General features: G+C 41.1%; 4 protein-coding genes across 4 annotated transcripts; 1 reads left to right on the top strand and 3 right to left on the bottom strand.

Annotated features, from left to right (window-relative positions):
* Positions 1-12,139: 12,139 nt before the first annotated feature.
* CH25H (cholesterol 25-hydroxylase) lies at positions 12,140-13,605 on the bottom strand. The gene has a single exon (XM_053983934.1). It carries the CDS (start codon positions 13,586-13,588, stop codon positions 12,680-12,682), a length of 909 nt encoding a protein of 302 aa, XP_053839909.1. The 5' UTR covers positions 13,589-13,605; the 3' UTR covers positions 12,140-12,679.
* A 4,365-nt stretch (positions 13,606-17,970) lies between these two features.
* LIPA (lipase A, lysosomal acid type) lies at positions 17,971-29,750 on the bottom strand. Its single transcript, XM_053983922.1, has 9 exons — positions 29,476-29,750; positions 27,890-28,010; positions 24,735-24,933; positions 24,343-24,452; positions 23,574-23,710; positions 22,005-22,151; positions 21,621-21,692; positions 20,521-20,592; positions 17,971-19,819 (listed from the first exon to the last, which is right to left on the bottom strand). Exons 1-9 carry the CDS (start codon positions 29,578-29,580, stop codon positions 19,580-19,582), a joined length of 1,203 nt encoding a protein of 400 aa, XP_053839897.1. The 5' UTR covers positions 29,581-29,750; the 3' UTR covers positions 17,971-19,579.
* A 4,319-nt stretch (positions 29,751-34,069) lies between these two features.
* LOC128810718 (interferon-induced protein with tetratricopeptide repeats 5-like) lies at positions 34,070-38,233 on the top strand. Its single transcript, XM_053983801.1, has 2 exons — positions 34,070-34,142; positions 36,221-38,233. The coding sequence occupies exons 1-2, from the start codon at positions 34,138-34,140 to the stop codon at positions 37,653-37,655; spliced, it is 1,440 nt and encodes a 479-aa protein (XP_053839776.1). The 5' UTR covers positions 34,070-34,137; the 3' UTR covers positions 37,656-38,233.
* A 5,209-nt stretch (positions 38,234-43,442) lies between these two features.
* SLC16A12 (solute carrier family 16 member 12) lies at positions 43,443-53,025 on the bottom strand. The gene is made up of 6 exons (XM_053983933.1): positions 52,865-53,025; positions 51,044-51,147; positions 49,642-49,785; positions 46,598-47,189; positions 45,259-45,518; positions 43,443-44,139 (listed from the first exon to the last, which is right to left on the bottom strand). Exons 1-6 carry the CDS (start codon positions 52,972-52,974, stop codon positions 43,877-43,879), a joined length of 1,473 nt encoding a protein of 490 aa, XP_053839908.1. The 5' UTR covers positions 52,975-53,025; the 3' UTR covers positions 43,443-43,876.
* Positions 53,026-66,868: the final 13,843 nt, after the last annotated feature.

The raw sequence follows: 66,868 nt of genomic DNA, 5'->3' as shown, positions 1-66,868 counted from the left end.
TCTATTATTCCTGCTTGAGTGAAAGATCAAATTTTAAAAGCAACAATTACATATGATTAGTTTCCATTTTTCAAAATAAAATGCTTTTGATTTTGCTTTCAAATTAAACTTAGAATTTTGAATTAATATAAGAATTTAAAATGTCAAGAAATAGATCATGTAACATTCCTTCTTAAAAACGGAACTTAAAATATCCAGCTTGGCTTGATTCCATGACTGGTTTTCCAAGCGAGGCCACTAACGTCACAGAAAGCTCTGATTTCAGTGTTACGCGGTGTGCAGCTGTTTCTGGCCAGCTCTGCACATCTGGGCACCTTTCCCACGTCCTGCTGCGGGAGTGGGGCCAAGGATCTGCCCCTGCGGAGGCAGCCGGGGACACCGGAGCACCGTGCCTGGGGACACCAGGGCACCATGCCTGGGGACACCAGAGCACTGTGCCTGGGGACACCAGGGCACCATGCCTGGGGACACTGGAGCACCGTGCCTGGGGACACCAGGGCACCATGCCTGGGGACACTGGAGCACCGCGCTCGGGGACACTGGAGCACCATGCCTGGGGACACTGGAGCACCGCGCTCGGGGACACTGGAGCACCCTGCCTGGGGACACTGGAGCATCACTTGGCCCCAGCCCTGAACTGCGCGCTCAGCAGCTCGAGGTACAAACAGCACAAGCCAAGGGGGAGAACGAGAGTGTGAGGGCAGAGCAGTGAGAGTCTGTGGAACCCATCATTGGGAGCCATATGGACACAGTAAGGTAAACCTCACAGGATGGAACAAGATTAAAAGTATAGAGGTGGGGAAAAAGAAAAATCTAAACAAACCCCAAAAAGACATTTTAACAAGAGCTCTTGAAATAAAATGCCAGAGCATTGCATCCCAATGAAATCACAATAAGTCTGTTTTCACTTTCTGTTTTCACTTCAGAATGAGCTTTAGATAAGTGTAATTTAATCTATACTCTCATATTAGACAAGTGTAGTTTATCTAATTCCTTGCAGATTATTTGTATGTCACTAAGCTGATACATCCCAGTATTGAGCAGTTTTAATTGCTTAGTCCTCAGCTCAACTGACCAGGAAAGGAGCAAGGAGACTGGTTCTCTACTTCTGCAACCATAAGAGAAAGAGGTCACAGTGGGTGCTAGGCACATTTTGTGGTAAATTGCAGCTTTCCTGTCTAGTCAGAAAGAAGGTCCATCGCTAGCTGAAACACTTGTGAGTTTCTTTCTTCTCAATCTTTTGTCTGCACCACTTAGTTTGCACAAGTCACACATTCTTCATTACAATTCTGGACCATCACATCATTAGCATTGCTCAACCCTCTTCAAAGCTGAATCCTTTCTTTTCCACCTTGGCCAACCTGCATCCTATAAAGTAAAACAGATGAAGGCAATACCAGTTGAACATATTCTGCACAGATCTATGGCTAAGATTAAATATCTGTGTTGCTCATTGCTTCCTGGGGAACCAGTAATTAACATTTTCAATCAAATGAAGTCTAGTCACCTAGCAGGCACACTAAAGTTTGGAACTGGTTTGGAACTGCACCTATCTCCAAGAAAATATTTCAATTATCTCTACTTCCAGAAAAAGAAAGTTCCAAAATGTTATAACCAAAAATTTTAGAAAGTATAAACTCATGTGCAAGTGTTATAACCCATCCCAAAATTTTAACAAGTATAAATTAATGAGTGAGCCTTTTTTTATATAAAAGACAGACAGTGGCTAACAATATGATTTGCAAAATCATGAGAGATGAAAGGCTTTGACAGACATGGTCTTTTTTCCTTGGTGCGTGATTAGAAGTGTTGTGAACTAGCATCACTTCTGACTCCTCTCAATTTTCATTTCCTCAAAAGAAGGCCTGAGAGTAAAGTTGACCAAGAACCAGAAAGCTTATGGAGGTAAAATTAGCATTGCAGAATGGCATGGCATCAGGAAAAAAAGAAAGCTGGGGAGGAAAAACATCCAAGAGAAAGGGAACTAACACTACAAATATATCAGTATTCAACAGAGAGAAATTCTCCTAGCTGCAAAGGCAGAGATAGTTAACCTCAGCCAGTTTCTGCAGTAGTTATTTCCACAGATTTTGTTCTATACCTTTTTAATGCTGCTTGAGGTCTAACCCAGGATTTCACATGAACAGGAAACTCCCACTTTGCCACAAGAAAAATTCTGCTCTCTCTGTCCTTAAAGATTGTTATTCCCCTTTCGCATTACAAAGTTGAGAAAACCCCAGAAAACATTTCAGATCCTTCTGTTTTTGAGTAACCTTTTTTTCCCCCACCCTTTCAGATTCAGTTGTTAATTTTGGCTCACGGGAAACATTGCTGAAGTCTTCATCAGCACTTCCTTTTTCTTGAAATAGAGGTTTAAACTTCATCTTGACATGCTGCAAGCCAAAATCAAGCTTCTACCTGGCGGAAAGGATTAGGGCCTACTCAAAATGAGGAGGGAGAAACCCCAAAATCTTCCACTCCAGATGCAAAACCGCTTATATCAGCCAGAATGACATGACTCAGATCAATGCAATACCTGCAGACAGCACGGAATGCTTTCAGAGTATTGCTCAAACAAAGTCAGTGCAGCTTGTTCCAACCAATCTCCAATAGACATTTCTGGAATCAGTAACACAGTGCTTCAGCCAGCTTGGTCAAGACGATACCAAAATGCTAAAGAGAAACGGTATTAAAAAAAAAAGAAGAAGAAGAAGAAACAAAAACAGCTGGAGTTTTTGTTTCAAGATATGCTACAGAATTTGTTCCCCCTCTGAAAAATTACTAAGAGATGTAGAAGCAGGAGAAGGGGAAAGGGAGTATAGAGTAAGCACTGGAACAACCCTGTGCAATGAGGCTTTCTGCAGGTGGGGATGCAGAACTGGGAGTGCTGAGCTGGATGTGGTGTTGAGGGCTTGTAATTTTCAAAGACAAATAAAAGTAATTTGTAATTTCCAAGGAAATTCTTCACATTGATTTCATATCCAGTTAATGTGGAATACCTTCCTTCTTGCAAAAGATTACTTAATTAGATAATTAATGTCTCTACTCCCAAAATTTATATAGGTTTACATTATCATCATGCCATCGTGTGTCGTAAACCAATCTAAACCAGTAAAATTAAAAAATCATTTATTGCACTAGGAGAAAGATATAAAATAATGGTATCAGAAACAGTTTTTTTTGGTAAGAGATTATTAAAAACACAGAAAGTTATACATCCATGCAGTTAAAGCACATGATTTCTGTGCCTTTACTTCAAACTGCTGACATTCTATGGGAGAGCTTCATTGTCTACAATTATCAGTAGTAATGTGGGCTCTCAAGCCAGCCACCTCCTAGGATTATTCCTTCCATGCTTCCTTCCACTCAATTTTCCCTGTGATGAGTCTGCCACCACTGCCTCTCCTACAGCACTGACCAAGAGCTGCTCTCTCTTTTCACAAGTAGGAGTCACAGCCCTGGAGGTCACCTTCCTGGGGAGAAGTGTGATGAGCTCATCATGAGGTCTCTCCTGCAGAGCTGCTCACTGGGGTCATGAGGTGGCTCTTGATTTCCTCACTGTTTTCAGTGAAAAATAAGGGTCATGGTTCAAATCAAAGAAACTGCTTGTGAGCTGTAAACCCTTGTTTCCTGTGCATTATTGACTTAGTGAGTTAAACACTAAAACCACAAAAACCACTGAACCTCTGCCAGGTCCTCCTAGATGCAGCAGTATCTCCAGCTACCTCCAGGCTTACTATACCGTCCCACAAAATCCTCATTCCTTTCCCATGTCCCCAGAGCTCACCCCACACACAGACCCCCAGAACATCTCTCCTGTAGCTTGGCTTTAAGCTGAGGAACAGGCAGTACAGGCTGCAGTTCATGTTTGTGCAGGGCTGGCACGCTGCTTTCACCCTGAGCGAAGCAGGGTCACTTCCTCCCCTAAATAGGTAGTCAACATGGAGCAAATACCTCTTGCCTCTGCCCAGCCAGTGAATTCCACAAATCCTGAGAGCACTTAATATCTTGGGACCTCTCTCCTGCTCTGTCCAATTGTGCTCAGTTGTGTAACAAGCGCACAAATTACCGGAGGATTCTGACATAAGCTGCAGTTGCGTAACTTGTTTCCTTCTGAAACTGAGTGGAAAACGACACTATCACTACCACACAAGTTTCAGCTGTTTGTTCTCTGGCAGCACTCTTTACCTGGGGGGAGAACCCTTAGGCTTCTGCTGAGAGAGCATGCATGCCCATGTCTCCCCATCACTGCTCCCTCACGGTCCTTTCTGCAGATGTTTGTCTCTACCTACCAGCCATGACTCTGGTGTGATGTCATCTCCAGCTTTCTTACACCACATCACACCACACTTTATATGCCATAGATTTTTTTATATATGCAAATACCAAAAGAAAAAAGCAAAGGGGAATTCACATCTATCTAAAAGTAATATTTATATGTATATGTTTGCATAGGGAAATCAAATGGAGATATATGTGTACTATCATGAGCTGGACAACCACCAAACATATTGCTGGACAATCACCAGAAGTGCCACACATCCACTACTGATAATCTCCTCCTGGAATTCCCACTCAAACAGAATGAAAATGCAGTTGTACCCTGAGAGCCACTGGCAAAGGTAGCTGGACAGACACCAGCTACCTTTGTGTGACTTGAGTCCAAACTTGAATCCTGCTGTTTTTCTTATGTCGCTGTCTGGAATTTTTGCTTTAAAAAGCAGAAGTACCTTAAGCATACAGCTGTAACAGCACAATTATTAAAAATCTCTTACAACAGTGGATTTCACGTACATTGCAAGAAGCAAAACAAACTTCTAACTCCCACTCCTTGCCACAGCCAGTTAGAAGCTTAGTAGGTGCTACAGCTACATTAAATAATCAAGACTTGTAATAACAGCATTAGGAAATAAAAAAAAAAAATTAAAAGCCCCATTGTTTTGTCTAAGTATTAGTGCTTTGTAGATAACAGACACATCAGCTTTTCAGGTATCTGAAAGGACCAGTTACTGCCAAGTCAAACTTAAATGTCTGTAATGAGACAGTTTTTGATTAAATTCTTCTAACAAAGAAGTTAATACAGCTTCCACAAAATACACATTGTAGATTTCTTCAGTCTTGGTTTCGAACTTCACTCTAGCTACCAGGACTAAGTAACTTCTGAATGCAGAAGGCAAACACTATGACTTTAGCCTCTTGGGAGTGTTTTTTTCCTCTATTTATATAACTGCTGGCACCTAGATTTTGGTCACAGTTTCAAAATAATATTATAAATAAATAACAGTAATTGAATTAGTACTAACTGCAAATTAGGATCTAGTAGGATGGGTAACTTGTAGAAACAAGACTGATGCTAGTACATAAGCACTAATTCATCCCACTACCCTATGATTAAGAGGTCTAAAAGAAAAGCAGCCAAGCAGTAAGCTGAAGTTCAATAGGCAAAGGAAATAAAACAAAGAATCAGCTTGTTGTGCTGCTATGGCTGAGTGCATGTGCCTTTCCACATTGTACATGCTCTGCTCTTTTGTTATCTGTCCATAGCTTTCAGAGTTTAACAGTGCTCTTCTGCAAGCTGTGCCAAGTGCAGAGGGAAATGACATTCCTTCTTCTGAAAAAATGGTTCATTTACTCAAGATACAAATCTGAGTCACAAAAAGAGGGAAAAAAAAAATAAAAGCACACAGCATATTGGCTAAACCATGCAATTAATCTTCAGAAAGAAAAGGATGCAGAGCAGCAGGCATGGAGCCCAGGTTTAACAGGGTGGGAAGAGGGGGTTAGGAGCACAGCATCAGAATTTGCAAGAAAGCAAATAAAATATTAAACTCTCTGTCATGGTACTTCCAAAAAAGTGCTGCTACTTGTTACCCACCAGCCAGTTGCAAGGTCCAAGGTAGTGGTTCTGCTTCAGCTTGCTGGTCTAAGAAAGAGGCCTGCTATGAAGTGGAGATGTCATGAACTGGAAAAACAATTCTCCACAGGTGAGTCACAAGAAACATTAGACAAGCCATGGCTATGGGAACAGAGAAAGGACACTGGAAACTATCAATCCCACAGAACAAGTAATTACATAATCATTTGCTTTCCTCACCACAGTAGTACCAAAGCTAATAAGTCATTATTAACTTCCCTGAGGCTCCAACTTTGGGTTACACCTGATCACACCGGAATTGTCGCTGACAAGAAAACCTGACACCCTCAAAGGCTCCATCCTGCAGCTCTAGGTCAGCATGGCCCTGCTGACCCAACCATCCCAGCCCCTCCAGAGCCCCCTCCCCTCCCACAGCCCCCGTGTCTGCTCAGCTTCCTCACCAAAGCCCCTGGCCCTCCACTCACACCCAGCCACCGGACCACGGGAGCGTTGGAGCTTCTCCAGCACCACAGTCCAGCATGAGCTCAGGTCACTTCAGTGAGCACAGGGAACCAAACCAAGACCTCCCTGGACTAGAGGACAGAAAAATCTTCTCCCCTACTCCGCTGAGCTGGGCTCAAATAGGCTCTAGAGGTGAGGAGGTAAGAGAGACCCTTCCTGCCCCCATGGGGAAAGACTCTGAGAGTGAACACCTGAAATGGAAGCCAGCCTGCCTGGAGCTGAACAGGAGAAGAAAAGGGTCAGACCAAGAGCTTGGCCTCTCAGACATAGTTTTCAGGACAGGCTGTGAGGGATAAGCCTGCATCTGCAGCAGGACTTGTGCATGCAATGTGTTATGGATTCTCAAGGGATGCAGGCACCTGGGAGTGATGACCTGACTGCCCAAGGGATAAAACATGGCAAACCTGGCAAAGAAGCTGGCAGGACTCAGCCAGTGTCCTTAGAGGACAAGGGGAAGTTGTCAGCAGCTGCTCAGGAGAAGTATTTTGGCTTTACCAGGAAGGGAGAATACCTGTGGAGATTGCTAGGATAAAAACAGAGAGGAAGGCAGCTGGTGGGCATTTGCTTTTTCTGTAAGCTCAACTGAGAAGGACACTTCTGATCTTACAGGTTTTGTGAGTTGCAACTGTCAGGGGAGCTGCTGGTACAGTTTTAAATAATTCCATTTCCCAAGTTCATTTGTCTAGAGAGCTTGACAAATTCCACTGTCTCAGCTATTTAGACTAGTTCTGTAAGTTTTGTAAATAAATCCCTTAAAGGAGTTGTGAAATTATACATGTGTATTGTTTGTTAGGGGTGTAATTTTTCACAGCTGCTGTGAATGGCTGAAAAGGTGTGTAAACAGACCCCCCCAAAAAAATCTAGCAGTGCTTTTTCATATCTTTTGATAAAGAGGGTGCATCTTGTTCACCTTAAAAACAGTTTTTCCTGTAGCTCATCCTAGATTTAGGACTACTTAATCCCCTGAATTGTTTGCTGCATAGTTCTGAGGACAGATAAAAATATATGGAAGTACAAGTAGCCCATTTTTCCCATCCCTTTAAATCACATATCTGTAGAATTGAAGCCTCTCTCAATAGACTGAAACCAAAGTAGTCATGTTTCTCCCTGCCTGGCCTACTAACCATCCCCTTTGGACTGTTGCCTTTTTTATTTTCCACAAGTAAAACCTGCTATCTCTAATCTGAGCATGGAAGAGGTACTCCAGTCCATGTGCCTGTAGATCTTTTTAACTTAGTCTTATGTTTGGTGACACAAAAACATATTTGCATTTATGCTGACCAAAGGTGGAGTTCCCTGTTGCAGGTCACTGTGTTTTGCTGCTGTGGGAATTTCCAGAAAGAAAGAGATAACAATAAGGAAAGGCTGAGTGTGGATTTGGAGTCTGAACCATTCCAGCAGCAAGAACCCAAGGGCTGAAACCATCTGTGCTCTGGTGGGAAGGATATATCAGTGCAACACTCCATCCATACCTGACAGCACTGCACGCTGCACCAAGGGACAGAAATAAAAGCACTTTCCCACCCTCCTTTCTCTTCTCCCCCTGTGCACACCTATAGCCTTGATCACAGCAACCATTCCAGACTGGGAGACAAGGTGATTAGTAAGCTTTTAAAATCTTCTCTTTGAGTAGAAAACAGTTTGAAAAGAAGGATTAAAAACTCAGCATCGCTTTCCACAGCTGAAGGGCCCTCTGCATTGGTTCTGTTCCCTTTAAAGCCTGGAATGCTTATGCTGGTTAGTTTGGGGAGAGCATGGGACTTTTTTCAGTAAACAACTTCAAATTTCCCTAAATTAGAAACACATTTAAGTTTTGGAAAACAATTGTTTGGCAGTTGCTTTTACAAGGAAACCATGCTGCAAACACAGCTCCAGACTGTGCTACAAAGACCTTTCAGGTTGGGTTGCACTGAGCAATGCAGGAGCAGCATTGCTCAATATTTGAGCATGCAAATCCAGGGCTTTGACATGGTTTACATGTAAATGTGATGCTCGGTTCACACTCCAGTCAGACTCTCCCCCAAGGAAATCTGTGAATAATTCCAGTGGGGTTTTGTAATTTCAGAGAGTCCGAGACAGATGATTTTTTCAGATACAGATCCATTACTAGTTCAAAAAGGGCTGCATGGATTTTGGCATATAGTAGAGGAAGTTTAATACTTGTGCATGGAAGCAAGAATAAGTGAAACTGAAGTGACTGCTGAGGCCACTAAGATAAAGCCACAACAGAGTGATTAATTCCTTCCAATGATATTGAGAGGCAACAGATGACAATTAATGTTCTGTCATCACAAATAGCTTCAAAATTAATTTAGAGATAGCATTACCCAAAGAGATGGTAGTTTTTCATTTAATCCAGGTAACACACTAGATTAACCAAGTCACTAAATCCATTATTGATACAGATTATTTCTCATAAGAATAAATCACAAAAAAAATCATAAGAAATCATAGTTATAGACCAGAACTGTGTAGGTTTTCTCCTGTGAAGTGCTTGCAGTTGATCAACATGAGGGAGGACGAAGCCTTTTCCAGCACTGAACACTGACTCAGCACAGCTCTAAGCATCATATGCTCACTCCAAAGCACATGAGGAGCCCACTCTACAGCAGCTCTGGAAACACACCCACCAAGTACAAGCCTGTCCCTTTGCAGTGTTGTGCTCTTATCTCAAAATTGCCAAACTGGGGATCACTCAAAAGACTCAGACTAAATTTCAAGAGAAGTATAGGACTAAATTGCCAATGAGAATTTGGGAACTCCTGCAATTCACAAGAACAGTAAAGAGTTCAATATTTAATGTGTGCCTAAGAGTTAAAACAGAGAAATGCATAAAACCGTCTTTCTTTGAGCTTTATTAAATTTTGAAGATATAAAGTGGACGACAGCAGCACCAAAATCATTCATTGTATAGCTTTGAAGGTCTCTGCAATCATCCTCTATTTACTCACAAATGACCACAGTTCAGCTTTCAGCAGATTAGATAGGAAGTCTGTGTGGAACACCATGTCACATTATAAAGAGGAAGGAAGCTAGGAGAATTTTGGAACAGAAGAGAGAAAGTTTGGTTTGGTTTTCTTACATAAACCCTTACAAGAGAGTGTCATGCCCTTCCTTTTGTCTGGTAAAGATTTGTGGTAAAGACCATGGGGAAATGCAAATATAGGAAGTAAAATCTATAAAATCCTGTTTTCAAATCTCACCACTATCAATACACAGAATTTACTGTTCTCTCACGCTCAGTGGCACAGTATATGCTGAGCTTTCAATGAAAACAGGAAAAAAAACCAACCCTTATTTGCTTTATCTCCAGAACATGTTTTCATTGAATTGCAAAGGCCTGAAGTTATGTATTTGTTTGGGTCTCGTTCTCATGATTTTTTCTCACATGCACAACTAAACTTAAGACTAAAGTAAACTGCTACAGAAAGCGCTTCCAAGTACACACAACATGCAAATGGATTCAATCCCTCAGAGTTTAGAACTTAAGTTACCTTCTAAAGCATTGGAGAAATAGAGAACATATATGCTAGGATTATTTCATCATGAGGATGAAATACAAATATTTCTAGTATGGGATTCAAAAAAGCCATTCCAGACATGTATTAGTCAAATATTCATTTAACAAACTTTTTTTTTTTTGGAGCATTCCAAGTTCTTGCAATAATGAGCCTTTAAACTGAGGATCCAGGTCTGATTGGCTATAGATTAGGTACAGATATAATCTGGGGGAAATTCCATAGTTGAGGAAACACATTCTTGGTGTGTGTCTAAGGTGATGGAAATGTTGAGGATTGCCTCCTTCCATTGCCAGTTTGATCGTCCTCAGTAGCTGTCGGGCTACACTGTCAGTGCCAAATCAGACAATCATCTCACTTGACTTAACAGCAAGCATAGTTTTGCCTGCAGCTGGCTAGAATTCTCCAGTTCTAGTACTATATAAAGTACTATATCAACTCTTAAGCTTCATATGAAAAGCAGAATAATCCCCATGAGTTTACTTACAACCTTTCTTGTGGGTTTTGCTCACAGGTTTCCTACAGCAATATATGCAAGTACCAGTTAGCCTTACCCTTGCTTACTCAGAGCGCCAATAGTACATGACTGTTATAGTGTACAGTTACAAAATATAGTGTAAGGTAAAACTCATTGAAACCACAAATTATCCTTGCCATATGCTCAGAATTCGCCAAGCTGAATTCAGTGGGATTTCTAGAACAGAAAAGATAACTTTGGGACATTTCAAAATGGCTAAACAGCTCAAAGAAATCAGAAAATGTTTTTTTCCTCCTGCATTCAGCAGAAAAGAAGGAACGTTTCCCTCTCTTTCTAGAACATACCAAAATACCTAAGATTACAACCATCAGAAAGACTGGGGATTCTTCCTCACAGCTTAATAGATTAATGACAGATTCCAGTATTATTTTAAGCCTCAATTTTTTGCCCTCAGTATGCTTCGTGTTTTTAACAAGGAAGGGAAGGGCTGCTCTTCTGTGATATCCAGAGAGCAGAGAGGGAGTACTTGAGTACTCTCAGATTGCAGCATTTCGTATTGTTTATGAAGAAATCTATGAACATTATTTCCTGTTATCAAAAAGATGCAGTGTCTCAAAGTGCTGTTCCCTTTATAAATTCACATTGCTGGAAATACTAAGGGTTCTCTTTTCTGCTAGACAAACAGCCTCTGTAAGGTCACACAACCCTCTAGACATAACATCAGGACAAAGACATTTTTGGATGATGATGTTTAAGTGTTCTTTCCACACTTTCTACATTATTTGTGCTTTCTCTCTTTCCATCATCATCCTGGGAAGTTTATTAGTAATACAGGATAGGATGATAACAAGCATTAAAATGTTTTGTAGGGGACATTAGACACCCGTGTGGATCTCTGCTGAATGAGACATCAAAGGTTTGCTTATCTCTTCATGCCTAATTTTTTCAGTGTGTCTTCTGTGAGATACATTTTGATCTTCTCTATGTAGCTGTTCTAGCAATGCATAACCATTTTGTTCTGTCTCAGGATCCTGAAAGGTTCAATTCTATTCCCCTGAAATCTGCTTGAAAGAACTACTTTGTAGAAACGCTGTTTATATTCCTTGACAGGACTTTGCATGCAAGTAACAATTAATTGATATGATTCTGAAGGACCAATGCTCCCATTTAAAGGGCTGCTTAGTAAAAATTATTCAAGCAGCTCAGAAATATAATAACAAAATTTCACTGACTTTTTAAACTGCATTCTTTAATATTATGTTTCTATAAAATTGAAAACTATTTTAAAATAACATATGACTCTGGAGTAAAAGTAAACTACTCACTTTTGAAATAATATTACAAAACTCTGCAACTCTGAAATTAAAATGGATGTCAGTCTCTTTTCCCAGTTAACAAGTGAAAAGACAAGAGGAAATGGCCTCAAGTTGGGGCAGGGCAGGTTTAGATTGTATATTAAGAAAAAGTTCTTCACTGGGGGTTGTCAAGCACAGGATAAGACTGCCCAGTGAAGTGGCTGACTCACCATCCCTGGAGGTATTTAAAAGATGTGTAAATGTGGCACTCGGGGACAGGGTGTAGTGGTGGACTTGGCAGTGTTAGGGTAATGGTTGGACTCTTTCTTAGAGGTCTTTTCCAACCTAAACAGTTATGTGATTTTATAATTCAAATAAATGACATCCATGTGCAAGGAACCATACCTGTTCCTAATATGAACAGAAGAATTAATAAAATGAAACATAATATGATTTTAAAAGAATGAACATATTTATTCTCTATTAAAAAGAGACAGTACATCAAGGTAAAAAATATAAATATCAAAAATCACTTAACAGTTAGCCAACCACCCTGACTTGGCAGCAATATTTTGCAAAATCATTGCGCAACAATTTTTTCTGGCAGATTAAACTCCACAAAATCCATGATGTGTACCTTTTCTGTTTACATCATAAATCATCCTACAACAGTAAGATAACGTTCTGGCGTATGTATAAAACATCATACAGTAACACGATACATGCTTTATGAAAGCAGGAAAGAAGGAAAGGAGAGAGAATGTCTCTTAATGCTTCCCTTAAACCTCAGACTCAAATTTAAGCAACAGAAATGCACTTTTCCATTTGCAGTCACTTAACACAGGCAGCTCCAAGTACACACACAAATACACAAATATATTAAGAGGATTTGTTATAAATAGCTATTGCTTTTGTAGGCAGCTTCAAATATACAATCTTCTGTATGTCTTTAAAAAAATAGTGTCCCAGTTTAGTCTATAAAAAATAAGAGTTCATCTACAGGTAAATATTCTTAATTAGAATGTGACTCCGTGAATGTCCCGAAGAGTTTGTCCCAGTGTGTGAAGTAAGGAGCATAGTTTGATTTGAATTTCAGATGGTGGAGATCATGATGTGGTGCTCCTCCGTACAATCCAAAAGGCACAAGTCGGTGAGTTGACCATGGGAGGTCATATCCAGAATGGTCCTCCACTGACAAACCAATGTTTACAAGGAAGAAAATCATTTCTGTCAAAGGATGGCATCCCAGGAGCAGTGGGTTTATAGCAGCAAAAAATCCCAGTGAGAGCAACTCCCATATGCTGGAATACTGTGTAGTAAGGGCGAACGTCGACACGTGCTTGTGATGCACCTTGTGGAAGGTCTTGTAGAGCCAAGGCACCTTGTGATGAAGCAAATGCCACAGGAAGTACTCAAAATCAAATAGCAGCAGACAAACTGCTACTTGCAGCAGGACTTCAGGCAGCTCTGGAGCTATCACTGGTAGATGCATGGGTCTCCAGTACCAGTGTAGAAATGTCACCGGGAAGATGAAAACAACATGGTGATACACACTTTGAATAATGCAAGGCACCATCATTCCAAGACTTGGATAGTTCTGTGGCTGGATTTTGTAATTTCTCAAGTCTGGCAGTCTAATGCTTAAAAAGTCCAGTGCAATATATGGAAGACAGAAAGCCATGTATGCTGTAAAAGAAAACAGCACTGGAAAGAACGGTGACTTGATCAACGGCTCCTTTGCGGTGACGAAGTCCCAAAGAGACTGCAGGCACAACCTGTCCTGCTGTCCCTCCATCGGAGAGCTGAGCAGCACTCGGTGTGGCAGGCTGCAGTTCATGCCAGTTGCAGTCTGAGGCAGCTGGAAATCCTGCACGCTTTTATGCAGCCTGCTCAAGCAGTGACTCCACCCCCAGGAATTCATACACAGCAATATCGTTAAAGGGGAACTTCCCTTTCCTGTCATACAGAATGTGATATAATGCATTACAATCTCAGAACAGAATTAGCTGGCCAAGGTTATCAGCAACGCTCTACAAGAGACTTGCACAGTAGGAAAAACAAGCAGAAATGCAGAACTCTAATGCTGGAATTCAGAGAAAGAGCTGGAACATCTGCACTTAGTGCAGACACTTCAAAAGTTACTGTTTCTTTGTGTCATCCTTTGTTATCCTTTTGCCTTTATAGATAAGGCAATAAAAATTACCATTGGTTTTTGGTTTTTTTTAATGTGACTGCTACCTAAACTCCAGGTCTGACCTGTGGATATCTGGTGGGTAATGGCTGTGTGCAAACACATATTTCCTTAATGATCCCTTGGTTATAAAATAGCCTTAGTTAAAACATTAAGGAGACCTACAATACACTTCTAGTCTGGATGTGGTGGCTGTGACTTATCTCCCTCTAACATGACATTTGAGGTCATGTTCTCCTTTACGTACCTGTATCTACCTGACATGGCAAAATTCACCTGACATGACTAAATGCAGAACTGAGCCAGCCACTTCTGAAGAACATAAGATCCCCCAGCTGCAGAGAAGAATACAGGGTTAAATCTCATTATGCTTCCAGCCAGATGCTTAGTGACCAGTATTACCACATTATTACAATATTCACTCCATATCTCAACAGCTCTACTAGCAAGTTGATATGAAAATCCTTCTTTACCCATGTATCAAATGAACATATGCACTTAAAAGATCCACCCATTAGTCCTATGTCCTTTAAAGGATCTTCCTCTGACACAGGAAAGCACACAACAAGCAGAAGCCAACAGGCTTGACTCCAACATTCCTAATTTGCTAAAAACTTTTAGAGGTAAATGATGGAAGTTTTGATTTAACCACTAAGACAACACTTCTTTTGTGCTTTTAGAAAAAGAAAGCTTTGAACATTTAGGGAAACAAAGCTTGCCATAAGCTTCCTATGAACTCACCTCTTTTGTCAGTAAAACATTTATTCTAATATTGGAAATGAGGTCAGCTTCCTGGATGACTTTATTAGCTTGTTCAGATGATTTTACTTCTTTGCTAATCAGAAAATAAATCTGATGGGGCAAATGTGAGACTGTATTTCCTTTCTTCTGAACAACTAAGAATGATTAATTAGCAGTGACCTTTTCTGAATATGCATGAATTTGTAACACTTCAGTTTGCTTTCAGTTTCAACTGTTTTCTTTTCAGTAGATTCCGTTTCTCCTTAGGCTTCAAGAATTTTACTTAAGCAGTAACATTATCTGTGCTATTATTCAGGCAATCAGTAGGTCCTTGGAGACAGGCTTTTACCTGTTCCACATATATTTTGGAATTCAGATTCCTTGCTGTTACGAGACTGTTTTGTTGAATTAATTTATTTAAATCATTTAAACTGTTGTGAATTAAAACCCAGCAGAAAACACTAATCTAACAGGTGAGGATTTATATCCAAGACCTTTGTTTCAATCTGCTGATTCAATTTCATAATAAGGCATTTACAACATGATCACCACCTGGGTCCAAGAATATTCATGTGATTTCTGTTGATTTATACAGTCACAATCAGAAATTAAGTCTCCCAGATGGGATAAGTGATTCTCTCTTTTATTAGAATTATACAGGGAATTAGTTTATTTTACAAAGTATTCCAAACCTCACTAAAGGGAGATTGATATAAATTGCTCAGCTGCCTTAAAGACACTCCTCTGACTAATCCCTACAGATACATGAAGTCTCAATAAGTTTTAGAGCCATTGCTGCCCACAAGCTATATTTTAAAGAATAGGCATTGATTGCCTGCAGATTAGGTAATAGAAAAATATTCTTAAGTCCCTGAAGGAAAAATAACGGAATTCTGCTGTGCTATTTCTAGGATATCCTGCAACACAAAGCCCAAGCAAGGCGCAAGCGAGCAGCACTTACCTGGGAGGCTGGCGCCGCCCCGAGCCCGCTCCGCGCCCGGCCCGGCGGCACGGCTTCCCCGCAGGGAGCAGAATCAATCCTCACGCGTCACAGAGGACAGACCCTCATCCTCCAGAACCCGAGTCCAAGCTGTCTGACTTAGCCACCAAACAGCATTTATCACGTATCTCTGCTCTGCTAACTTCAGTTTTCTTGTCAGCACAAGGTATGTCACACAAAAAAAAAAAAAAAGACAGAATAAACCCCTTCTGTACCTGACTCAGCAACACAACCCCAGCTTTTCTCACTCAACTTACAATGCTGCCAAACTTTCCCATGTGTTGCAAGAATCTCTTAAAAACTCACTCCTGCTACAGAGTTTAGGTTGAAGGGCACATAGTTTGGAATGAGGCCCCACAAAGGGTCTTAAATAGATTCCACATGAGCACAAGATGCAAGCACCTACCCCAGGCTGCACTGTTAGGTACGAGCTAGAACGTAAACAGCACAGTACTGCAGCGGGCAGGAGGAAAATGAGGGAAAGTTAGCGGGAGAGAAAACTAGAATCTACATACTGAAACTAATGCAGCATTAGAGGGGAAAATTATTTTTCCACCCTCCTCTTCTCCCCCTCTGTATGGTAGCATTATTGTTGTACCAGAGATAAAGCAATATCCCAGAACACGGTGAGCCCTCTACCGGGAACAGCGGGCTGGGGAAGAGGGCTGGAGACTTGCTCAGGACCGGCACCAGGAGCAGCGGAAAGCAGCGGCAGTGCCTGCTCTCGTTTCCAAGGAAGCTGTTACCATGCTGGCACAACGCGGCGCTCACGCCCGGACTCACCTGCCCGCCGAGCCGGTGCGGGGCGGCCCCGCCCGGCCCCGCCCGCGGCCCCGCTCCGCCGCGGCCCCGCGCGGTCTCCCCACGAGCGGCAGCGCCGCCCGGCGCCCACCTGCGGCCCCGCCGCCAGCTGGAGGATAACGGCACCGGGAAAAGCTCCTCGGCTCAAAGCTCTAGGGACAACCAACTACACACTGCTTTGCAGCAGCACGGAAAGTTGGTAGGTACGGGTCTGTCACAGGCTTTCTAGGTGTGGGTTTGGAGGGAAGGAGGGCGCTGGACTCCATCTTAGAGGTCTTTTCCAACCCTAAATGATTCTACGAATCTAACCTCCAGTCCCCTTCTGTTAATCTGCATATTCAAATGCAGGATCTGGATAAAAATAAGCGAGATAAAACTCTCCTCCTCGCATCCCCGGTAAGCAGCTTGAACCCTGACGCCACAGGGATGCTGAGAATTTCAGGATGAAGAACACACATTCCTCTGGATCATGCATTGTCTTCAGCTGCACACAGGTCTGTGAGTCTGATGATCCATCAGCTGAACAAGGACTACTTTCTTCTGCCTTTCTAGCAGTCACTAAATGCTGAGACCAAGCCAGCAGAAAGTGTCCCATGCCCTCTGTTAAGCCAGTGCACTTTTATACTGTCCAAAGCTCGTGTTCAGCCAACCTTCAACAGCACATACATACATACCTGTAACACAGAGGTCCATAGAACAGGCACTCAGTATTTAAAATCTGCTTAGAAAAATGTCCTCACAGGTGATTCTGAATAGACCAAGTTTCTCACTCATGTCCTCTATGTTCAAGGTGTCTTATTTTACACAATTATTTTTATTGACACCTCTTCAAGTTTCTGTCACAGAGGGCCTGCAACTCCAGTGAGTCAGGGAGAACTAAAGTAGCTCACAATTTCCGTAACTATCCTTATTCCAGTGAAGCAGAGAAGCTCCATAATGGCTTTTGTGTAAAGCTTCCAGTACTCTGGCTTTATTTCCAGGCACACAGTGTTCATCAGCAGACAAAGGTGGCAATACATAAGATTTAATACACTCTACTGCACAGCTACAGTATTCAGAATTCAGTACACAGAAAGGTACAGCCTGAGCACATTTCTTATTGAAGGTGACAAAGGTCAAGAGCTGGTTCATGTGTACTGTGGCAAAGATTAGCTCCCTGCCTTACTATGTGATTAAATGCCATTTATGAGATTACCAGAGTCTGTTAAGCAATCCAATTACCCAAGGTTTAAGAATATGATACAAGAAGCTTTCCACCACGTCAGTGGTTTAAAAGAAGCCTCACCTGAAGGCTTAGAAAATTACTCCGTCTTGTGAGTAATTATTTACAATTATTACCTTACTTAAAAGTCTCAGAGAAGTCCACCTAAATAAGAATGGCCTTTTAATCTTGGGAAAAGCTTTTTTCAGGGAAAAAGTAAAATGGAAGTTCACTTAGCTATTTTACTTTTTTTCTATACTTGTTCTATGGATTAATAGTTGTGAAAAATAGACTTGGCTTCCTGAATTCTGTCCGAAACATTCCCATGCATTTATGAAACAGGAAGAGAAACACCACATTACTCCAAACTCCAAGCAAGTCTCATGTTTATTGAAATAGCTCAAGATTAATAAACATGATGCACATGGCTCTTGCCATACCACATACCCTCACAACTGTTAAATTAGCCACCCTGGATTCCTACAGAAGGTTTCCTAAAGCACATCTGGCTGTGCTTTACAAAAGCCCAAAGTCTCATAAACCAATGAACCACTTTGTCCCTAAACACCACCTGAGAATTCCCTGAGTCTGAATTAGGAATTAAAAAAAAATACCCAAAGAAACAAGTCCTAATTTACAACCTGTGTCTATTTCTGCAATTTTTTTATTTATTTTTAATTTTTTTTTTTTTACAAAATAAGTTTGCCTCAATTTAAAATGCATTCTTTCCTATGACGTGTAGAAAGGCTCTTTATCCTGTTGGGATTACTGAAGAAATCCGAGTTGAATCAAACTATGGCACAGAAATTATCAACTGGACTGAGGCAACTGACTCTGGAGATTGTTCATTTGGCACAGAACTTTTATGCATCTCAGAGAAACCAAACTCCTCTGCACAGTCAGTGGAAAGAGCTCCAAAGTCAGCCCCCTGAGGCAGATGTGAATCCTCTTCCCCATTAAATGGGGTCTTAGCCCCAGTTTGAAGCAGACAAATCGAGCTGCTGTAATACTGTCAGGCTTCTCCAGGCTGTAATTTAGATCCTGAAAACAATGGTGGGAGCACCCTGTAAGTGGTTAAGAAGTAAACAGATCTTCAATACAGCAGAGAATTAAGGGGAAAAGTCCACAGAAATTACATCACTCAAGCTGTAGAATTAATGCTTTGGCTCTTCTCCCACCAGCAACAGACTGGGGGAGCTTGATTTCTAGTTAGTGGTCAGTGCAAAACACAAGCATGTTACATCACTCTCCTTGAGAGCCACAACCTATTGACAAAGTTAACTGAAAATGGTTTTGTTTGAACATCACTGTTCTTCCAGGAATCTGCCAGGGCGAATTGCGACCTCTATCCACAGCTGGTATGTGAAACACTAAAGGTTTCAGGGATATCATCAAAGCAAGAAAATGCAGCAATGAATCAGTCCCAAAATTGGAGATTTTAACCGACAGTGGTTTCTCTGGCTTCACCACAGTTCTTCTGGGCAATATTGAAAAGAGAAGTAATCTGATTTTATGTGACTGGCTAAAATAATACCACAGCAAAAAGTCACTAAGTGCTTTGTAAAGTGCCAGCACCAAATAGGTCACTGCAGTACAAGAAGTACTTCTCAACAGTACTTAGAAATGGCCACATACTGAGACAGTGAAACACTTGCTGTAAGTGTCAAGCACCTGAGGTGCTGAATGGAATAACTTGTCTTATTTGTCTTTCAGACAGGTGACTAAATTTATGTGCACATGACATACTGTTTTTGTGCTAGATCCTACTGCTGTGTTTTGAGTACCATGCCACTTTGTGCAAAATAAGCAAAATACTGTGAAGAGAGAGAAAATACTGAGAAAAAACAACTAAATATTAATCCAATTTAGTAGTCATTGCTGGCATTTTAAAAATGCATCAGCCTAAGAAATGTAGCATTTTTGCCAGAAAAGTGTATTTTCCAAAAATGGACAAATTCCTGGTGAACCAATACCCATGTCAGTTTAGAGATAACTTCCTAATCATGTTAATTATTTCATTATACATGCGGTAAGGTGCATCAAGGCCCCAGATAAAATCCAAATGTTCCCACTCTGGAATGTTTTTGTGGTAAACCAAACTGGTGATCTGAGTGAGCAGCATAGCAACATCCTTTGGGTCTGCCAGCCAGTCCTGTCCACCAGTCCACACTGCAGTTGGTACAGTCATCTCTTTTATTTTGTAGAAAGGGGGAGTAGACTGAGGAGAGGGAAAGTGAAAACAAAGCATTAGAAAAAAGAAAATCTTTGGTACAATCCTACATGGCCAATGTAACATACTAGCAACTGTAAGAATGTGTCAGATATTCATTCTCTCTCTTGGAGAGCTAGAGATGGAGTCCTGGCTCAACCAAAAATGTTAACTGCAAGAGTCCTGCAATATTATAGCACATGAAGCAGTAAAGATGTGGTTTGAGGAGTTTACAAAGACAGCAGAGTAGCAGGACCTCAGAGAATGCATCCCATTCAAGGTATTTCAACTCTAATCTAAGGCCAGCAGTGACTGCTACTCTGAAAGTATGATACTGCAGTATTTTGCAGTCACTAAGAGACAAGGGGCAAAATATTTTTGGCACTGTACACAGCAATTTAGAAACAAAAATGCACGGAGACTAAACAGACTAAAGATAAACAATAGACATGAACTGACAGCCTGTGCCTTATGATGAGAAGTGCAGGGGGATCTCATGATCTAGACTTCCCTCAAGAAAGTGTTTGCCACTACAGCTTCATATCCAAATGTGAGCCCCACACTGACACACCTCTGAGTTCTACAGTCCCAGCTGGTTATTGGATAACACCAACAACTCTTTAGCATGCAGCATAAATACAGCACCCAGAGAAGTGCCCAAGGACTATTTTCTGTGACACTCTAGAATTATAGATGTAAAAGATGTCTACCTGGTTATAGTGAGCCATATTTGCAGCTTTGCTTCCCCAGTCATAAGCTTTGAGTTCGCCAGTCCTCACAGCCTAGAAATAAAAAATACACATACAAAGAATGCAACACTACTACCAGAAGAAAAGAAGTGTAGTCATCTGGAGAACTGGCAACCTACACAAGAAACAGTAGAATGCCAAATATTAACAAGGACAAGTATGACTGCTTTGCCCAGTGTCACAGGAATGGAAAACATTAACATTCAATACCATTTGTCCCTTAAGATTTCAGACTCTCTCATAGCAATGGTAAAAAGATTATGGAAAACAGCTTAATGTATCCAAAGCCAGGATGTGGCTTTCCTTCTGAAATATTTACCTTGATATCTAAATTTGTATGAATAAAGCAGGGAGCTTTCTTAGCAAGCCTATTCTGCATAATTTACCATCTACTGTTTTTTCAGAAACAGAAGTTTATATAACAGGGATCTGGGAAAAAAAAATCTTCACACATTTCTTTCAGAGCCAACCCTTGAACAGCTGTGTACAGTAGAACACATTGCCTCTGATTACGTGACCAAATCCAGCTACGAGATCACAAGTAGCACTGACCACTGATTCCACAGGAAATGTCTTACTTGTCAGCCTGCTGACCAAACTTCAGGCAAAACAGCATCACAGGCATGAAACTGCATTGAGACAAACATCAAAATACACTAACAAAATATAAAATGAAGCCAAACAGAATAGAACAGAAAATCTGCTGCTTTTCACAGGCTAAAAATACAACCTGTAATCAAAACAGGGTTTGATAAAAGGGAAACAAATACTCCTTACAGCATCTCTCTGAGGGAAGTTATTCTGCTGTATCTTTTTGTTGGCTGAGGTACTTCCAGTTACAATATTTTCAAAGAAATAGCGAAGAGGAGTGAACCACCATAAATCCTTATCACGAAAGCAGCTGCAGTGAACAGCTGCCATTCTAACTTTTGGCAGTTCCAAATTTCACTTGAGCTACGCTGCACATATATTTTGGCATTTTATTTCACTTAAATATCAGACACATCAATATTCTACAAACAAACCAGAGTCATGGGCACTTTAGATTCTGGAAACCCTACCTGGCTCCAGTGGATCATGTTTTGTACAGATGTTCCCGCAGGACAGTGTGTTGAATACACATCCACTCGGCTCTGCAACAAGATCATTAACATGGTTTACTCCTCCTCACAGGGCATCAGCTCTACCCATTGTTGCTTCCTGAACAACTAACAAACTATTCCATTCCACTTAAAACTGTCATAAACAAAAGTTAACTAAGTCAGACATACAGATGAGATAAGAAGTTAAAATATTTTGGGGATTAATTGCATTGAACAAACAAAACTCTCAAGCTGAATTTTAAACCTAATAATGGTATCCCTTAAGCATTTTTTATATATTCAGTCAATACTGTGTTAGAGTTCACAATAACTTAACTATTAAAGAAAGTCACTAAAACACACCATATTCAAGTTTCTCTCATTAAAACCGCATAGAAGAAAGAATAGGTTGCCACAAAGGTCATCAAGTATTCTGTGTGTGCAAACATGGGTAGCAAGCCATTTCAGCAAGAAATTCTGAGGAAGGAATTGTTTCTTTCCAAACATGTCCTACAAAACAACAAAAACATAAGCATGTAATTGCACAGAATGACCTATTTTCAGTTTTTATACTACAACACTCTTGAGGTAATTATTTGCATTTGCACTGGTGACAGTGTGTCATATGAAAATCATTGATCTCCTTATCAGCATTGTCATGGTTAGTGCTTCTGCTACAAATGGTGCAGTACATTAACCCCACAAAGAGTACATGGGAGCTAGGAAAATCTTGCAAGAATTTTAAACCTAACCTCAAATTCAAATAAATTTTAAATTCAATAATTTATAGTTCTACTGTACATCTTTTTGTCATCAGATTGTTTAAGGCTAAAGTATGTTAAGCTCTGCCTGCTAATTTTAAATGGCTTTGTACTTGCAACTTCCTCTCTTCAAACCATGAGAGAACAACAAGTTGCATGAGATGTGGTGACCTCTTCCTGTTGATGGGTATTTTTAAATTGTTCAAGGATTTTAAAGTGTCCCACTAAAAACTTCCTTAAAAGTGACACAGTTCTTTAAAGATATGACTGACCCATGGGTTTGTCACTGTCAGGTTCTCCCTGCACTGCAGTTTTTTGCAAGTCACCGTGAGAATGAAGTTCCTCAGCACAACATGAACATCTGCACAAGGCACTGATCAGCTGCTAGTCTCATTAGATAAAGACCATCATGCAAGGAATAGGAGATCGCAATGATTAGTGTTGCTTTGATGTTAACTGCCTTTAGAGCAAGGAACTACTACTACAGACAGACTTTAAATCAGTACAAGCTAGATCAGGAGGGGGTTTATGTAACAGAACAAACAACTCTGTGTGGGAATCTCCATGGGTGGTGGAAAGAAAAGTGATAGTTAAAAATGACACACAGCAGGGTGTTCACAATGCCTGACTTCGGGCACTTACTGCAGCCTGCCTCATTCCCCTTGATGTTAATGGGGAAGAGGTAACTCCTCCAGAGGATGATTCACAGCATCTAAATAAAGCTGTTGCTCTTAATCACCCTCTAAAGGATCCTCTTCCAATACTAAATGGTTGATTGTGAAACAGATCTGTTAAAGTTCATGGACAATTCATGGACTGTATTCTGTATAAAGATATTATACAACTCTTCTAAAAAATAGTGACTAGTTAATCATATGATTTTCCTAGCTTAAATTCTAGAAACCTGTAAATGGAAAAACAATTTTATTCCACCTATTAAGCTGTAATTGTAAAATACTACTTTAAACTGATGCAAATTGTCTCACTAGACAGTAATAAAGCTACAGAAGACACTGTCGACTTCAATAGCATCATTATGGAAAAACTGACCCAGAATCCTTATCATATGTTACTCTCTAATCCACAGCTATTAACATTCTTTCCTATGCTATTTTCAGATAGAAAGGGACATACCTCATTTGGCTTGAAACATTTACACTCAAATACAAACCTTGAGCAGCATGTCAGGAAACAATCCCAATTTTACCAGAGGGCTAGTGGCAAACTTGACCGTAGCTACTGGTGCCAAGGCAAAGAACATTTTGATTTTCTTAGCCAGCTGTGGCAAAGTTGAAAAAGCAACAAAAGCTGTGAATAATATAAGAACAATTAACAAACCTCAGTGACACAAGTTAGAAAAGAATTTTATCCGGTAGAAATTCTACAAAAATCTATGAGAAAGTGTGCAAAAGTATTTTTAGATTAATCGTTTAACTATATTGCAGTATCTAGGATTAGGTTAAATAATGTAAATTAACCTAGTTAATACAAAGCCTGAATTAAACATAGTAATTCAGAGGACTTGCTTTCTTCCAGAAAGCAATCTGATGCTTACTAACCCAACATGCCTATCTCTTTCTACAAGAAGGTCTAAAGCACGAGGTAGGCCTTACATGCAAAATATTCTGGAAATGGGAATCTTTATTCTCTGTGTCTGATGAGTCTAATTTTATTATGCATTAATTCATCAAATTTTTTAATAGAATATGTACTGCCAGCTACCTGTGACTTCAATTTATCAGTCTAACACCTTTCTACTTTTAAATAAACACTGAAAGATGATGCCTTTTCATTTTCACACTGACTAATATTCCAGAAAGCCACTAAAAACCAAAAGGAGTAGTTTTTAAGGGCCCTAGTTTTTAATCACTAAAACACCTAGTGGAACTTGATACTATTTCAAACACAATATATCCTAATAAATGCATCTCTCCACATACCCATTGTGGTGCCCTGTGAATGGCCAATGTAAAATACTTGTTCCTGGCCAGTTTTCTTCAAAATAAAGTCCACTGAGGCTGGAATGTCATACTTAGCCATTTCATCAAAGCTACAAAGCAAAGACAGAAAGTCAGTTGTGTAAGAAAGCAGTGAGGAACAGCTGCACAGAGCTTTCCTGCACAGATCCATTCTGTGGACATAAATAAAAGCTTCTTTTGGATGAAACAGAACTGTGATGATAGAGTTTTCAGTTTTCTACTGACCACCTACAAGTTTCAGCACACCAAACCGACCTCAAAACTCCACTGTCCCTGCATGTGTGACAACACATGTAACCAGAAAAAAATATCCTGCCAGCTCACAATGTGACTGGATAGCAAAACAAGGATACCTGAAAACCCAGAATTCTTCCTGCTTCACTGTGAAGTGTGTGTGTTTCCTGGACCAGGTGTTCCCTCTGCTGTTTCCCAGCCATACATCATAGCCAGCATCTGCCAGCATAAAGCCAAGGCTGTTGTAATCCAAGTTTGTGATCCAGTTGCTGGCATCTGCAAGCAAACCATGCTGCAGAAACACTGCAGGTCTTGGACCTGAAAAAGAAAGTGCTTATGAGAGATTCCTGTTCATTATGCATTGCATACCTAAGAATAATTCAAGTGAGCTATTGAAAGTCTCTTTTAGGTTTGCACTTGAGTATTTAATCTACTTGACTTTATCTACTAAGAACAGCAATTTGTACAATGGTCACAGTGCCATGAAATCACATGCTTTTTCACCAAAAGCTACTTTTTCTCATTAACAGTTTTAAACTAGCAACTTCTTAGTTTCGTAACTTGAACCTCAAAACAGACAAGTGTTTAATATATAAAAATGAGAAAAACAGGAGCCATAAGAATAATACAGGTAGCCCTTACAACTGTTTCAAGCTCACAGACTCAGAAAAGTGGCCGAAACACAGTGGCAGTTTTAATACTTACGAACTTTTCCCTGCTCCCACACGTGGGGAAGGCATTCCCACATATGTGCTACTGAGCTCTTTGTTTTCCAGTCAAAGCAGTGCCCAACTACTGTGCTGAGCTGTGGAAATCTCTGCAACTGGTACTGATATTATCTCTGTGCAACACCCTTCCATCACCAAAGCTCTGGCACAACCTGAAGAGCAGTTCAGTAGCCAGTAAAGGAATTTGTGTTTCAGAGGACTTTCTCCCTTTAATTAACTAGTTGTAAGAACCACAGTTAAGATCCAGGGAGAATTTAGGAAGACTCTCTTGATTTCCCCATCCTGAAAAGGGAAATGGCATCTTTATGTGGAATACCGATTTAAAAACTGAAGGTTCCTGCTTCTACACAAAGAAAATCAATTAACATCTAATCCCTTAGGAGAAAAAAGGTCTTCAAAAACCACAAAGACCTATCTCTGGTTCTCACAGTAGCACAGGTGTTTTGGCTTTTACTTCTGCTCTGAAAACTGAAAACAGGTAACATGACAACAAGCTCAATGCCAGAGATTACTCAGGACACATTACTCTGTGACACATTACTCTGCCATGATACAGACTCACACAGTACTTCCTCCATTGATAACTTAGACTTGGATCTTTCAGCAGAAACAGATAAATCATAACTTCCAGTCACCTATACTGTCCATCAGAGGTCATGTCCATAAATGTTTGCTGCAAGTTTCATATTCCAAATTAACAATACTCCCCTTTTTTGGATTGTGGCAAGGAATTTTTGAGTGCCTTCTTTTCCCACTTTGTTAAAAAACCCACATGGCATACTGTCCAGACAAGCAGAGCAAGTGTGCCCAACTGGCACTGGTGACAGTACAGTTCAACATAACTGTTTACTCTGCTGCACTAATAATTTATTGTCTTATAAATAGGATTGTCTAGCCTTACATTGAATTTGTTTTCAATAATATTCCACTTCCCATTGACATCTTCTTCCCTTTTACTACACTCAGATCAACCAACTTCTAAAGTTTTGAAGAACAGGCTCTTTCAAACTGCTATTGCTTGTCTGATAACATTGGAAGGGGAAAACCGTTTAACTGCCTTCATGCTTTAATTCTGTTCTCATACTAACCTCCAATATCTGCCAGTTCCTTTTTCACTTTACCAAGTAGTCACCAGATCTCCATGTGAACTGCACAATCATATGACAAACTGACTTGGATAATGACTTTCTATCACCTATGATCCTAAAACCGCAGAGGGGAAATAAAAAAGGTGGGTCCTCAAACTAGCCTCTCTGCATAGAACATTTTGTTCTCTTTGCTACAGACCCAAGAAGCTGAAGACAGATTTACTTCTACACCCTTCCTACCCATGCTATGCAGTTGTTTTAGGGTTTTTACTAATAAAACAAATAATCCTTGATGTTTTGCTTTTAGGTTCTCTGTACCTTTCTCTTTTTTTTTTTTTTTTCCTGAAGAATGGTGGGGTTTGTTCCAAAACATCACGTGGTACATAATTCCAAGGAATTCTATTCACATTATGCAGGTATTGCAAAAGAAAAATACGGCATATATACGCTAAGTCAGCAGAAACACATCATTGGTATCTGTCTGAGAAAAGATACCAAGTCTATAAAAACTTAAGATCAACATGAACTTTGAAATCTTCATTCTCCCAGAAGCTCATACTTGAACAAATGTGGTCAGTAATCCTTGTTTTCTCAAATTAAAGCACTCTGCAAAACATGAACTTGGGGTCGAGGGCGTGTCAAGGGGGTATGTGGAGAATTCCCAGAAGTCAGGAAACTTCTGTTTACTTATGTCATCAATGAAGGATTCAACAAAATCAGCGGGTACAAAGGCAGCCTTTTTCCTGTGGGCTTCTCTGAAATGAAATACAAAGCCACCTGCCAGTTTTGATGGGGCTTGTCCATGTACTGATCTTTACTCACTCCTTGTGAAAGACAACAAACAGTGCAAACATCCTAACTCATACAAAACCAACAGATAAGCTCAGGAAGGCTGTTGGCCTTTGACAGGGGAGAGGGTTTTTCCACAGGTCTCGTTCACACCCAAGGCTATACAACAATCATAAATTTCTTTTGGGAGCTTCATGTTTTTACCTGTAATCCTAGGATTTTTCCAGTCCAAAGTATTCTGAGGCAATCCTTAGAACATGTAACTTCTATGCAAGTGGGCTGCTGTTATATGAATGTCTGTAAGAACATCTATAAGGGATGGTGGCAAGACTGATAACAAATTCAGCCACTGCACATACACTGTTAATTCCATATGCAGTTTATGAGGATAGCAAGCCAAAAGGTATGTGTCTCTCTTCTTCATATCTGTCTCATTTTTAAAGCATTCTATCATTCAGTCCTCACAAAAGCCTTTGCCCTTATTACTGCCTTGTAATTTTGAGCTTACATTACCACTATTCTCTCTGTTCCCCACCTCCTTACCTGCATCTCCTCCATGATCTTAAACCACAGTAGTCCTTTATCTTCTTCTGGATTATTATAGGAATATAAAGGAATGCAAAGACAGCATTTTCATTTTTTCTTTTTCCAAACAGACATAAATCTTACCTTCACTTCCTTCATGGCCTTTTCTTCCATAAGGTATTCTGTTAATGGAAAGGATATATCCATCTTCTGTTGTCACTTCATATTCCTCACTAGGGTATCCTCTGAAGGTAATAATTTCACTCTGAGGAGAGAAAATAAACCATCTTGGAACCAGACTGCCAGGCTCCTCAGTCCACTAACACATGCAAAGTACCCTGGGTTTCTTCTAAAGACTGGAATGTGGAATTAAAGGGTATGGTAGTAATATGCCATCTGCCTATCAGGCAGATTTTCTTAATAAGACATCCCAGTACAGACTCAGGAACCAGCCAGACTGAATCCTAGGAATCTGCAAGGATTCCCTGGACTGTCCCAGCCACATGGTGCTTACAGCGAGAAAGAAGATGAAGTGTTGAAAAGGAGATTATGGTAATAGGGCAAAACACCAAGATCCAGATTTGTCAGATAAAAATTGAAACTGTCTGCTCTCAAGAAAACAAATAACATACAAGTGAAGACAGAAGAGAGTCACTGGCATCACTGCAGCATATAGAAAGAGAGAAGGATGTGCCATTTCTTACCTTTCTCCTCAAACCTCATACCCAGTGCAGAGCTTTTAAGTGACTTTGCTGTCAAAGCAAACAGGAAAAGAATAATAAAAAAACCTCACACCTGTTAAATGCTATGATTTCATTACTAGGTTTAATTTGTCATCTCTTACGTCTTGGGCTTTATGTTATTTTGATGCAGCTCCACTTGGGCAGTGAACTTGCTATGTCATTGGTTTTATGACACCAACCATGCCTTGAGAAAATCTAAGAAATGCAAGACATGGTCAGAGTTCTTCTTTTAGACTGTTGGGCAAGGAAGAGGAGAAGAATTTAATTAAGCATGCTATTTCTTTTAAATATGTCTTTAATTATTCACAGTGACATTAACATTCCAAAATGATTTTAAAGCAAAGTGCTATTCCAATGTTGTTAGCCTTAGACTGAATTATTATTTTCAGTCCTTTAAACTGTATTTACATGATCCAAGCACTTCTATTCTTATACACCTTAAGCATTTCTATCTTGAAGCATCTTCTCACACATGTGAAAGACTGGCACAGTTTAGATGGGGCAGAGGAAAGAGCAACTCATACTGGCTACGAACAGGAAATATTTCAGGAGTTAGCTACTGCAGCAGAAGGAGAACAAAGTTAAGAGAGTAAATCCCAAATGGGGAGAAAAGCAGTCGTGGGTAAGAACATAGGAGCACGGTGCTCGGAACTTCACCGTGCTTCACGAACATCCGCTTTTATAGCGGTTATGAAAGACCGTCGCAAAGAGCCGCTAGCAAAAATCCACGGGTCTGCGTCAGAAAAAATGTGAGAGAAAGAACAAATATAGGCAACAGCGGACCAAGAGGACCTGGAAGGAGGAGTAGAGAAAGAGGACGTGTAAGCCTTGGGTGTGAGCGGCCGCAGCAGCGGGCTGGCCGCTGGCAGGTGCCTGAGGCCGCCGGGGCTCTCCCAGCGCGGCTGCCCAGCCCGCCCAGCCTCCCCTGGCCCGCGGCCGCGCCGCACGCGAGCCTCGGGCACTCCTCCCCGCGGCCGCAACACTCACGATGTTCATGTTCGTTTCGGGGTCCACATTCCTCCTCCCTGCGACGAACGCGCCCGAGCCGGCGATGCTCTGCAGCAGGAAAGCAGCGAGCACCAGGCCCCGCATCCTCGCCCTACGAGAAGGAGCCGGGACACGGCGGCCAAGCAGAACCCGGCGCTACAACGGCTGCGAGGGGGCCCGGCCGAGGCTTTTGTGCCACCCCCGGTGACAGGGGCGGGAGCGGCGCGGGGCCGGGCCGGGCCGGGCCGGGCCGGGCGTGCCCCGCGGGTCGCAGCGCGGAGGGAGCGGCGGGGGCGGCGCTGCCGGGCCGGGCTCGGCCCACACGGCGCGGCCCTATCGGCGGTGCCGCCGCGGCGCGGCCTTGGACGCCCGGCCCGGCGTGATTCGGCGTTTTCGCAGCAATACTGTGTGAATCCTCCCGCCCACCGGGCTCCATTTCTAGAAGCCTTGCAGCCTACAGAACCACGCCCGCCAATTTGCTTCCCTGCCCTCCTTGTATTCTGCATCTGCTCCGCCCCCGGAGCCTCCGGAGCCTCCGGAGGCCGCGCAGCGCCGCCCTGCCACGGTCCGCGTTGTGTTCCGCAGCGGGCTCCGTGCACAAAGCGGCAACAGCAGCGAGGCGGTGCCGCCTCGCCCGCGCGGCGCTCCCCGTGGCCGGAGCGAGCATCCCCGGCTGCCTCCGGTGCCGGACCCCTGCGCCTCGGCACCGCCCGTGCTTCCAAAGCGCCCTACAGCAGCCACTGCTGCTCTTACACACACATCATCCATCCGTCATCCTCGAGCATTGTCTGAACATATCCTACCTTATACAAACAGGCTTCAGTTGCATGTAGTGTTACCATCACAGCTTCCTGCAAACCTGTGTCATTTTCATGCTCTGCGGCAACTGATTTGCAGGCACTGCATTGCACAGCTGTAGTCTCCCAGAGAAGCCTCTCTGTCGTCAGGGGATGTGTGACCGGGCTTGCAAAGACTTGAACCAAATTCGATCCTTTAAAATAAAACTCTGCCCATTACTGTGGAGTAATATCCATAGAATAATATAGAAAACTGATACTAAATACGCAGTGCTAGAGCAAGAGGGTGTCAAGAACAGAAATGTTTCTGTTCATTTAGAAAGCATTAAGATTTTAATTGAAAAATCATAGAAGTTTTCATAGCATCCCCGTGTTTTGATAGGTGGATATGTCACTAGATACAGAAATACTATATGATCCTTTGCATTCCTGGATGCTATTTCTTAAAACTGTTTGATTTTAAATAACTTGGGTGGGAGAATTACTGCCCAGTGATTCACTTGAGATTTTTGTCAAATTAATTACAGGTTACTCTTCCCTGCCAAGGGAAGACCCAAATTATAAAATGCCACAATTGCTGCTGTCAAACATAGTAATTATATGCTAACCTAGGCTAAATGGGAACCAGTATAAAATAGGATAGGTAAAGGGACCCTGCCAGGGCTCACCCCCAGATTGGGGTGACCCCAAAAGATGAAAAAGTCTCTCCTCCAACCCGTGCCTTCAAAGAAAGACTCAGTAGTCTTCAGTCGTCCGGTCTCAAGGTAGTTAATTGTATGTTTTCTAAAAGATTTCTTCCTGAACTGCTGTGGTCCATTCAGCAGGTCAGACAAAGGCACACACACACACTGATACTCTCTTCCCAGGGGGCTGGTGCCATCTTTTATATCACACATTACGTGTTAAATGTTTATAGTTTTTCCCCAATGCCTATCACCTATATTGAACAGTGACTTTCTACTCTAAACCAATCTATGAGTGCCAACATCACCAAGAACATGGGGAATAGGAAGGAGAAAGAAGGAGGGCAGGGCACACCCAAATCCCTCCATCTTAGCACTTCTGACCCCCATGCACAAAACTCAGACCCCTCTGTGCAAGGCCTAAAACCCCCTGTACAGCACTCAAAAATCCTTCCCTTCACTTTGTGACTACCTCTACTATAATATCTAAACTTTTGTGCTTTCTTGTTCTTCCTGCAAGGTTGGTAAATTGTTCCATGGACCAGATTCAAAGCCACAGGGGTTTCCAGCTGCATGCTGGGGTCTCAAATGTTTCTGACCTGGGCCCAGAACATCCAAGAGTGTCCGAGGGACATTCTGGGTTCCAACAGGACCCTGTAATTTACTATTGTATAGTTAATTTACATTATTTTTAAAAATAAAAACTGCATTTCAGGCAATTGTTTGGCTGACCTAATGCTTCCAGGGGGAATTCTTTGTCAGCATGTATCCATTTCACCTCCAAGGAGATATCCAGATTTGAATTTTCTCTCATAAAATGTGTAGATATGTTTGAAGACATTTCTTATTCTTCTGTGTGTACAGATCACGCTAGTAACCAAAGACTTTTTATTAAATATGAATGCATTTGTTGTTCCCAGCCCATTTCCGGACATGTTTTCCAAGGAGGTTCTGCATTTGCTGCTGTGCAGTGCAGCTCTTCCTGAGAGCAGTCAGCCCAGCTACAGCTTGCTCTGAAGTGAAAGCAGCAGAGCTGTAGAAAGATTTCTGAATTTTCCCGTGCAGTGCCCAGCAAGTTACAGAGATGGCTGCAGAAAGGCTTTGCATAACTGTTCTCTTACTTGTTCTAGTTTAAGCACTTTCCTGCATGTACTTTATTTAATAGGCTTTTGTGTCAAACCATAGCATGTAGATGCAACTAAATTAGTAAAAAATAAAGAAACTAGGGCAAATTTCTGCATTTCAGAAGGAAGATGCCTGCATTTTCCCACATGTACCAAGCTGTGTACATTTCAAGGAAATTGAAATGTAACTTGAAAATTAGTTTCAAGGAAAACATGCCTGGGACAGAAGCAGAGATAAGAAACGCATAGATATTTAGTAGCATAGTAAATAATTTGTCTCCACATTTGGTTTTGGCATTGCAGTAACCTTTCAAATACTTTATTTTTTTTTCCTGTAATTACCTACAACCTTTATTTTCCATAAAATTCATGGATTTGTGTAGATACCCTAATCCTTTTCCTTCTCAATCTACTGCATCTTTTCATCACCTATCAAATATCTGGTTGCTAGAATCTTGAATGCTACTCAGAGTAGTAGCTGTACTAACCTTTATCTTGAGCTCTGAAACATCAGCTCCAACAGTTCCTCCACACATACACACAAGCACACAAAAAGACACTTAAATAAGACACAAGGGGGGCGGGTGTGTGTGTGTGTGTGTGTGTGTTTGTGTGTTACTAAGGCTCTTCAAATTCTTGTAGAAACCAGAAGTTCTAATATGTAAGACTGGTTTGTTGTTGGGTTCTTTTTGTTTTGTTTTGTTTGGGGTTTTTTTGGGTTTTTGTTTGTTTGGTTGGTTTTGGTTTTTTTTTTTTTTTTAAGGAGGGAAAGGGTAGAAGAGTGAAAGGAGAGAAAAGAAGGGAAGAAGAAAAGAAGGGAAGAAGAAAAGAAGGGAAAAGAACAGTTACCAGGTACTTACATCTTTGCCATCATGCTGAGGCTTGTGGTTTCTCCTTTCTCTCACCAGATCTAGGTTGAGTCATTTTTATAAGTTTGGTAAGACACTTATGTGTAGACCTTTTTCTTCCCTGGTCTGCAGCTTCAGGTTACATCTGAATTTACTATATATAGTGCCATTTATTTATGTTACAATCTATTTCTTGGTTCACTTTGTTACTCCCAAAGTCAAGTTTACAGAGCCAGGTCTGCATTTTTAATTTTTTTAAACTAAGCATCAATGAGTCGTCCATAGTTGCTCCAGTCCCCAGGCCATTCCCAGGTCTGTTGCCATGTGTGTAGCCTGTAGCAAGCATTGCTCTTGCCAGCACAGGCTGTAAGCTTTGCACTGGCTTTGCATGGCCTGGGGACCAAGGCTTGCCAGGTCTGCTCAGTTTGACCTTGTGCTGACCTGTCTTCAGCTTTGTTTTGCTTGGCACACCTGTGACAGCAGTTTCTCAAACTGACTGCCTCTATCTAATGTGATTTGTGTAAGGATAGTCATGGGTTTATGTAGAGAGCAGCAGCAAACATTTCCTGTAGATGGGATACCTCGTACTCTTAGACAATGGCGTAGGACAGAAAAACACAGGCCTGGTACAGCAGCAGAGACCTCGTGGTGTGGTGGCACAGGATGAAGGGGTGCAGAGAGGGGAGATGAGGGTTGTTTGTGTGTGTCTGTGTGTGTGTGTCTGTGTGTTACGTGGGTGACATAACACCAATAAAACAGGAGCCTACAGCATGGCACAGAATTGTGCAAAGATGCATCAGCAGAGGCACGAGGGGCAAATGACCCTTCCCTAGCCTGTGCATGATAACCAGGACTGCCCCCGCTAGCCTGAAATATTCTCTTTATCATGGATGTCTCTGCTTTTGAATATAGTAAACGCTGGGAGCATAAGGAGCTGTTGCCACATTCTCCACAACACAAAGTAATACATGGCACAGAGCCAGACTGAAGCATAGCAGCTTAGTGACTCAGTTTCGATTCCTCAGCTGCAGACTGACTATTCTGGCAAACCCAAAGAAACGGGAAGTTTCACTTTCATTTTCCCAGTGATTTCATCACAGGTCACATGAGGGCGGGACCAAATATAACGGGAGGCATAACAGCAGTGGGCAGCACTCCTTTGGCTTTGGGGCTGCCTGAAGACAAGTGAGCAGAGCAGAGCAGAAAAACCATGAGGTAAGAAAGCAATTCAGTCGCTGAAAGATGTTTTCTTTCTCAATGCCACAGGAAAAGAATGCTTATTATTTACATAAATGTAAGCAGTGAGGGACTCTGAGCATCTAAACAACAGAAAATATTTTACAGAATATTTAGAGAAGAATCAAAATAAAATAAGGATGCTCTTGAATGTTGTCATGTTATTGCTTCTCTAATGAGGTTCAGTCTCTGTGAGTAGAACAGAAAGTCAGAAAAATTTTGTGCATGCAGTGTGGGGAAGAAATCAGACTGCAGCAGGTGCAGCCAAAGAGGTATAATCTGTCTCTCAAACCTGTGTTTGTGATTCCTCTTTGATTTGCTTCCTCATAATTTTGCAGTCTTTTCACTCAGTCCTTTTTTTACCCAAAAGATTAGATTGTGCAGTTGAGCATCACATGCTGTGTGCCACAGACTGTTAGACCTATTAGGAGTTACAGGAGGGACAGCAAGGAAGTGTTTCTCAGAAAGGAAGATTTGAGTGAGAAGCCTCAGTAATAGAATTGTGTGTCAATCCTTCTTTAATTAAGGGAAAGCACAGTGTGGACTAAAATGTAATCTCTGTGTTGTAAAAATGTGCCCTTGATTGTGTGACAAAGGCCAGTCTGTGCACCCACACAGGTACACAGGTAGGCAATGGCAGCAGGTGAAACCCAAATAACACCCTGCCCTGGTGGCTCCCAGGCCCCATTTGGGAACAAAAAGCTGTTGAATGATGGAGAGGGATTGTCCTGATTTCATCTGGTATACAGTTAATTTCTTCTCAGTAGTTGGTACAGTGTTTTGATTTCATTATGCCAATTATGTGTATAACACACTCACAATTTGTTTGTAGTTGTGTTTATCCTACTCAAGGACTTTATTGTGTCTCATACTTTGCCAGTGAGGAGGTGCACAAAAAAGCTGGAGAGGGCACACCTGGGGCATGTGATCTGAACTGGCCAAAGGGGTATTCCACACCAGAGAACATCATGCCCAGTATATAAACTGAGGGAGTCACTTGGAAGGGGGCTGATTGGGGTGCAGGGACAGAGTCTGGCATCAGGCAGCAGGTAGTGAGTGATTGTACTGTGCACCACTTGTTTTTCTTTGAGTTGTATTTTTTCCTTTTATCATAATTATTAATATTTACTATCACTATATTTTATTTTGTTTCAGTTATTAAAAATTATTAAATTCTGATCTTAAGCTACAATTTTTTTACTTTTGATTCACCTCCCTGTTCCACTAGTGGGGGACAGGAGGAGATGAGTGAGCAGCAGCATCATGCTTGGCTGCCAGCTGGGCTTGAACCACACCAGGGATACAGGAGTATTAAGGACCAGTAGAATGTCATAGGGTCTGGTTAATAAGGGTGTGTGAATGTGTGTGTCTAGGGATGAGGCACCTGGGGAGAGAGAGAAGCTCCCTAATCATCCACTAGACATTCAGAACCAGCATCTGAGGAGCCACAGGGTTAGTGAGTGAGTGTGTGCTTTGCACCAGCAAGGGGAATGGGGTTGCATCCTCATGGGCTGTACATCCAAGTGCCAGCAACTGGAGAGGCTGGTGAGATATGGGACCCAATTCCTGGATATATTAACCATATAATCAGTATAACCATTACATAAGAATGTACAAGGATTTAAAAATGCAGGAAATTCAAAATTAAATTCATAATACAAACCATTACATGTACAAAGGTTTAGGAAACGGACTAAATCACATTATTTATAGTTTAAGGGAATCTTATGTGATTACATCTTTTGGGTAGGCTTCAGCAATTGTTCCCAGCACAGGAAATATGTTCCTGAAGCCCAAGGGTGTGCCACCTTTACTACAGAGACCAGCCTTCCATTTTAACATCCACAGCAACATCTGTTTCTGTGTAAGAGGTGCCATCATACACTGGCAAGAAGAATTACTAAAATCACTATTCAGCACTTTGGACCTAGGGCTCCCTACAGCTTTGGCACCAAGTGAGGTATTGCCTGCCTTTAAAGTACATCATGCCTGGTTTAAAAACAAGATTAGCAAAAAGTAAATGGGGTATAAACAACTTTTTCTCTGATTTCTTCTAGTACCGTTTCCAAGGATTCCTTGAAGACTTCCCTGTTGCAGTTAGAATGTCATTTTACATGGGCTTTGCTGAAGAAGCATGTAAGTCTTGAGGCCCTAGAGGAAACCATACTTGATCATATCAAATTTTTGGTAGGATATGAGATTAGAGATTATAATATGCTCTCCTATGTAAATCACCTAAAGAATTCAAATGAGGAAGCCCTGGAAAACCTCAAAAAAGCTGAAGAAGCTATTCAAAAACGTCATCCAGATGAAATTGCCAGGAGAAGTCTTACTACCTGGGGGAACTATGCCTGGATCTATTACCACATGCAGAGATATGAAGAAGCTCAAACTTATGTAAGCAAAGTGGAAAACAGCTGCAAAAAGCTTTCAAGTACTGCTGATGGGAAGATTCAGCTTCCAGAGATCTACGCTGAGCAAGGATGGGCATTACTGCGTTTTGGGAGGAATTACTTTGAGAGGGCAAAGAATTGCTTTGAGAAAGCTATGAAGAGTGAGCCTGATAACCCAGATTTTAACGCTGGCTATGCAACAGCAATGTATCGCTTGGAAGGTGACGCTCAGAGGTATGGTGGAGAGGTAAGGTCATGCCTCGACGCCCTGAAGCAGGCAGTGGAACTGAATCCAAAAGACACTACTATAGCAGCATTATTTGCATTAGAACTTCAGCGATTATGTCGAGGTAATGAAGGGGAGAGGTACATTGAAGAAGGACTGCAGAAAACCCCTGACTTTCCTGTTTTCCTGCGACATGCTGCTAATTTTTACAGAAAGAAAGGAGAAGTGAACAAGGCAGTGGAGATTTTGAAGAAGGCCCTAGCACTGACGCCAAAGTCTGTCGTTCTGCATCACCAACTAGGACTCTGCTACAAATTCAAGGCACTTCAATTGAAAAAGACAAGACACTCACCTCAAGAGGAAATGGCGAATCTTGTGCAGCTTGCCATTTTTCATTTTAAAACAGCGATTGACAAAAAGCCAGTATTTTTTAATGCCTATAGAGACCTAGCAATCACATATGCAATAGGCAAGAGGTATGAAGAAGCAGAAGAGATATTTCAGAAAGTGCTTCAGAGAAATGATGTAGACTGTGATGAAAAACAAGATATCTACTTCAATTATGCCCATTTTCAGCAGTTTCACATGAAGTCAGAATCAAAAGCCATTAAATATTACATAGAAGGTCTGAAAATTGAAACAAATTCCTATTCAAGAAAAAAGTGCAGTGAAGCTGTGGAGACATTATTGAAACAGAAAATTGAGAGCGGTTTAGGAGATGCCACCAATATTGGTACACTTGGACTCATTCATAACCTAAATGGTAAGAAACAAGAAGCAATTGAATGCTATGAGAAAGCCATTGCTTTGGATCCCAACAATGAAGAATATCTCAATGCATTAGCTGAGCTACAACTTTCCATCTCAAGCTAAAGCTCACAAAAATCCTGTGTACCAAAAAATTGTGTACCCCAAACCGAGGAGGTTTCAACACTCTCAAAACTTTTTTTGTTTTTTGTTTTTCTTTTGAAGGTAGACATTATGACCAAATGGAATACAGATGGCATCACTTTACACTCATACTATAGAAACTGCAGACAACGATCGTTGATTTGTTCATTCACTAACAGAGCGCATGCTTGGATAGCTATATAATATATATTTATAGGTAATCTAACTTGGTATAAATGTTGTATTTAAGCGATGGTCTGTAGAACTTCTATGCTGAAATCAGTTATTACCTTCTGCTTAGAAAAAGATAAGAGAATCATATTGTTGTATTTTGTCTGTATACTTGAAGGGCATGTTTACACACAAATAGAATTTTGGAAGCTTTTTTAAGTATTTCAAAAGTATCTTTTGTAGAAGAAACTTCTGTTGAAGGCTTGTTCAGTTTACTACTTTGTATGCTGTTTAATTATGAAAAATAAACTCTGTTTAGCTAGTCCACTGGAAAGCTTACAAAACGTGTATTATTGTTGTGAGCTATTAAAGTCTGTTGAATTTGTAAACTGTTGCTTCTGGGTATCTCTCTGATGACCAGCCTTCATGTTAGTAGATTACACAACAGCAAACATCTGGAGAGGAAGGAAGGACACTCTTTGAGATGCCCAAGAGATGGTTGTGGCCATGCTAGTCAAAAAAGCCAGGGACAGCAAATACACACAAGAAATTACCTGAACTGGACATGGAGGGGAGAGCACAACCAGAGCACAGTTGGGTGAGTGCCACAGAGCAGGGCAGGGGAAATGAGGGGCATGTGGAAAAAGGGGTGGCTGCCTGAAGCAGCACTTCAACAAGTCCCAGAGAGCAACCTGTGCTTTTGGGGCCTGGAGCACACTTGCAAAAAAGCTAACGAGCACAGGCAAAGGACAGGTCTTTCTTTGGAGATCCAAAGGCTGTTTTTTGCTCCCAAGAAGGTCCAGTGGGATAACAGGGGCAGAACACTGCAGCAAACCAGGGCCAATACGGATTGAGAAAGGGGAGAAGATTCTAGGGGATGTACACATATGGTGACCAGGGGCTGAATGGGGCGGAACTGGGAGAACCAATGAAACTCAGAACATTAACATGTGCCTGCAGAGGCCCGGGGGGGTGAGGCTTTTCTCACCCTAATCTTAGAGGGGTGTTTCTAACCTTAGAGGGGTGTTTCTCCTAGCTTGTTTCTGCTCCTCCTATGTTCACGTGCTATTGCTTTAGTGGTAGGGTTTTGGGCCTCCACAGGTGCCCATAGGGTCTACATGGTTGGAAGAAAGTGCTGAAATGCCAAAAGTCTGCAGCTGTCCAACTAAATTTCAATATCTTTTGTAGTATTCTGTTCTAAATAGCAACAGCAAACTGGCAAGAGAGCCCATCAAGAAGGATGTGCACTTTAGTTTCTAGCCATCCTGGAGCATTCCCGCACCCACAACAGCACCCCTGTACAGACAGGATGACAAGCCATGAAGGAGTGCAAAACACCAATGCCAGATCAAAAAAAAAAAAAAAAAAAAAACAATAAACCTCTTTCTTCTCAGCTCTCCTTCAGAGAGAACTCTGAAACAACTATTTTTTCATAACATGAGCAAAAGCAATCAGGTGTACATAATTGCAAACAGCCTCTTCCTAAGAAATAGCTGGAGTAAAATCCACCCTGGTTTCCCAGCCACCTGCCAGCTTCTCTCTTGCATACAAAGGCAACCCTACGTAGGGAAGGAGCGGTGGAGAGGGAGAACAGGAAGGACTGGGAACAGTTCTGACAGACCACTACTGAAAGCTGGCTGGAACAACAGTGGGGGCAAAGTCAGGAACTGGTGACACGATGTTGGTGTGCCCAGGTATGGGGACAAAAAGGTGTGTTAGATGACCTCACTGCCTTTGTAAATCTTGAGGGCTTCTAAGCTCAGCATCAGTGCTATCTAAACTCCACTGGGCACATAGAGAGTGGAGGGCAGCAGGGAAGAATTTGAGGAAGAGGTGGTGCAAGCCACCTCTTGGTGGTGACACATCCATTCTCCCCTCTACACTGCCACCAGGACATCTCCTGAAAAAAGAACCTTGAAGAAATAAAGATAAGCTGCAAATTATTTTGGAAAAATATGTGAGCCTGCATTTTTATGAAGAGTCATAACAGCTCGATCTGCACAGTGAAGAAACTGTGAGACACAGTAATGCAAAAAGTGTATTTGTTGTGCCTCACCTTCTTTGCACTCTGCAGGACTGCTCTGGACCACAGGTGCCTGGGGACGCTCCCAGATATCCAGCCTTCTGGGCTTTGCCTGTCTTATAAATGAGGAAAAACGTTATTTCCCACAGGGTGGTGCTGCTGCATTGCCTGGCATGCTAACATGGGGAGCAGGTTGCGTTGGAGCTTTGGGAGGTAGAGAAAATAGCACACACATTTTGGAGAAATATGTGGGTTGTTTGGGCAAAACTAGAACTGCACAGAGGATGAACATACCTGTTAATTAATTCACACCCAAGTATGAATACATCACTGAAGCTGATGCTAGCAGTGTAGGGAAAAAATGAGTGAAAACAACCCTTCAGGAAGTATCAATTTATGACTCACAAGAACCTTCTCTAAAGTATATAGAAAATTTTACTGAAATATACCAGAATAATCACTAAGAAGATATTATTTATTGAGGCAAACTAAGCACTTTGCTATGCTGGCCATGAAGTCGTGTTACAGTTTAAGTTAAACAAGCTCTTCCTTCTCACATAAATTTGTAACACTTTACAAAGCAATGATGTGTGACAATGTAAAATACATTCACCATATAGTAACACAGGCTTTATCTTTCAGGAGATAAATTATTATCCAAGCTGACAGGAATGTTTCAGGAATACTTCCTCTGAAAAAAGAGTTATTTTTCAGCAGAAGGTACTTGACTTTTCCAATGCTGTTTTCACACAACTTTCCAAGGTATAATTTATTAAGTGTTCCAGATTATCACTAGAATATAAATAATTTCAAAATAATTATTATTTCCCCATTTCAAACCTCATGGAATGGAGACACATGGGATAACTTCAGCAGCTATAAGCAATTTCACTTACTTACACTGAACTTCTATCCACTGCACAGAACAGAGCATAATCCCAGGTAGGATCCATCTGAGGTAGAATCTGTGTTGGACAGATGTTACCCCAAGCCCTGTTATCCCACCACGCTGTCCTGGGAAGCTGGACAGGCTCAGCATGCTGTGCTCCAGCTGAGCTCATATCCATCAATGCCTGTGTCCATCAGGGCTGGTGGGAACATAGAATTACAGGATCATTAAGGGTGGAAAAGACCCTTAAATCCTCAAACATGCAGTGTTCATCTGGCAAATCGTTCACAGCTAGCTCGGTATCTTGACTTATTCTCATACTAAGCCATGCCAGGAAATGTCCTCCATGGAGGACAGCCTGAATATTATGATCTCTGAAAAAAAAATATTGCTGATACCATAAATCATTCTTTAAAACTATTATGAGCCAGAGATTTCTATAATGTGTTGCCTGAAATATTTCACATGGCAGGATGAAGGTGATCTGTTCAGCCTGGGTTCTGTGGAGCAGGAGCTAGAAGTTTGGCCTGAGGCTTCACCAGCCTGGATTGTATTCCCATTTCTTCCACTTGCAGGCCATCTCCTGCTTTGCTTCTTTCCTTCTGTTTCTTAGTGGGAGCATTCATGACAGGGCTGATATTTCACAGTGTGCTCTATACACAGAAGTCTTTATTGCAGTATATAAGCTTTTCTCCATTGACTTAAGTCAGAGCAGAAACAGTATTGGAAAGTCCTGAAAGAATTTTACCATTTTCTACAAAAGGTCTGTGGATAAAACCAGTTGAATGTTTGCTGCTAAATAAGATATTTAAAACAATAAGTACTGCTTAAAAACCATAAAGGGAAAAGCCTATGAAAAAAAAAGTTGAAATAATAAAAAAATACTAATCATGTATTACACAGTATAATTTACTATGATAAAAATGCATATAGCATTATTCCAACAGGCTTTTACAATATGCAGTTCTGACATGAACAACAGGTAACATGTTGTGATGTGGCAAACAAAGTAATTAAATTTTTGTAAATTTATTTACAGTGGTAATTTATAACTTGTTTAAAAAATTATATTTTTGGTTGACCACACTATTCTCTACTTTTTAAAATATTAAAATATTGTATTAAGATCTAAACCATTGTCTTCATCAGTACTAATTAATAAAACTAATTAAATTTTTTTCCAAACTTTCCTAACTCATTAAGAAACACCCATGGATAATTTTTGCCTTTTTTTACGAATATATGTTAAAAACTAAATTGGGAACCAAGACTCAATTTTCATGCTGAGCTGAGGAAAAGTTATATCATTGGCTTTAAGAAGATTTTGCACTGCTCTTGCTTATTCTATGGTCTGTGCACATAGAGCATGCTACTGGCTCTGACTACATTCCTGAAGCAGGACAGCAAGAAAGGCTTCATTTAAACACAAACAATTTTAATATGTTATATTTGAAATACACTTGGATAATAAAACTATTTGATACACATGCTATTCATATATATATATGTGTGTATGTATATATATAAATACATTATACTCCTATGGCTGTACCCTTGGTCTAAATCAAATTGATGAAGATCAGTCTATGTTGCTTTCACTTCCAAGGCACAGGGTGGAAAAGGACACCATGAGCAGCCACTGAACACACTGCAGACTAACGGAACTACTAGTTCAGTGTAAGTGAAAATTACTTGGACTCTGATCAATTTGTTAATGAACAGAATACAGCTTGATACAGCATTAAAACACTGAAACTATTTGTATTGTGGAATGTGAAGTTTTCCATTGCTGACAGTGTTTTCACTCTGGAAATGTAGAAAATCACAGTATTTATTAGACCATCACATCAGTAAGTTACTCCGAGCTACATTCACTCCCTAGCACCTGTGAAGCAGCCAGCTGGAGTATATTCCTCACACAAGCAGCAGGAAAGTGTCTGCAAGTCACAGCTCTTGTGTTCTGGCCATCAAGGAGAAGTGACCTGACAGCTCTTCACATGGTACAAATGAGCAGTTTGCACCACCTGAAGACGCAGCTTCTGGGTCTGAAAAGAGACAGACTTGCCACTGCAATACACAGAAACAATTCTGCCAACATCCTCTCCACAATCAGCCTGTGGGGTGAGCAATTTCTCAGCCATCTGGTTGCACGAACTCTGAAGTTCTCTAATAGGTGCTGATTTTACAAGAGGAAGAAGCTCTGTGTTTGAAAACACAGGAGCCTCTCAGGTCTCTTGGACTGCCTTTGGGCTTCTTCCAACGAATGCAGTTAAAGCACATCTGTCTATCAGCATGCCTGGTCCCATGGCACAAATTTACTCCTCTTCAGATAAGTAGAGCCACCACAGCACATATTCCACCCTCTAAGACAAGGATCAGCTGAAAGATCACACCCAGAATGTCAGTGTTTAGAAGTTCAAGTTCTAAAGGTATCCAGAAGAAAAAAGACAAAAAGTAAAATTTGATATAGATTGTGTAGGAAAGCAGGTCTAAAACCATATTTGAAATTAAATTCCAATGTATGTACAAAATTCAGGCACATTGTAAAAATTAAAGCTGCTCCAGAGGTAACTTCAATAAATCAGTTTCCTGCCAAATTTTCTAAAAAAAAAAAAAAAAAAAAAAAAAACCAAAAAAAACCAAAACAAAAAACAAACAAACAAAGTCAAAAAAGCAAAACAGATGACTTTGGGATTTGAAACACTCATTTGCAAAGAGTTTCATGCAGACTGATAAATGCAGAGATTTTTTCATGGTGTGTGTAATTAGTCCATTGAAACATACTAAACCACAAAATGAAAAAGCTTGTGTTACTAATAATATTTTTAAATGTAAATGTTATTGTTCAATTTTGGTGACTGATCCCTGTGGAGTCAACATTGCATTTCAAAAAATCTGTGAACACTTGTATCTACAAACTCTATTTTCAGTCTAGCTTTCTTCTATTACTGCATTAACTTGGCATTACTGTTGCTGTATGTAGATTTAAGCCAACTAAAACACGACAGAACAATCCAATAGAGAGAGGTCTTGTTTCTCAGGGCAAGTATCTCCAACAGTGTAACACCACTGAGCCACGTCTGTCTCAGGCTGTGCCCTACTGAATCTCAACAGTCCCTGTCACCTGTTGCTGAAGCTGTTTGTATCCACAGCCAAAAATTCAACATCCCTTTGGTCTAATTCTGCTGTGACAGAATAAGCTATTGCTCCATTTGTCCAGATGTGCTGTTTCAAGGCTGTGTTACCAGTGAGGGATGGCAAATGTGTTCTTTTGATTTTCTTTGCTAGTCTTGCAAAGCACAATAGTGCTGAACTGAATATCATAGAAAATCCACACAGGAGAAATGATGCAGTATAGCTGCCAGTTGTGTCCACAAGCCAACCTGTAGGGGAAAAAAAAAATTTAGAGGTCCACCAGCATTCTCATGGATAATTTACAAATCCTGTTACCCAGTTATAAACTTCTGGAGTTATCATATATAAATACAATCAGAAAATACAGATTTACATCACCATCACTGTACTTTTACATCCTGAGGCAGAGAGGGATTTATTCTCAGCAGGCAAATAATATCTTTATATACTTTTGTTTGGAGGTCAAATCCACAAGAAAAGGCAGAGCAGTCATCACCACACTACTAAATAAACATCATCCAACTGCCTGGATTTAACTGGCAGTCTTTAGAAGGTTTAGAGAGCTCTAAGATCTTAATGCAGAAACATTTATTAAACTGTGGCCAGGCTCATGCTTCACTCAAAACAATTCTATTTGGCAATAATTTTTGCTATGGAAAATTAAATTAAAAGCTTCGTGAGCAGTGATTAATTGGGAATTGATGTAAACATCAGACAAAATATGCAAGATATATATACTTGGTTGTTTGAAAAAGATCTCAGCCCTTCCACAGTATTAAAAACTGTGACAAGTGCTTTCTAAAGAATAATAAGGGTACAGCTCTCATCCTTGTTTCATTGTAATGGTACAGATGGGAAAAATGATGATTAGACATTACTGGCATGAGTTTATGACCAAACACTCACCCACCTGTTCAAAGAAATGTAGAGACTAAACAAAAAAAGGAGAAAAAAAACAAACAAAAAAACCCAACCAAACAAACAAAAAAAAAACCCTTGGAACGGAGCACTCTTTAGAGAGTTTTAGATTTTACAAAATCATGTAATTTCACAGTGAAATCTTGTACTCCTACTTGCACAGTTTCTAAACTGTGAAATGTGAAATGGTGATGTAACAGCTCTTAGAAGTCCATTTCATACTGGTTTGTTTTTTAAATTTCATCTCACTCTATATGTAGAAATTTTCCCACCAAGACCAGGATGGGAGATCTAAAGACTTATGAATGTCCAGGTGTGTTATTCCTTTACCCAGAGGCTGCCTTCACATTTACTGTGCGTTTGCTATCCTTCCTCCCCTTTTACATCACAGAAATAGGTAAGTCTGAAGTACTAATAAGGTTATAAGAAAGTCATTTGCCAAAACTGACCTGCCACAGGTGGGCTCACTAGATATGGTATGGCATGAAGAAAATACACAACACCCAGTGCTGATGATAACAAAGGAGTTCCCACTACATCTGCTGTCACAACAGGGATCAGCGTTACATAGGCTCCATCAAAGTAGCCAAAGGTAAATGAGAAAGGCACAAGCAAGGGGAAGCTTTGGAGAACTGGCAGGAAAAGACAAGAGAGGCCATCCATTCCCACAGCAAAGAGGTAGCAAAAGTACCGATATTTCTTCAGGCACCTGCAAATTTCAAAACAGAAAAGAATAATATTATCACTGAAACCAGCATTTCAGCTTCTATGCCCTGGCATGCAGTGCTTCAGTCTCTCTCTCTTTTCTATAGGTCAAATTTACATCAATTGCCTTACACAAGTCTTCACTCAGCAGACGAGCCGAGGTCGGGAAAGTTGCCCACCTACAGCTGCAGAAACATCAGGCCAGCAGCAACTCTGCTGCCTGCAGTGTTCTTCAGGATGTTCCTAGTGACAGAACACTGCTGCCAGGATTTTGCTGTCCCTTGAAGTTTCAGTGCTCAAAGCAGTATTTCATTGGGCTTTACATCCCAGCTCAGCAAGGTGCTCCCAGTATTATGCATAAAATATGGCAGTATACCTCTCTTAGCAGTCAACTTTCCTGTCAGCCCTTAAATGTGAGTTAATGTGAGCTAAGTGAGATGGCAATTCCCTTCCTTCCTGCTCCACAAAGACAGTAATTGATTTTTCCCACAAACTGAGTAAGTGCAAAGAATGCATCTTTTTAGAGTCCAAATCCTTGCTAATTTGGCCAGTATCTACTGATGCTACAGATGCTGTACACTGGTGTTTGGCGTGAGCTGAGTTCACAAAGCAAGGTGAGTTCCTATATACTGGAAAATGTGTAACAATTTTCAGTTAGTCCTTCCTAGCACGTGCCTAACAATATTGGGCCAGACCCTGGACCCTCTTTCATAACTTCTGTGCCTCCCCAGCAGCACAAAAGAGATGGAAAGGCAGAGGAAGAATGCTGAAATCCCCTTGGAAATAGATACGGCGAATCATGCTCAACATACCTCAGGCAAGGGGTTACATTTCCACTATCAAACATACAAACACTTCATTTTTTCAGGAAAAATGTATTAAACCAGCAGAATTGAACAAATTCAAGAGATAAAAAGATTAAACAGCAAGCATTCCTGAAAGTTAGAGTGTGTTATTTGGGTTTTTTAAGTTACACATGCTACAGAAAGAGTACATAATGTTAACTTTTATATGTGTTATACCTTGCTTGTATCCAGCCTCCCACCAGCTAAAGCTTACACTTGATCAGCCAGAAGCCCTTACCTTCTGTCTGTGAGCCATCCAAAGGTGATATTACCAATGATGTCTATGACACCAAGTATGGACATGAGGAAGGCAGCCTGGTGATGACTCACTCCAACACTCAAAGCATAAGGCACTAGGTAGACAAAAAGAGGGCTGCAGCCATATGCCATAAATAAAATTGACACCGCCAGCACCATGAAGCCTGGCATCAGCAAGAAGTCATATTCCTTCCATGAACAGTAGCATAAACATTCATGAGGCCATAATTTGATTAAAGGTGAACAGATGGACATTCGCTTTAAGTCTTGTTTCTCTGTTTCAGGGACATAATTCTGTTCAGGCAACTCAGAAGCAGTTTTACAATCCTCCTTAAGAGAAATAGGCCGCATCAAGGCACCACAGACACAGAGGTTTAAAACAAAACCTCCCAGGATGAGCAAAGCTCCTCGCCAGGAAAACTGCTCAATTAAGAGCTGGACCACAGGGGCCAGGATGAAGGTACCAATTCCACTTCCTGACATGGCTATTCCATACGCCAGTGCTTTCCTTTTGTTGAAGTATTTGCCCACCATTGCAATGGCTGGAGAATAACAAAGTGCAAACCCAAGTCCTAGAAGAGAAAGCAAAGTACAGATGGCTTAATACTAAGCATGACATATGGAACATATTAAATCAAACCACATAATGTATTTTCATTAGTACAAATGAATAGAAAGCTTTTTCTGATTCTGTATCACGCAGCCCAGTCTGAGTGTGATGAGAAACTAGGATGATGTATTTCTTCCACTGGCAGGGTCACTGACTTGACAAACCTGATGACCATTAATCCACAATAATAAGACTCAGACAGAAGTGATGGGGTTCACTTCATAACAAGAACATTGATTATCAATAAACATGAGAGAACTGGTGTGCCAGCCTCTCCTGCATACAAGATGAGGTCTTGCCCTAGGGTCTGCACCAATGCTGGCACTGGACATGCTGTCCTGATGAGGCACCACTTTGTTTTTGGGTCTGCTGCAACCCTGAACATTAATTTTCAGGTCTCTGAAACACAGTACAAAGAGCCTGTCTCTGTTACTAACATTCTACAAAAAACCTCTCTTGGTCCGCTAAACAAACTCCTTGCAACAGCTGCTTGGAGTCCTGACCATTTTAAATCCCTGTCTACAAGTAAAGAGGGGAGGGAAGCCTCAGAAAGCCAGATCCAGTTGAGTAAACAAATAAGATTCATCTCTTGGATGGAGAAAAAGATTGTGGTCTCTGCTGCAGAACCAGAGAGCAGGTTTTAATCATCAAGTGGTTGCCCTAACACTAAAATACGTATTTCTGAATCAGTAATAGAAATTAGTTCCTGACTAGGGTTTTGGAGCATGTCCTACATTGAGGGTAAACAATCCCCAGTGCCTTTGGCAGAACTTGCTGCTAGAGGATAAAACAGTCCCCAGTGCCGTAACCGGCTTGCCACATCCTCCTCAAAGGCCACACTGTGTGGGGCAGGCACTAAACCTGCCAGGATGGAATAAGAGGATTAGAGGGACTCTGGGCAGCGGGTGCCCAGTCTGGCACTCCTCAGGAGGTGAGGGGACAAGCAGGGCACAGAGCTGGGGTTGGACCTGTACAGGCAGCAGAGCCAGCAGAGCAGCCCTGTGCTAGACATCATCACTCAAGAACTATGAAAATCATGCTTTATTAGGCATACACACCATTTATTTTTCAGTGAGTTGGCAGGGGGAAATAGGTCTCAAAAAAGCCAACAAATGTCCTGTGAAAGGTGGAAAGTTTAGGGCTGAAAACATTTTCATGCCTCTTAGAAGGAACTCTGCTACTTATTGACACTCCCCAATCTCACCTCTGCTTCACTCTTTGGTTTCAAGTCCTGCTGCTTCTATGGATTTAGACATTCACTTGTTGTGGTCCCATCTGCTCTCTGGGTTGGGGGCACCACATCTAGCCTCTGCCAACAGTTCACCTCTCTGTTAATCAGTCCCCACAGGCTAAAAGTTCACTGCTTGTAATGAACTTGGTTCTTTACTACTCCATGTACAGGTTATAACTGCCTTTCCACCTTGGTATTCACAGCAGCTCCCACTAAGGAAGCCTCAGAGGTATTAGCATGGTTTGTAGCACAGTCCCTCGAGTTACAAGAAGCCTTTTTATTTGTTATGAACACATTTTGTCAAAGATTAACATTGCAATACAGGAGCAGCATGCACTAAAATAAGGTAGGTTTTTTTTTGGTTTTTTTGGTTTTGTTTTTTTTTTGTTTTTTTTTTTTTTTTTTTTTTTTGAACAAATAAGCTGTTGGCAGCATGTGAACTGCAGTAATTCCACCAACTCGTTACTAAACTCCAGGGGACCAAGTACAAGGTCTTATATCACCGTGGCTACCAGGTCAGTATTAATGAGGAAGGAATGTCAGTGTGACCACAGGCCCCTCTCAAGTTCCTCTGTGCACAACAAACACAGGCAGATAGGACTGAGCAAAGATTTGTTTTCACCATACCTGAGCAAAAATGGAGGAGCTGCTACAGCAAGACTACCAACCAGCAATTTTTTTGCTGTTCAACTGGAATGTAATGCAGACAAAAGGCATACAGCTGAGGTTCCTGGTATGCACCAAGAGCTCCTCTATCTCTCACTTACATTTATGTTTTGATTTAAACTTTTTTCCCAGATATGCAAATATATTAGGGCAATTTAGAACTTCTGCTATAACAAACTCCTCCCAAATCCCAGACAAAACAGGGAAACCTTTTCATGTATACCAACAGCAACAGCAGTCTTTCCTGACCTCCCATAATTTCAGAACTTTATCAACAGCCCTCTCTCTAATAGAAGGTAAGAATTGCTTTTGCAGGGTGCTCTATTTGTGTGATATGACATCAGTCACTGCTGAAGCTCTCGCTGGCACAGCCTCTTGTCTACAATCATGGGAACAGGTCTGAGTATCTCTATTTGACCAGTGCAGTATCAATATGACAGGGAGGAGAGATCACCCATCATTTTTAGTGTTCCTGTCTTGTGTTCTGGCAGCAACAAAGGGGCTGAATGCATCGTACCTGTGAGGACTCCTAATGATAAGTAGAGATGTTCCAGACTGGTGGCGAATGAGCTCAGAATTAGTCCAGTAGATGCAAGCAGCCCTCCTAGCATGATACCAACTTGGCAGGATACGTGATTACTGATTAAACTCCCAAGCGGGGCTTCAAAGAAACAAATAAATATGGCAGTTAATGGCAGGTCCTCACACACAGTTCACTGCAACAGTTATAAAAGAAAAGGAAGCAGGAGGAAGCAGGAGAAAATAGTAGTGCAGCTAAAGGGTGGTGTTCCAACATAGCCCTGTCACAATGGCATGAGCACCAAATATAAAGAAAAAAACTTCTAAAAGTAATTCTCCTGAAAGTCAGGATAAACCTGACACTTACAGTAGCTTTCTCAGCAGCTATTTCTGTAGCTCAAAGTCATTATGGAACACAGCTAATCTGCAGTGTCAAGGGGTCAAGACAGGCCACAGGAACAGCCCACACTGTTCATTACTCCATGCTTACAAAACTCAGACTTTTCCCCACAGGCTAAAAGTGCTGGAATTTGCACTTCAGCCCTCAGTAACTTTAGGTGTCCTTCCTCACAACTCCCTGGCCTTGTGGGCTATGGGTTAGACCCAAACAGGAGAGGTCTCACATCTTTTGGACAATCTCTAGGGCTGCTACCCTTCTCCTGCACTTCTCCCAACACCAATGTCTTCCAGATCATCCTGCTTCTACCATGGGAAGTCATCACCAACCCCCTCCCCTTCTACTACCTGCAATGCCAGGGCAAGGTTACCCTTATTTCTCTCTTTTCCCCAGCATATAACTGGGCAGTCACAGGTGAGTTGTTGCATCTCATTCTAGCTGTGCCCCTCTGCCTTTCTAGCAATTCTTATGGATTAACCTCTTCTACAGGACTAGGGCATGGATTTTCACCAAGCTGTACAGCTTTAAAGCAAACCCATGAGAAATTCAGTACAACTGCTACGTTGATGCACATGTTTTTTAATAATAGCCAATTTTCTTTTAAGAGAGAAGACTATTTGTAAATATACACTTTTGATAAAAGGAGGATGGTTGTGACTTGATCTGGAGGCAAGATGTACATCCTGTGCTACATCTCAAATACAACTCCAATCAAAAGGCAAAAGAAACAATTGCTCAGTTAATAGCTCTCAAACATGAGGTGTCCCAATAGACCTCAATAAAAGTACATTTCTGAAAAACAAGATCACTTCACAAAACAAAGTTCTGCTTCTTTTCTTTAGTATGAAGACATGTGTTGGGGGAAGCAGCTTGGATATACCATGCCCCAGAGATCCCACAGTATCACTCTTTCCCAGCCAAATCCACCAACTTGTAAGCATGCTAAAAACAGATGAAGCTGATGCAAAAGTAGCAGCATTACTCTTAAAAGGGTAATACACACCACAAAGCATCGTAGCACAGTCGACAATGGAGTGGATCCAAGCAGTTCTGGCATAATCCTGCCCAAAGTATGCCTGGAACTCCACAAAAAAAATGGAGATGCACCTAGGACAGAAAAAATAAACACCAGTCTGTTAAACATGGAATATTTGCTTCACAGAAAACACTGTTCTCACTCTTCAGGTATAAAAAGTATCCACTTGAAGGCCCTCACCAGCTCCCGGGTAAATCAAAATTGTGGTTGTGAACACTATAATATCACATGCTTCTTGCTGGGGTATCTGCTGCTAGAGTTTTTATGACTCATAGTATTTTGAACTAAAAGGAAATTGAAATGCTAATTCTGCCCAGCAACTTATCGCCTATATGATGATGTTGCTTCCCTGGCTTCACAGTTCTTCACTGACCTTGTTGCTGGCTATCCCACACCCACACAAGCTGTGAGGGTAGATCAATGTAATACCTACAGAGCAAACCCCACCTGCAGCTACGTGTTCATGAATGGACAAGTGCAAAGGAACTCCTCTCAAATAGAGAATCAAAACACAGCAGGAGCCTGTAGACCTTACAGCAGTTTAATAATGTGCTTCCAGGAGAGGTTACTTTGCTCAACTTGAGTTGAACAAGTGTTACTGTTCAACATGTCCCTGCAGAGGAACAGATTAAAAGGCTGCATAATTTATTTTCTTTTCTGGATCAACAAGAGATGCGTTTTCCCCCTCTCTCTTTCCCAAATGAATGAATGACCACTTTCTTCAGCTTTTTTTCTTGCACATACTTCACTCTCCTATATAGTCTGATGTGTGCCAGCCATTAGATGATTTTCTGGATGTAACACATTGCACACACAAACAAGGAATTAAATCCACTGGGAAATCTCTGCTATTCTTATGGAATTGGTACATTTGTATGTATTAACTAACACTGTATAAGTGTTTCTATCCCCTTCTCTGCTGTTGACTCCAAGACCCTAAATCTGGGAGCTTTATTTTAAAAGAAATAAGAACTTCAGGTAGGAAACACTGTATTTACATTATACTGACTGTCCAACAAGATACTCTTTCAGTTTTCCTCACTTACCAGGGTGCATATCTCTCTGCTTAATATAGCTAAATTGTCCATGTTCACACACACCAGGCTCCTCTATCTCCAGTCGACATCAAAGTCACTGTGAAAGCAATCTCATCCCAGATTGTGTTATGCTTATACGAGGCAGCAGTCTAGTCCTGTTCTTTCTATTTCGAGAAAATATTTTCTGCATATTTTGGATACCAGAAGGGTGCAGAGAGGGGTGTCTTCTCTAGGGCTTGGACCTTCTCAGAGGCAGGACAGTACCTGAAATGCTTGCAGTAGGAGAAGGGGGTATTTACACGATTTTCACGTTGACTCAGGAGGCACGCAAATTCACTGGGACTGACAAAAATGAGCACGGCTGTGGGGTCAGAGGGACACAGTGAACCCAAAGAGACCCTACATGATTCCTCCCTCCCCAGCGAAACCACCACAGCCTGAAATAGCCCTACCTGCCCCAGGCCTTGGTTCTGTAAGAAATCAAGGAGTGGGTGCTGAAAGCTAGAGCAGCTGTCAGAGGAGGCAAGACTAAAGCCAGAGGGCTCATAATCCCTTGGTTGCCCCCGCAGCCTTAGGGGTTTCAGGAAGCCTTGGAAAATGTAGCAGGAGAGAGTCTGTACCTAACCAGAATAACCCTGTCAGCTGCAGGACATAGGGGAGATAACAAACCCTCTTCCCAAGGCGGGGAAAAAAAAAAAAAAAAAAGCTAATGCCACAAAGAGGCCAGCAAGACAAGCAGCAGTGCTTTTACCTTGTCACGGCCCTGGTGCAGATAGTGACGAGGAAGCAGCCAGCAACAATCATCCATCCCCAGCCGCCGTCGGGAGGGCCGGCGCGCCGGGCCCGGCGGCGCGAGGCCATGGCGGTCGCTCCGCTCCTCGCCTCAGCGGCAGCGCCTGCCTCCGGCCCTCATGCCCGGCGCGGGCTGGGGCTGCTCGGCACATGGGGCTGCGGCCATCTGGGGAGAGAAACAGCCACAGTCAGGACACACTGCACTGCACACGCTGTAACCTGAACGGCTGGGCACGACATCCTGCCTCAGCTCTCCCTGCCACAGAAAAGGGAGCGCTTTCTCTCGCATGCAGTTCATGAAAATTTGTTGGAACCAAGAGGGCCATCAGAATTTGAGCTAGTGTCTGGTATCATGTTTTTCATGATAATTTGGGTGATTTGTCCAGCAGTTGTATCCTAGCACACAATACTCTCTTCCTGTCACTGCATACGTGTGCAAGTCACTTTCCTGCTGCCCGTCACTCATTCACCTCCAGCAGGCTCCCCTACCCATGCCATCCCTGCCCTGAACTGTATTTTCAATTGCAATCTCTACTCAAACTAGCTACTCTTCCTTGTACACAATTTAGTGCAAGTTTTGTTTGAGAGAATACAGTTTTCACCTTTGTACGAGAAGGGAATGTTTACTCCACAACCAGAGCAGATCTGATGATAAAATGACCTCTGTATTCTCAGAAGCTAAACCCCAGATGAAAGCTGTAATCAGCAGGACACAGCAACTTAATTCTGTGAGCATGAATAGTTCACAGAAGGTCAGAGCTAGCCTGTCCCCCTCTCCTAACCACTTAAATCAAAACTGTGCCTGCATCCAGGCCATAAAATGGTCTGTAAATGCACACTGGGTGCTGCAGGACACTGCAGGAGACCCAATGACACCCACTGGATGGACCCTAGGTGAGGAACTGAGTCATGTGCTTTGCTAAGGGGACCAACAGCCCTCAGTCCTTTCGCATCAGTGACTGAATGGCAGGGCTCGACCAAGGGATGAGTGCCTCGATTTTCTCAGTGCAGGAACACGCAGTGCTGGTTGTCAGTGCTGAATTTCAGTCCATGCTTCTGCCATCACCAGCAAGCCCTTAGCCTCTGGATGGATCAAAGGCTTATAAGACATAAGCAGAATGTCAGGGATGTCTTTCAGTTTTGCTTGAAGAGAAAGCTCAAATACCTTCTATCTCACCTAGCTACAACAGATGCTAAGTATGCAAGATTCCCACTGACAAGAACAACAGGCTTCCCAGGAAGCCTTTTATGGCAGGTCAGAGGGCTACAGAGCCACTTAAAATGGCAATTCAAGAAAGCAGTTACATGGTTAACAGTGTGCATCCTCGGTCCTTGAAGCTGCTCAGACAGGTGATGCTCAAGGCTTGACTCTGCAAAGCCCAGAGCTTCCTGACCCAAAACAGCAAGACACTCTAGAACTAGCCCTAAACACCAGCACATCTGAACCTTTGAGAAGTGTTCATTAGTGACCTCCTTGAGATATCCAGAGTTGCAGCTCAAAAACCAAAACCAGAATTATTTTAAGAAAACATATACACACTGCCAAACTCAAAGGTGAGCAAAATAGAAGAAAACAGTTATGACAAACAAAAAACACAACACGATGAAAGCTTAGTTGAATTCCTACTAGACTGGAAAAAATATCTTGTAACAGCACTGTACAAGAGGATCAAAAGACTCTCTAGCAAAACAAAATCTTTGGTAGTGTTGGCACAAATAGATTATATCCTGATTTGTCAATGAAATCTACCATCAAATTATCCTGCCAAATTCACTTGAACAAGCAGAGCCAGTACCACTGCTTTGTACCACGTGGCCACCACATTTTGAATTTAACACTAAGGGCCTTGGGGTAGATATACTGCATTATTGCAACTTCAGTAAGTTATGTTCAAATGCCTGGAAGATTGGATAGCCCATAAGAATCCATGAATTATCAGGGCACTCACAAAGTTCAAGGCATTTAGCTCAAGAGTTTCCTGGCAATCACAAGTTATATAGTTAGGTGGAGTTTGCATAAGCACATGATCCATCACAGAGGGATACTGAGCTCTTCTGCAGAGTCTTGGCAAGGAGAAGCTTCTTATTTTGGGTCTGAGCAGTATCTTTCATTGCCCATTCTACAGAAAAGAAGGGAGGCTGTTTTGGTTTTGGTTTTGTGGGTTTGGCGTTTTTTTTTTTTTGGTGGGTTTTTTTTGTTTGGTTTTTGGTTGCTTTGGTTTTCTTTTTCAAGTTTTGATTATTTAGAGTGGAGGAGGAACTTCCAGGAATGCCAGAATGGCTAACAATAACCCTTCAATAAGCAGAAATATATACAAAAATTTTCAGAGGAATCAACAATCTCCACATCCAGAGCCCTAATTAATTTTAATGCACTGACAGTGGTAGCTGGGTGCCATGGCCTCAGCCTAGATCTCTGGCCCAACTTCCCAGGCAAGCTTCAGCTCAGGGTTGAGTTCACATTTTTAGCTGTACATTAACGTACTTGGGAAAAATTTGATGACATGTCAGGCTAAGTAAACATAGATTAGGTGTTTGGTTACATGGTTACTTGCTGTTATTTTCCCAGAACCCTGCCAGCAAACATTTAATGAGGTTACAAGCAACTGAAAACAACCATATTATTTGGAAATATATTTGGCCAACAGGAAAAGGCCACCCAGCCTCCCAATAGCAGATTAGTGCAAACTTCATCTCCTTGACTCCCCACTTGCTTCAAGGAGTGCTGTGCCTTTCACAGCCACTGAACTAATAGGCAAGTTAAATAATTACCTTTCTTGTTGCTGCACATGTCTAAAAGCACTTATTATGTCAACCTGACAATTTCATTCAGAGGGTAGGAAACTTCATTTGCTTACACCCTGGTGCTGTTTTCTAATTATCTGTATGGTGGATAGTAGAGATTGTGGACTCTGCAAATGAAGTTGAACAGCAAGAAAGCATACTTTATCTGAGCAATTATGTCCTCCCCTTTCCTAAATGCCAGTTTGCTCTCAATGTTGCATTGTTTTCTTAACCTTTCTGGTATAGGATAAGACTACTTTTGAATATTTGCTCCACTGTAAGGCCTGGCAGCATTGGCTGTTATTATAACATATCTCAGATGTACATGAAAGTTCCTGCTGCTTGAGACAGCTGAAGGAAAGCAGGGTTAAAATATAATCTCATGAAACAGCTCTATACTTTGCTAGATAATTTTCACCCAAGCACTAAGTAAATGTGTTTTGCTGTGAGTTCAAAGGAGATGCAAGTGAGGTGAAGAAGGTACAAATTCTGCTGATCCCTTAGAAAGCCTTAATTACACAATGTGCCCTGGCAGCTCACTAAACAGTGACTCTGTTCCCCCAAGTTAAAACATTAGGTTTAATTTGGCAGGATAAAAAACCTATCAGTTATTTCAGCAGCTGTTTTTGAGAAGCCTAGAAAGAAAGCAAGTGCTCCTGAGAGCACCTCCCTTAGTCACTCAGCAAGCAGAAAGGAGGGGGTGAGGTTACTAAAAAGGCACTACCATAACCTTGTACCTCATCACAAGGTCCCTTTTGCCAGGAAAAGGAGCACAAAAATCCACGGCAGCTTAGCAACCAGCCAGCACAGTGACAGGAGCCACTGACCTTTTAAACAGCTCACGGCCAGCAAAGTGCTCACTGCTCCCTCTGCCCACCTCTCCTGCCACCCTAAAGGTTTCCTTCTTTGAAGTAGTTCGTTCAATAATGATATCACAACAATGTGAAGATGCAAAGTATTCGTATGACAAAGGACAGAGGAGCAGCAGGTACAGTCACTGTGGCCTGCCTGGGGACCAGGGGTGGCGTTTTTCCTACCTTGTTCACCTGCTCCATTTACAGTGCTGGCAACTCCCTTGTCTCAAGAAATACCCCCTACGGTGCCTGACAGTTTGGGTGCTTTTTGAAAATGCTCCATTTGCAGAGGGATACAGCTTCAGCCAGAGAAACAGGCATAGGGTGATGTTTGTATCACAGCTGTCCCACAGCAGGAACAGACAGACCATAGTGGGCATCCCACTCCACTACTTTCTTATTCTTCACCCTATCCTGATAACACAAAATCAAAATGGCTCTGTGTGTTTAGATGTCTTTGCAATTTCTTTCAGAACTGCATGGAAGGATTCAGTGCAGTTTATCCCAACGGAGCTGGCCCAAATATTTATTACCAGCATAAATAAGCACAGAATCCAACACTTTTACCTGTTCCATAATGCAGAGAGGTATATGTCAGAAAAATGAGAAGGAGACTTATCTAGAATTTTCTTTGTGGACATACAGTTTATCTATTTGGATGTGATATACATCTGAATAGATAAACTGTATGTACCATTTGCTGCCTTTATCATGAAAATGGGGTGGGAGAGGCCTGAGAAACCTGTGACAGTCTCTGTGCCCAGAATGCCAGGACACGCTTCCAGAACAGGTTCATACACACCAATGAATTTAAACTGTATTTCTCTGGTGAACAACAACACACCCAGCTTTCAAAGTCACTTTAAGAACATTCGTGCAGATGAATTTTATGAACAAGCATAAAGCAGTTTAAGCACAGCTGGAGAAAATTCATTAATGCGTGAAAGGTAACAGAATTGCATATATTTACTACATTTAACTTATGCACCTAGCTCTAGGGCAGTTTAATATCTTTTTGTATTTACCCTATTCACATAGCTCTAGGACAGATCTTCTATCTTTCTTGTTCTTCAGATTGCATCAAATATTATTTCTAGGCACTTGCTACATTCATGTTGACCTCTTGTTTTAATACTCTCTTGCTTTCTTTTCCCTTTGTCTGCTGCATCTTCAATGAAATGAAAAATGAGCAAACTAAAGAACTATAAATAAAAGAAAAAAACAAAAAGGGTGTGGTATGAGTATCAAAGATAGAAGAGAGAAGAAGGAAAAAGCTAGCTAACAAAAATATGTATGTTCTGTGGGACAGTGGAGCATAAGATTAAATATTTTACAGGTTTTGAAAGAGTTCATTTATTTTACATGTCTTGAAGGATCAAGGATTACCATATCTGGCCACTGACCATAGTCCTTCCCAGAAGTTGGCTAGCTACCTTAACTTTTACAGTAGAGCACATTTAAATGGGACATGGTATTTGATATGAGCACAGAAGATGCAGACAGCTGCAAACCCTCTAACGACTGGTCTAGTAAGGAGAAAAGGAGGTACTCTTTTTTGGGTTTTTTCCTGTTTGGAAAAAACAAGACACTTTTTGAGCCTCTTTTGCTTCCCCATATTTCCCCACTAGCAATTGCATATCATGGTAGGCACTACAGCTAGCATTCTGGCAGGCAGCTAAATTCTAAATTGTTCTTAAATACATGGAAAATAAAGACTTAAATTCTGTGCAGCTCTTGGGATGCAAACACGATTTCTAATCTAATCTATTTTCTCCAGTCAACAGCTGTCCCATTCTGCACCCCGAGTTAGCTATTTAACTCAAAAAGAACAGCTTGTTTTGATTTCAGCAGAGTCTATTTATCAAGAATTATATGATTATGACTTTGACTTGTTTAAAAACAACCCAAGAGGTTTTCCACAACCCTATGTTCCTAAATACAAATAACTCTATTGAGCATCTTAAGGTTGTTACTCTATATTGTCAGCTTTTTTCTTTTTAAATATGTGTCTGTCCAGTCTCTAGACAAAAACAAAGTTTATATTTTTCTGAAAAGAATGGCTGATGAATCCATGCAAATATTCCTTGGGTGAGCAAGTAATCTTGCAGATTATGCACGTCTTTACGAACAGGGCACACATTCTGCTTCTGTGACCTCCATAAAATCAGTATCTCTCCAGCATTGTTGCAAATGGTTAAAAAAAGAACTGCTTACCTGAAAGTTCATTTAGGGAATTGTACCAGAATCAAAGTAAACAAACAAGTATCTAAAAAAATCCCAAAACAAAACCAGAATTCAACCTGACTTTTAATTGTTGCCATAATACTAAAATAAGAAGCACATTAAGACAGATTGTAGGAAGTGCTTCATACTTTTTCCAGCTTTTTATCCATATTATTCCTCAATAAATCTGGATGTTTTATTTTGATTATGTGTAACCACTTTTATACTTATAAGGAAGGATTTCTCTATGATACCAAATAAAAGCAACATTAATAATAATTTTTTTTTGCAGTAGTACTTCGGGGCTTCTAATCATAAAGCAATGTCACAGGGCTGGGCATCATACAAACATCTGATAAAACTTTCCCTCCATCCAAAATATACCCAGATAGAGAAGATGAAATGTGTAACAGCCCAGCTTATTGACTCCTATCACTATGCTGAACAGCAAATGTTCTTTGTTTACTTCAGTTAATGCATTTGAGGGAGGTGGTTGCTGGAGACAGATTGAACAGGAAAAGCAGTCTGGAAAGCACAGGGATGCTAAGCAGCTGGTAGAGAACGGAGGTGCCAGAGAGGGACATAGGTGATTGGGGTGACACAAAAGAAGGGCAAGAGTTTAGAAGACTCTAATTTACACAAAAAGTCAAAATACTAAGAGCTGAAACATGAAAAATATGGGGAAATGAAGGGCTGTAGAGCAGCACAATGTTCGCTAGCTGCTCCTGTACCAAGCAGTCACTGGGAAAGGAAGGGCCATGCTTGCCTCCCACAACAATCACTTTGCCACACTGGCTCCTTAATTTGTCAAAGCTGCCAGAAATTGCTAAATCAAATGGTGCAGCTGGAGCCACAGCAGGAGTAGTTACTGTCAGTAATCAGAAATGCAAGGTGAACATCCCTTGTCTCTTAAAACTGTTGTGTGGGGCTTACAGAAAACCAGCAGCCTGACAGAAGGGGTCTACAGAAAAAGGTTAAGCAAATGATAATGGAACCCTCTTGACTCTTTTACATAGCTCCTGGCTAGGTTAGTCTTTAAATCATGCAGTTTAACTACAGAGGGTAAAAACTGCAAAGGAATATTTTTGTAGGAAAACATCTTTGCAGAGAAAGCTTGACTTTAACTTCACCTGAAAATGTGTTTTTGATTGATACTCTTAAGGGTTTTTAAGCAGGCATTGTTCTCACCATTTCATTTCTCACTGTGATGAAAAGAATAGAGAGGCAGACAATTTTCCTTGAGTACATGTCTGTTACTGAAATCTGAGCTGAGACTGTCAGTGGGCACACCCTTAGCAAGGCTGTGGTCACACATGTTCCATCTTATGATGTCAACATACACATGTGTCAGAAATCTCTGATGTTTGCTATTTTTCTAGTATCTCTCAGTTTTTCAGTATTCCTACATTTTCCTAATGTAGAAACAGATGGTGGGTAAACAATGGTTTTTTGAATGTTTTTTTATTTACTTATAATTACATTACATTTACCTGTTAGTTTTGAGTTTGATAATATATCATTAATGATGATTAAACATTTCTTCAAACACTTCTCATTTACTGTTAAGCTTAAATATGTGATAGTACAATAATTTTTTCTGAGTCATTCCTATCTGTTCAAGGATCTGTGCACTTCTCTGGATCAGGAACTTATTAGTGCTGTCTTACGTCCTTAAAAAATGTTAACATCTGACCATAATTGTTTGGAAATTCTGAAAAAACTTCTTAATCAAAATGGTCTTCAAGTGACAGTTTTCCCACATCTGGTATAGAAATTTTTCCATCTTCGGGACAATTTTGCCCTGAGAAAGAATGCCACTGCAAAGTTGTAATGGAACATGTGTGAATAGCACATGTTTTTTCAGACCATTACATAGTCGGTCTGTGGAAATCACTATTCCCCCTTTCTTCACTGATTCTGCACCCCAGATTCTACTTTGGTGATAAGGATCCAAAAATTAACCTCTCTTAGGTTAGCTGGAGATGACCTGGTGAATCGTATAACAAGCAAATGGTGTTCTGATCCCTCCAGAGAAAATTAGGGCGCTCTCAGGCACGCCAGGAGTGCTGAGGCACCAACAGTGCAGCTGTGCCTGGGTAAAACTGAGGGGCTCACAACATGAAGAGACATCTCCCTGAACATACCTGGAAGTGCCAAAGGCCACCCAAAAGCTGTGGTTGCTGCCAGCTTTTGTGTCTCATTTCTGAAAAGAAATGAGTGCTGACAAACACCAGTTCCAGCAAACATCCTCGGTGGGGAAGCACTGACAACCCTTCTGCAGTGTCCTGGGAGAGGTGACACCCAGTCCAAGCTCCTGCTCAGCAGAGGAGATCCAGGAAAGCAGGAGGCAAGGCCAGGGGACACTTGTATGCCCTCACCTAGAAGTCTCAGTGATATGCTTAGAGAACTTGTACCTGTACTTGGAGCTCTTTCACAGTTATCACCTTTTCAGCCTTTCTGTTTTTGGAAAAACCTTGTTCAAGCCATGCAAAACTAATTTGGTTTATAATGTCCTTGGTGTGCCTGGCTGGGTTTTAGTAAGATTCACTTAAACAAAGACATATTTTCCCCATGTTCTTGAAGAGTTCAGAGCCCAAGTGGCATTGCTGGGGTTTTAACAATTCACAAAGAAAAAATACTTTGCACAGTTAATTTTCAAGATGTGAATCCTACACAAGTGCTTTCTAAAAGTAAAGGAGATGATTGTTTTAGAAAACAAATTCTGTACCTACAGAACAAGTTATCCAGAAGGTTGTCTCTAGTTATCTGATGGTTTAGGGCTGCTGATAGCATCAATTCATCATCATCTTCAATGTGCAGTATTTGCCAAAGCTAATCAGGCATGGAAAGGCAAGGCTGGTTATTTCCTTTTGTTCACACAAGCTTATGTTCTGAAACAAAGCTATTAGGATCCTTGATGCCATGCCTGCTCTTCTAATGGACAATATGTACCATATGATAGCAAACTGTCACTGTGACTATTATTTGTCTTAGGGGGTTTTCAGCTGAAATCTTAAACTCTGTAAAAAAGTCAGATAGCCCTACTATCATGTCAGAGCCACAAATTATTTTTCCTTTAATAATGCTAATATATAATCATTGTATTTTGTAATTGTGCATTGAGATAATCCCCAGCAGGAATGGTGGAAAAATCTCTAAATATTGGACAGACAGCTGTTCAAGACAAAAAAAAAACAGGATGTCTGTAATTTCCTGAAACAGACTTTCAAAAGCAACTACTGATGAATGTGGCTTTACAGGGTTAGGTATTTCTGAGAAGTCATTGCACAAATCACATTTACCTTATTAAAAAAGCATAATATATTATAACAGATCCATAGGTACATTCCAATGAACACATCTCTCCACAACTAGGCTCACGTGTGTCCCTGCACAAACCCTTCAGAAAGTAACAAAAGGGAAGCTACTAAGTTGGGAAGGAAACATTAAGCACTAAAATGATAGGCAAGGAAACAGACTGAAGTCAAGAGGAAAAACTCTTACTAGGCCACACAAAATACTCCTCTGACCAGGAAGAATGCATTTGACAGCATGCACACAGTGAAATATGCATCTACTCACAAGTAACTGTTTTGGTGAAATCACATGCTGGAAGTTAACAAATAACTGAAGTGTCTTGGGCAGATCAACACATTCTTCATGCTCAGTCTTCCATTCAGCCTCACTGGGCCATCCATGTTTCAACTAGATCCTTGTTTAATACTGTATTTTAGTTTTTAGGAAAACTTTAAAGCCTTGAGAGAAGTACCCCAGGTTCCCTGTGCTGAGTGAATACTGGTGCAGCTGCTCGATTACATCATTTTCAGAAATGATCAGCAGGAACTTTCCATGATACTTAAGGGTGTGCTCCTGCTAGTCAGCATTGCAGCCCAGAAATACAGTTTCTCAATGTTATGTTAAAGAACATTTCTCTTCATTGAATGTTTTTGCTTTGATAAGTGAAACACAGAAAAAAATCACCTTGTTATACCTTAAGTATGTTTTACTATTGCTCTCCAGATTTCTATTTTAATTTCTTTAAAAGTTAGCCTCCATTTTCATTTTCTCAGATGTTCCCATACATATCCTTAGCTTGTATCCTCTCAGCTCCACAGACACACAGAACTGTCAGCAAGCAGAATGTTACAGTAAGTGTTCAAACAAGCCTGGGATGGAGATGTGATTGGAAAGAATATTTGGAGAAATATCTGACCACAAGAAGCACGGGATTATCTTAACTCATAAAAAGCATGAGACCAAGGGATTTGCACCTAGGGACCCAAGGGTGCCTCTGGCAGGAAAACAAACCTGTAAGTAGTGAGGGCAGAAATTTTACAGAAGAGAAGTTTGAGTTACTCTAACAGTAAATGAGACACTATGTAGAAAAACAGGAAACCACTTTCCCCAGATTGTATCACATTTGTCTTTTCTCTTCACCATCTACACTGTAAAGCCAGATAGCTATAAAAGAAGGAGGAAAAGAGCCCATCTGGAGGAGCAAGACATCAGGGAGTCATCTTGTTAAATGTTAGAAAGCAATGATAAGAGAGCCCATAAAAAGTGAAATTTTAATGTACTTGAAAAGGGAAAGAAAGAAAGAGGCTGATGCTATCTAATAAAAATAACCTAGAAATTTATGTAAGAACTGGTTATAAAAACATTGGTAAAAATTCTCTGTTTCTTCTTCCTATTAAACCCAGTCCTAATTACAGCAGCTGAATATTTACAACCCCAGAATGAGCACAGCCTGTCAAATCTCCCATAAAACACCCAAAGGCTCCTATGAGCAAACTCTCAAATGGAAACACTTCAGAATCAAACTATGCAGCCTCTGCTTTTTCATCTGATCCCACAGGCCAACTTGCTGGCCATTTATCATAGCTCCTGAACCACTGAATTGGAAAGTTTATAAAAACAGAAACCTGGATAAATAATTCAATAATAGATTGTAGAACTAAGTATAGGCTTTCAACCGGTACCATGCTCCAGGATGTACTCCATACAAGTTATAAGAAAGTTTAAAAAAAAAAAAAAAAAAAAAAAAAAAAAAGCAGTCCTGGCTTTTTGCTCTCATCTTTGTTATTCGCATTACTGTTAAGGAGCCATGGTGAAGAAATGCATTTGCTGCCTGTTTAGACTGGACAGTCATATGAGGATCAATCATTCGGTCAAAGTCTCACCACATGTCAGCTTGGGAATAAAGAACAAGATTTAAAAGGACGACCCAACAGTTATCCTCTTATCCTGTTATTCCAGCCAACCTTGTGAATGTCTCTTACCTAGATCTTGTTATCAATAATCCTTTTAGTGGGATCAGTTTCACTTTAAACTGCTTATTACATGGATGAAAAAAGGAGCAAAATCAACTCAAGAATTATCAGAAAGCAAAAACCATTTCTAAAACCAATGTTCATATATTGATACACAGAGGATGATATTCCTTAAAATCTTCTCACTGTGAAGCTCTTTTCTTTCTCTAAAAATGAATAGGTCCTAGTGATTTTTTTCAAGAATCTCTTTCTATTTACAATGGAAATTCAGCCCTTATAGGGAATAAACTGTAACTACCAAGAAGGTATTATTTAAATTGCATCTTCTGAATTATCTCAAAGAGTAACTTGGAGCATCCCAAAGAAGAGTTGTTGCAGGGAATTGTTGGTTTACCCATAAATTCATTGGCACCCTAAGAACAAAGGGATAATCTTGATCTCACACTAAAACTGATAAACAAAAACAAAGGTCCAATTAAATTATTATCTTGTTTTTTAGCGACGAGATCTCTCACTGAGTTAAGTTTCCACTTCCAATTCAGTACCACTGGTGTATCTTGGTACCCTGAAAAACATTGGAAAGATGTTGGCAGCAACACCTGCAACAAACTTTTAATGAGTCCACAAGCATTAGCAGATTTCCTTTTCCACCTCCACTGCCACCCTAAAATACCCTCCACTGGTTTCACACACTGTCCTGTCTGTCACCACCTTCACATCCTCTGTTTTTTTCCCCAGACAGATTTTAGTTGGTGCATTGGTCTTTCCTGTCAGAAGGCATTGATACACTGACAACAGCATTTACAACCTTGCTATATTCTCTAGAAGCAATAGAACTAGGAGATTTTATTTTCTTGGAGTTGCTTTGTGTATCAAGTATTCACAACTGTCACCCAAGATTTACTTTCTCATTTAGGTAAAAGTAAAAATTGCCTACTTAAGGAGTACTCTGCAAAGTACCTCTGCTGATACACCCAAGGTGCCCGTGCAAGACCTCTCATCTGAAATAATTTGTTAACCCACACTTTCTGGCAAACAAAGCTTGCAAACTGACAAGTGTCATTTTACCATCAGTCACATGTGGGCTGATTTTATGTAGCTTGCACCATAAACCAAATGCAGAATTATGTCATATGGGTTGCAATCCCTCAGAGATCACCCTCCACTCCATTAACTTCATTAAAAATAGACCAGACGTGTGGGATAATTCTATTTATTCTTTCCAACTTGCTACTCCATCAGGCTAAATTAAATGGGCACTGATAGAAAGAACTCTGACCACAAAGAAGAGATGAAACACTGGCTTCATGGAGAGCAGAGGATGGTGGAGCAGGCAGGGAATGAGTCACAGTTAATCCTAAATTTCCCATTCTCACTTGCACTGCTTTGCTCCACTGCCCTGCCTACTCTACATGTGGATCCCTAAGCTAATCAGAAGGGGAACTGTTCAAAGCTTTGGATCTGTGCTGTGCCCCACAGAGCTAAACAGGGTACAGAAATAAGAGTGTTTGCTTCTACAGGAAGCTGGCTCTGGCTGGGATTCACCGGGATGTCTCTGCTAACAAAGCGTTTTTGCTTTGCCAATTTGCATCACAGCCACGTGCCAACCTGCAAAAATGAAAATTAAATATGACCAATTTAATTGTTCTCCAACTGCATCCTGTTTTGACTGCTTAGATTTTCACGTATTTAGGGTGGAAGCCAGGTCCTTCAATACATAATGACAGAAACTGCATATTTTTGCTGAGAGTTTCAGGGTCCTTGGTGATCAGCTGTGATGCTGCAATCAACACATTGTTCATCCAATACTAATTTTTCTGCTGTCATCAAATTGTATTTTATGGCAGCTGCATTTCCCAAATTAAATATCTGGGCCACTTTCAGTGCAAAATACCAGATGCACAGAGAAATAGTCTGAACTGGAAACAAAATGAGGAATAAAAAAATTGTTGATTCTATACTTAACACTGAAAACAGCTTTCATACAAAAAACTCCACCTGCTATTGGAGCACAGTATTGATACTGGTCAAGTGAAGAAACTACCTGGTCTTTGTAGCCACTCAGTCCTTTCAAGAGGGAAAGTGCTACTCCTCTCAGCTGTCTTTTCTTGCTCAGTTGATTTCCATTCCAATATTCTCTCTGCCCACCGGAGAGAATTTTTTTCAGTCTGTTTAAAAATGCACTTTGGATTTCTGCTGATGTTATCACACTATAGCTGCCCCAAGGACCATTCAGACTAAATAAAGAAAACTTACTACAAAAGTTTAGAAAGGGAACAAAAGGGAGTCAACAGGCAGAGGACACTTTATGGAGAAGCTTCCCAAATGGTCTTTAGTCAAAACAAGTAAGTGTTGGCTTGTTAGATGAAGCAGGTCAGATAATGTATCTTTCAAGCTTTTATGGAAGAAAGTGTAATTTAAGGAGATGTTTGCATGAAAGCAGGGTTGCTGAGAGACAGTCAACAGGGAGAGAACTCTCCAGGAACGTGTGGCAGCAAGGACATGATCATGGTCAACATTGATAGGCAGTGGTTTGTTATACAAACTGACAGGATTGCATCTGGAAGGCTGCAATGTTTGAAAATAAAAAAAAAAAACAAGCAAAAAAAGCTAACTACCAGAAGTGTTTGTTTCTTTAAAAAACTGAAAAATTGCTGCCTATGAGAAGTGTAACAACATCAACATTCAAATGGCAATAGCACATCAATTCAAGGGCCAACTCAGACCAGTCAGCCCATATGATGAAAAGGGAAACCTTTATTCCCATCAAGTTCAGGGCAGTAACTCATTTTAAAACCAGCTGGGGATACTTATTGAACACTGACACTGAGG

Source organism: Vidua macroura, chromosome 8, assembly GCF_024509145.1.
Source record: "Vidua macroura isolate BioBank_ID:100142 chromosome 8, ASM2450914v1, whole genome shotgun sequence".
In the NCBI taxonomy this organism is placed as follows: Eukaryota; Metazoa; Chordata; class Aves; order Passeriformes; family Viduidae; genus Vidua; species Vidua macroura.
This window is presented reverse-complemented; position numbering and strand designations above follow the sequence as displayed.

Bases quoted from the DNA above. Each gene is read 5' to 3' on its own strand.
- CH25H (XM_053983934.1), bottom strand. From the start codon at position 13,588: ATGAATTCCTGGGGGTGGAGTCACTGCTTGAGCAGGCTGCATAAAAGC.
- LIPA (XM_053983922.1), bottom strand. From the start codon at position 29,580: ATGCGGGGCCTGGTGCTCGCTGCTTTCCTGCTGCAGAGCATCGCCGGC. The intron at 24,453-24,734 runs GTATCCTTGTTT...TTTGCTTTGTAG, and splicing joins GAAGAATTCTGGGTTTTCAG to CTTTGATGAAATGGCTAAGT. The intron at 19,820-20,520 runs GTAGACATCTTT...CCCTCTCCTCAG, and splicing joins ATATGGCTCACTATAACCAG to TCTACTCCCCCTTTCTACAA.
- SLC16A12 (XM_053983933.1), bottom strand. From the start codon at position 52,974: ATGGCCTCGCGCCGCCGGGCCCGGCGCGCCGGCCCTCCCGACGGCGGC. The intron at 47,190-49,641 runs GTACGATGCATT...TTTCTCTTCTAG, and splicing joins ATCATTAGGAGTCCTCACAG to GACTTGGGTTTGCACTTTGT. The intron at 45,519-46,597 runs GTAAGGGCTTCT...TGAAATTTGCAG, and splicing joins GGATGGCTCACAGACAGAAG to GTGCCTGAAGAAATATCGGT.